Source organism: Trichosurus vulpecula, chromosome 9 (assembly GCF_011100635.1).
Source record: "Trichosurus vulpecula isolate mTriVul1 chromosome 9, mTriVul1.pri, whole genome shotgun sequence".
In the NCBI taxonomy this organism is placed as follows: domain Eukaryota; kingdom Metazoa; phylum Chordata; class Mammalia; order Diprotodontia; family Phalangeridae; genus Trichosurus; species Trichosurus vulpecula.
In genome coordinates, this window is record NC_050581.1 from 137,428,327 (window position 1) to 137,500,415 (window position 72,089).

The window sequence follows — 72,089 nt, forward strand, 5'->3', positions numbered from 1 at the left end:
AGACTTACAGACAGGCATAAAGGTATTCTGGGAAAGAATAAATAGGTGCATACAAAGGTCATGGTTCTTATTGAGGAAAATAGCTTTTCCTCATCTCACTTTCCATTATTCAATTTATTACTAAAGAAGGGCACTGTGGAATTGAGAATAGGCATCTCTTCAAACTAAAGCATTATCACTCAACCAAACTTCACCATCTTTGCTTCTATTGTATAGTTAAATCCCATCTATCATCTTGAAGTTGTTTTGTTTCAGACAATATAATTGACAACTTAATCAATAAACATTTATTAAGCAACTGCTATGTGTCAAGCACAATGTTAAGTAATGGGGATAAAAAGGGGCAAAAACCAGTTTCTCTCCTCAAGGAACTTACAGTATAAATATATACAAAGTAAAATATATTCGGGATAAGTAGGAAATATTTAACAAAAGGAAGGCGATAGAATTAAGTGGGGTTGGAGAAGGTTTCTTGTAAAAGATGAGAAGAGAAAGCACACTAGGCTTGGGAAATAGTCGGAGAAAACGACTGGAGCCTAGAGACAGTGTCTTGTTTGTGGAGCAGCAAAGGGGCCAGTGTCACTGGATCAAAAAGTAAACATATAAGAGTAAGGAGTAAAAATACTGGAGGGGGTGAGATTATGAAGCATTTCGTATTTGATCCTGGATGCAACAGGAAGTCATTGAAGTTCATTAAGTGGAGAGGGGTAGATGTAATTGAAACCTACACTTTAGGAAAATCATCTTAGTGGCTGAATGGAACAGTGATTTGAGTGGGGAATGACTTGAGGCAAGCAGACCCACTAGTAGGCTACTGCAATAATCAAGGTGTAAGGCAATGAGGGCCTATACTACAGTGGTAGCAGCATTAGAGGAGTGGAGGGATCATATTCAAGAGATGTTGCAAAAGTAAAATTACAGGCATAGGCAGCAGATTGCATATGGGGAGTGGGTTGAGAGACAGTGAGGAATCCAGGATAGCTCATAGGAGGAGAGAATGAAGGACTGAGATGACGTTGCTGTCTTGTAAAATAAAGGGGAAAGTAAGAGGAAATGGCTTAAGGGGAAAGCCACTGAGTTCTATTTTTGACATACTCAGTTTATGATCTCTACCAGACACCCAGTACAAGGTGAGTGAAAGGCAGTTGTAGATACAAGTTCAGAGGTCAACAAAAAGTTTGGGGCAGGACAGGTAGACTTGAAAATCATTAGCCAATAGATGGTAATTAAATATGTGAAAACTAATGAGATCTTGAAGTATTATAGTGAGAGAACAGAAGAGGTCCCATAACCTAACCTTAAGGAAAACCAATGGTTAAAGGGTATAGTCTTGGAGAAGATAGAGCAAAAGAGACAAAAAGTGGTCAAATACTTAGCAACAGAACCAGGAGAGAGTGGAGTCCTAAAAACCTGGAGAGTATCAAGGAGGAGAGAGTATCAACATCGTGAAAGGCTGCAAAGAGGTCAAGGAGAGTGGGGATTGAGAAAAAGTCCACTAAATATATCAACCAAGAGATCATTAGTATTTTTTTAAGAGAGCAGTCTTTTGGAATGAAAATATTGGAAGGCAGATTCTTAAAGCTTAAGAAGAGACTGAGATGAGAAAAAGTCAAAGCATTTATTGTCCAAAGTCTTTTTGAGGAACTTAGCTACAAAAGGCAGAGGAGATAAAAGACAATAGTTAATGAGAATGGAAGAAAAAGGTAACAGTCAGATCTCATAATCAAGTAGTGAAGACAAAGATAGATGTGATATATGCCCTAATGGGGCTAAGGAGAAGGGAGTAACATATATGTATATTAAAGTGATACGAGGGAAGATAAGTTAAATAAAAAGGAGAGATCCAAGAAAAGTCTTATGACAATATAAGGTGTGAGAAATTATTTCCTAGGGAAGTGGGGAAGAATCTAAATTGGCTCTATGGAGGTTTGGTATAAAAACCTCCTACCAACAGTCCTTGATTGGCCAAAGATTAAAAACAATGGTAGTAGCACAACAAAGTTTTAGTTTAATAGGTTACCCAAGGAAATGAGAGTATCTCAAATAATTGGAAAAATCTTATATCCATCTCTCAGTTAAAAAAAAATCAGAACCAGGAATAGACCCCAGGAAGATGTCAGACTTCTACGACAATGTTTACCAAATGTTAAGTTCCTTTGAACTGCTCATTTCTATAGAACATATAATCAGGGTATTCAATAGTCAGTAAATCAGCAAACATTTAGTGAGCACCTACTATGTGCCAAGCATCGTAATTAAGCTTATTAAAGAAAATAAATTTAGAGTGACATAATAAAAAAACTATCAATATTTATATGGTGCTTTAAGTTAAGAAAAAGAATTCAAAAACTCTATAAAACCACTTTTCCATACTCCAAATCCTAGATTTGGAAGAACTTCTTGATATTTAAAAAAATCTAAAACTGATCAAAACAAAATAAATCTTATGCAAATATCTCTACGTATGCGTAAGTCATTGCAAAAGCATTTATTAAATGTCTACTGTGGTGACACAAGGAAAATATAAAGATATCTCTCCTCTCAGGAAATGCACAGTCTAATGGAGGAGACAACATGTAATCATTCACATACACACAATATACATTCAGAATAAATTGGGTATAATTAACAGAAGAAAGGGACCGTTATTGAGGGGGACATCAGGAAATGTATCTTCAAGCAGATAGGATTTTATCTGGGAGGCCAGGAGGTAGAGATATTTCTAGGCATGGGAAAAAGCCAGGAAAGATGCTAAGAGTCAGGAGATGAAATGTCTTGTGTGAGGAACAAGGACCCCAGTGTCACTGGAACACAGAGTTCCTGGGATAGTGCCTGTAGAAATTAGGTTATTCTACTGAAGGACTCTGTTTTATCATTCCCATTTTTCTAAGTATTTCATAGTGATAGAAAAATACCAAAAAGATATGACAATCCACATCAAGGAAGGATTGAAAATGGAGTGGAGATATATAGGAAATACTTGTTACTACAGTGGTCACACGTAGAGGGGAGGGAAAGGTCTTTATTGCTTTTATATTTTAATACCTATCAGCTAATCAACTCTAAAGCTTTCTGCATATTTTAAAAACCTTTAGGCTGTTAGTTTTCTGAACCAAGTTAAGGCATAATAAGTGAAAAGGAGACCTGGGAACTAGCAAGCCCCATTACTATGTGGCTAATGCATTATGATTCTATGACCTAGAACAGTAAAGCAGAAAAAATTAGAACCAGATTGCTGGGGTTCTAAACCCAGCTCTTGCATGGGTATGAATTCTAACTACTCAAATAACCCCGAGGAAGTCTCTTCGCTTCTCTGAGGCTATTGTCTTATATGAAAGTAAGAGGTAAACATACACCTCCACTGATATATTTTGTCTTAACTTTGTATTTTGAGTTTGCATGCAAAGAGTAATTTTGCCATAATGGATTGCAGACAGAAGGGCAGTGACTTCAGATTTTGGACAGTAGTGGACTTTTGAAGGTGAAAGAAGAAAAATTAGCACCTTGCTAATTGAAACTGTTATACTGCCTCTCTATCAACATACAGAAGGTATGAAGATGCCCAGACTGTCTGCCTTATGAGTGACAAGAATCCCCTTAAATAGTCTCTCTGAGTTAAGAGAAAAAAAAATTACAGTTGTATACCTGGGAAATATAGACCTGCTTGTGGAGCTGACATGACCAAGAAGTTCATGCTTCTCACCTCAATGGAGTGAACAAGGATTTATTGAAGGTTTGCTGTGAAAGGGAAAACAAAAACAAACAAATAAAGTTGTGGGCAAATATCGTGTCAGATTCCTGCTTGTGGCTACTGCAAGACAACTGAACTTTCCTGCCACTGAGGGATTGATGACTATGACCTAAGAATGATCACAGAGGGAGTGTATTTGGTCTGAACTCACTGCTGTTTCCTTGTTCTGAATTATTTTTAATATTCTGATTAATGTTTGATACAATATGTTTTATTAGTGGCCAAGGAAACACAGGGGCTACATAGCATGGTGAAAATGGTAAGTCATGTTCTGACTAAGTTATGAACACAAGCTCCTGGACAAATAGAAGAATCTCAGATGTTACCTATGGAAAGGAAACGACAGCATCTGCAGAAGTCACAGTGGGGCCTCCTGAGCCCGAAAGAGATTACATACATTCTTATTTACACCCCCCAGTAACCCCTGATATTAAGCAGTACACATGATAGATTGGATGAGTGCTTGATTACTAGGACACACCTAGTCTTTATTACTGAATGGGATCAGGCACTGATCACAAATCATCACTATCATATTGAAAATGGTGGAATATAATTAGATTATCTTTAAAGTCCTTTATAATTCTAAACATGTGAGTCTAAGTTTCAACTCTAGGAGTCAAACTTTACAAAATTCCCATGAGGTGGCTAATAAAAACATTATTTCCTATTTTTCACATAGAGAAATCTGAGGTGAGAAATAAAATGATTTTTTCAAGGTCACATGGCTAGCAAGTGTCATAATTGGACACAATTCATATGACTCTCAGCCTCCTGCTCATTAATAGTTCAGCTGAGTAATCACAAATTGGAAAGTACCTTAAAAATAATTTTTAACTTCTAAAACTGAGCAGATTTCAATGCAGTGCTAGGCACTGAGAATATTCAGTAATAGTAAAGATTTAGTAATCTCATTGATTGAAGTGTTCCCTTACACTATCTAGATCATTACTCATTTGTGCCTTTCCATCCTGTTGGGCTCTTGTCCATATTCTCCCAAAAGTTCGCCAATGTACTAGAGACTTTTCTCTCTTCTTACATCATGAAAATAGCATTAGAGCTTCTGGTGCTATGTGACAAGTATTCAGGGACAAAGGTTAAATAGTCTTTTCCCTGACAGAGTTTTTAATCCAATCAATGCAGCAGAAGAGCAGGTGACAGAAAACCAAGTGTCATTGAATGTGTAGCCTGATAGGAGCTATGGTTACTGTAGTGTGTGTTTATTTCTCTGTTTGTTTGTTTTCAGGGAAGGTGCAAGACTTATGAGTCTAAAAGGCAGAGTTTCAAGAAAAAAATAACTCTCATTATCCAATTTATTTGTCAAATCTTGTCACTTCTGTCTCTACACTATCTCCCCTCCTCTCCATGCATACCGCTACCATGTCTGATACCAACACCTTTGTACTGGCTGTTCACCATCAATTGATCAAGAATCAGAAATTATAAAATGGAAAGTGTTGATTATGAAAAGGTTTTTATAGAAAGTAATTGTACTTCAAACTATTGGGGAAACAGTTATCTGGGAAATGTTCTTGGCAGCAAAGTTTACTAATACATATCTACTCTCTGAAAGACAGCTTTGCACAGTGGATAAACAGCTTATTTTAGAGCCAGCAAGACTTGACTTTGAGTTTCACCTCTTCCTATATTCTGTTGTCCTCTTAAGCAAGGTGGCAATAATATAGATTTCAGAATAAGTGGTAAAATGCTGTTGCTTAATCAATCATAGAATTCCATAAATTCAGCTGGCAAATTTAAGAATTCCAAAAGATGAAATGGAACAGACAGTCCATTCGGAGTTTCATTCATAGTAATAAAGTAACATTTTCCAGCTACCAAAAGTATTGTTTTAAATGTTCGAATCCAAACTATAAAGCAGTAATAAGCAATGCAATAATGAGCTTCTCAGCTGTTCTTTCACATTACATATAATGAAGCAGGAGGTGAGTTGGTTGGAAGATTAGACTAGATTTAATAGAGGTCATAACGCTCATTATTTGGTGACTACAGTGTCTGAAGAAGTCAAGTAGCTGACTGAGAATTGCTATAACCAACCCAGCCCTGACTTGCAATTCCAGAAACAATAGAAATCCTTTTCTCTTCCACATCACTTACCTCAATGATCATTTAAGCATAAAATTATAGAAAAGAGGAGAAAATCAAAGATACTGTCAACTGCTAAACACATGCTAATGAAATCACTACCTTCTGCATGTACTTTTTGCATAAAATTGTCTCTCGTTCTTAAAATAGCTTTCCCGCCACAGTTCTTCTGACATTATTCTTTCATTAAATCATCACCTAGTTAATTGTTTCCTATTGATGGTAGCAATCTATTGATGCTCTATTTTCTTTTTTTATCAAGTAAAAGGTCACATCAACTGAAACCTGCTATTAAGTAAATAGCAAAGAAATTGAAAGCAGTAATAAGAATCTTCAACTATATGCACAAGGTTGATGATGGAATGAAGTTACAAATATAATTTTAAAAGAAACTTAAGGGAAATGTAAAATATTTTATTAGTTTGAGAAAATATGACTCAAGCGAAATTCAGTTGCATCTTAGATAAAAGTTACTCAATGTTGTGCCCCCTCCAAGAACAACAGTTTCATTTTGAGTCCAGTGGGGAAATTACCGTGTTTTTTTCTTATAAAAATTAATTCATTGCTTAAAATAAAATCAGAGTTATAACTAAGAATTATTATGCCAGGAAAATTTATGTTGGGAAGGGCCTATTGCAGCTGTACAGAGGACAGTTGAATAGGATGCATAGAGTAAGTTCTCAAGAGAGTGGGTGGCATATCAAAGTGACTCTGGGGGTTAACTTAAGGATGACTGTCCTTCATTGCATCATGGCTGGTAGACAACCAAGAGAGCAAGTATGTGAAAAACAAATTGCTGCAGAATGAAAGCCTTTCCTCTATCTCACGACTATAGATGCCTTGGTGCAAAGCCCAGCTATTCCATTCTGGTTAAATACTGTCTCAAATAATTGGGTTATGTCCACATACCACCCAAGCATCTGGAAACAACAAAACTCTTTATTGATAAAGGCAGAATTTTTTTTGACAAAGTGCAAAATTCATTTACATTTTAGAAAATCCCCCCCAAAGAAGCATAGGTACACAAGAGTCATTTTAGTAGAGAACTATGTGTGGATGTAGATGTAGAAGTATAATGTATATGTATATGCATATGTATATATAACCAAAATTTAACAAAGCAAAAATGCTGAAAATGAAGATTAATTCAACATAATTAATAAATGGAGGAAATTCATAAACATATATACATATATATGTGCATATATATATATACATATATATGTATGTATGTGTGTATGTATGTATGTGTGTGTGTGTTTGTTTGGGATGATCACCAGTTATTTTGCCACATGAAAGGAGCTTGATGGCATTCAAAACCTCTTCTTCAGTTGGAAGTTTGGCTAGAGAAGTATATGGTCAATGGCTTCAGGGTTGATTGATGACAGTCTGTTGAGAACATTATGGAATTCTTCAGCCCATCTACCCATGATCATGTCCTTATCATTGATCAGTGTGGTTTCATCAGCACTAGTATTTGAGATGCAGCTCCCATCCTACTAAGCTTTGTATGTATTTTGCTTTTGATGGAGTTAAACACTGGCTTCCTAGAGATGGGCAAACTATCTTGCTGTTAAACCCCATGGAGTTCTCATATGTCATTAAGTAGCTTCTGAGTTTCCCCTAATTTCATCAAGCCAATCCTAATGTTTGTGAATGTTCTGGCCCAGATGAGTAAATCTAGTGCTATACACCAAATCGCTAAAAGCTGCACACTCTTTTTCTGCTCCACTGGTGCCAACCATGTGTTAGTTCAGCTTTCCCTCCAAGTCAGTAACTAACTGTTCACCAAGGAGAAGCACTCTGATAAGCTGACGTTGAATCTTCTGATAGCCATCTTTCCTTGGGAGAGCCAACAATTTAGCTTGGGGAGGATAAATCTATGATTGGTCCAGCACTTTGTGTTATACATCACCTTGGTCATACTCACATGCTGTCTTTTCTCCTTAAAAATGGTATAGTCTATTAATTGCCATTCTTTGCTCTGAGGGTGTATTCATGAAGTTTTGTTGCATTTAGTTAAATGGAACACAGTGTTGATGATGAGAAGATCATGATATACACAAGTCTTCAGCAGTAAGTCACCATTGCTGTTCCTGTTTCCAAGTCCATTCCTCCCAAGGACTTACTGCCATGTCTGACAGTCTGTGCCTACTCTGTCATTAAAGTCACTCAGAATTGTAAACTTGCACTCTTTAAGCACATTGACGATGAAGATCTCCAAGTCTTCAAATTTTTTCTTTGAATTTAGAAAGGGTCACCAAAGTGGGAGCATATGCATTGATGATGGTGGCATAATACTTTCCTGCAAGTGGCAATCATAATGCCATCAGCATTTTATTCATGTCATTTGGGAAGCATACAAGCTTGTTGACTAAATAGTAGAAACCTACAACAGTTTCATTGTGATCCCCATCATAGCAAGCACTCCAGAAAAATGTACAACCAGAATTCTTCTTTACAACTTGACAACTGTGTAAATAAGTTCAATGTGAAGTTATATGCAGAAGATATATTGGATTCCATGCCACCTTGGGGATGGAGGGGGGAGGGGGAAAGAAAATCTGGAACTCAAAATCATGCAGAACTGAGTATTGAAAACTAAAAATAAAAATAAGTCTTAATAAAAATGTATAACTAATTCCAGATTAGGCAAGCAAGCCTTCATTTGCCAGCATTACTTTACTCAGGATTGCTATTTTGTTGTGATACCTGCTGTGTTCTCTTGCAACAAGAGCTGTTCTTCTTAAGGATTCTACTGAATTTCATGATGTCCATAAATGTGTACACATTCCATGTACCAGTAGTAGTGGGATCATCTTCACAAACTTTTTTCTACATTTTAATGGTTTCAAACACAGGGATCCTCACCTGCCACAGTAAGCAGGCCAAGTTTAGGGGAAGCAGACTATTTTTAGGGAACCATTTCTAACCCCTTCTTCATACCAGGAGGTAAGCCGTGTGGTCCTATTTGTGCGTAAACATGGGTATGAGTGTGGGTGTATATGTATACAGAGAGAGAGAGAGAGAGAGAGAGAGAGAGAGAGAGAGAGAGAGAAACTGTCAGGCACCATGCTGAGTGTTGAGGACAGAAATAAGAAAAAAGAAAGACTGCATTTGTACTCAAAGAGCTTACAATCTAATGAAGGAAGACAACATACAAAAGAAAGGAGGGGTGGCAGAAGGTACTGAGGAACAGGGACATAATGTTCATGGAGTCAAAATTAAGCGGAACTAATGAGAAATGAAGATAGCTATAAAATTCTGAGCTCTCTATAAAGGGAGGTTTGGGGATGTTTATATTCTGTACCCTCCAATCCTCTAATCAGAGGGTACAGATGATAGAGGGTGTTGAGGAAGTGTTGAGTATCAAAGCTACATTAACTTCCATGGTGATAAGATTTCAGGTGATGAGCTTCTCCTGGAGGAGGAATTATGTTGTCTTTCTCAATTTTGATGAAACTGGGGCCTGTGAGTGCATTTATATTTATATGTGTATGTGTATATACATTCATATCTAAACATATTTGTATGTAAACATGTACAATAACATAAACATATACATATATATATCAGTTTATATATCTCTATGTATCATCTGTATCTGATATGTAATATACATATATCTCTGTCTCTAGCTTTATCTCTATCTGATCCATATCTAATCCACACATCTCTATCAATCTATAGATCTCTCTCTCTTTCTCTCTCTCTCTCTCTCTCTCTCTCTCTCTCTCTCTCTCTCTCTATCTAAATATATATATATATATATATATATATATATATATATACATATGAGTATAATCAAAATTATAAATAGCAAAAAATGTATTAAATGTGCTCTCTGGCTTCATACCTGCAGATAAGGCTGACTGTATCTTGCTCTCAGGATTCTAGCATGCCCTGAAGGTTTGAGGGTATATTTTCTCCAGTGCCATTGGTTCAATCTCTAGGCTGTATTCCCACTAGTGTTAGCTGGCAGTGACTAATTCCCTCATTGCACTTAACCATTTAATATCAATTACCTCATAGAAAAGGATATTTACTTTAAATGTGTAATAATTACAAAGAAAAAAATAACATTTTATCTCCAAACACCTCAAGGACAAACTCTCCCCTTAAAGATTTAGGTATTTGTGGATAGTAGCCTTAAACCTAGTTCAGTTTCAGTATAACATTGGTCCCAAGTTCATATCCAGGTGAATAATGACTTTCAGATATATCTGTTTCTTGGCTACAACTGGGATGGGCCTTGAAATTCACACCCAAAGGTCATCCCAAGATCTCTGGGAGCCCATAAGCTCATACTTTCACTTAGAATGTAAAAGAAAAGAGACCATATGACCTTGACATGGAGAAGGCTCCAAGGCCTCTCTCTTTACTGTATTATCTCTCACAGGACACAATAAGCAAAGTTGTCAAACACAGGTGAAAGAGTGAGGTGAAGAAACTAGACTGAGCCGTCTTAGGTCTTTTTGAAGACACCTCTAGATCTTGCTATACAGTTAATAAAAAAGGCTTCTCTTAACCATATCATTAGTAGACCAGAATTATAGAATGCCTTCTCATTTTCCAGAGTCATTCCAACGCACTTCCATTCTACTTAGAGTTAGGTTGAAGCCAGCTTGAACAACCTTAGAACATGAAATTATTAATTTTTCAGTGTTTCAGTGTTCAAGGTTTCATTAATTCTTCAATTGATTTTCAAGACATAAGAAAATAATAGAGAAAATGTTAAGAATGTAGATTAAACTTAAAATTGTTCTATAGGTTTTTTTGAGGAGTGGGGAGTGGGAGAGCCTATTTTTAAAGATTCACCACCATCTCTACTTTTACCTCACTATGATTTTCTTGAATGCAAGAAATTAAAGAGCCACCCATAATGATGTACACTATGTATTTGCCAGATCTGTATTAGAAAAGTACGCATTTTAAAAAATCATGATTATATATCTAAAGACATAAGGAGCCTCAGAAGCCAGTTACTTTAACTATTTCTTTTATCTGATGAGTAATCTGAGGCCTGGGATGTGCCCAGGTTTAAAAGGTAATAAGCCTCTGATATGGGATTTGAACCCCATGCCTTTTGATTACAGAGACTTTCCTTCCTTTTTTGTATAATCCTGCTTTGATCAATGACCAAATTGAATCTGTACCAGAGAAGTAAAGATAATTCAACATTAAAAAAGAAATTAAAATAAAATTATCACATATAAAGCAAAACAACACAAAACATAATTATATTTATAGAGACAGAAAAAAACCTACAAAGAAGAACAAAAAATTCAGACTGCAATTTCTCAAAAGCATAAGCACAGAAGATCCATTTTAAATACAAATACACACACACATACACATACATAGAGTGGAAAACCTTCTTGGGTTTCCCAATGGCAAACAATGGTAATGCTTGATTTGTATAATATATATTATCATATAATATTATATACATATGTAATATTATATATTATTATGTAATTATATACGTTACATATATAATTAAGCATTATCATTGTTTGCCATTGGGAAATCCTAGAAATTTTTCCATTAAACTCAGGAAGACAGGAAGAAAGTTTCTTCTGCCCACTATTATTTAAAACATTTAAAGAAGTTGAATGACAGCTACAGGATGAGACAGAAATTAAAGGCCTAAACACTGACAAAGAAGAGGCATCATCATCCCCATATACTGGTGACATGGTGATTTATGTATACAAACCTAGAGAATCAGGAAAGGAATTAAGTGAATTTATAGCTTTTAGTAAAGTGGTACTTTGTACAAAATCAATCCACAAAAAATCAACAGCATTTCTGTGTAGCAATAACAAGATTCATGAGGAAATGCTAGAAGGAGTTGTCAAATTCAAAGTAACTATTAAATGTGTAAAATGTGGCTTAGGGATGATGAGGTTTAGAGAAGTTTTACTTTCTCATGGTCATACAGTTGGTCAGTATCAAAAACAAGATTTCAAACTGAGGTCTTTCCATGAAACATGTTTAAAGAGGGAATTCGATTTATCTTAGCAGTCATAAAATTATTTCTTCACCAAATGAGGATGATAATAACACCTACCTCACAGAATTGTTCTGAAGATCAAATGAGATAATATCTGTAAAACACTTTGCAGCCTTAAAAACTTTACATAAATATTAGCTCATCAATGTTTTTCGGTATTCATACTGTCATCTATTTAGAACAGAGGTGAAAAATAAAAACCGAGCTAGGGGAAAAGTTGAAGATGAGAAGAGGTGACTAAAATTATAACAATTTACTTCTGATCTATGAAAATATTCAAGACTATTGAAACACAGAAAAATGGAACATTCTTTTTTATATAAGAGGGCAATATGAAGAAAATTTCCTTTAGATACAAAGCAATCATCACAAAATATCACAAACTACTTTAAAACAAACATCTAATTTCCTTAAAAATATTTTCTCAGGTATAAGTTTGCATCGTTGGACTATGATTTAAAGATTCTAGATTCTTTTATAATTGTAAACCAGGAACCTTCCTTTTCGGAAACTTCTTGGCCTGTGTACCTAGAGATTTCATGTAGAATCTCACACACCAAATAGATTCACTGACTGAGGGGGTCAAATAATTTGAATAGTGAAGCTGTAGCCATTTACATGTTTATGGAAGGACCACTTCCATGTTCATGAACTCTAAAATTTCTATCTGATCACAGTCTTTTGTCATACTGTTTCTTGTTCTGCAACCCTCAAATCGGTTCTTCATTCTAATCATGACCATCAATCCCCCCACAACTTCATTCTTTTCCCAGCCCAACACCCCTGCACTGGCTATATTCAACTCCTTTCCCCCATTTTGAGCAAACCAGTTTAACTCTCCACTATCCTCTCAAATCTCTGTTCCCTTAGCTTGGATCTACCAAATCTCAACAATGGTTTATTCCTACGATTTGTTGACTTGCTCCTACTAAAAGAATATAGAGAAATTCATGAAACCATGCTAACTGGGTACACTGCAAATTTCTTTTAGCTAATATCAACTGGGCCCTCACTACTACAAGGAAATCCTTTTTCATTTCTCTCATTAATTCGTTATTCCACTTGTCACAAGAACTCATCCAAATCTTTTTTTTAATTCCTTTTTAAAGCTACTACCATAGCTTCATCCCCTAATCTCTTAGCTGAGAAACTTGATTCATCTTTTACTGAAAAACAAACATGCAATCAAAACTAAGGCCATTTTCTAGGATTCCCTCTGCTTCCTCTCACATCACTAAGATGCCTTCTGCCACTTTATCCGCCTTCCCTCCTTCCTCATAGACAGAGATGGCTCTTCTCATCACTAAGGCAAACAACTCTACATATACAAGTGATCCTATTCCATGCCATCATCTTCAGCAGATGGCCTTTTCTATCATTTCCACTCTCACTTATCTTTATTCTCACTGTTTCTACTAGATGCTTCCTTATTGCCTACAAAAACACTCATGTTTCCCCATTCTAAAAACAAACAAAAAAACCCTCATTTCATCTCTTCATTGTTACTAGTTATCATCCTGTATTTTTTCTCCCTTTTCTAACTAAGCACCTTAAGATGACCCTCTGTACTTGATGTTGTCACTTCCTCTCCCCTATTTAACTCTTTGAAGTCTGGTTTCTGGCTTCATCATTTAACTGTAACTGCTTTCTCCAAACTTATCAATGTCAATTCTATCTTTTCAAGATCTTCTGTACATGTTCCCTTCTCTTCTCCGACACTGCCACCACCCTAGTACAGGCCCTCATCACCTCACTTTTGGACTATTGCAGTAGCCTGCAGGTTGGTTTAGCTGGTAATCTACATAGCAGTCCATCTAAATTCAGATTTTCCTAAAATGCAAGTTTTAAGATGTCATCCCCTGCTTCTCTTCCCCCATTCAAGAATCTCCAGTAGCTCCCTCTTGCCTAGTAGTCATTATCAAATCCAAAGAGAAATAGATCCCTGTGGGCCACATATTGACTTGAAAAATCAAGAAATTAACTACGTTTGTGTTTATTTTTATTTATATTCATTTTTGTTAAATACTTCCTAATTATAGTTAATCTGGTTCTGCCTAAACTGAGCATTTTGTGGCAGCTTTCTGGGACAAGTTTGATGCTTCTAACCTACAAGACCCACTGTAGAATCTTCAGTTTGGCTTTTAAAGTCCTTTGAAACCTGGTTTCTTCCTACCTTTCTAATTCTCTTATACCTTACACACACACACACACACACACACACACACACACACGCACGCACGCACACGCACACGCACACACACAGGCACACACACCAGCACTTTGCCATCCAGTGACAGATACTGTCATCATTTTCTTCAAATGAGACCCTCCATCTCACCACTATACTTTTTTCACCAGCTCTCCCTCATGCCAGAAACCCTCCCATTCTTCAACATTTTTTCAGAGATTAATAGCACCAGGTCAGCAAACAAAGGGTTGATTCTTTTAATATGTACAGATGTCATTCAGTCAAAAAAAGTGACTTCAGTTCATTGTTGGAGCTCTCCAAACAATCTTCTCCTTTTTTGTGGGCTCCAGTTCCCAGTTAACCATGTTTAATCTATCTTTCCCAGTGTGTATATAATTTTCCTTTGTAGAGAAAATAGAAGCAAGATAAGAGTTTAGGAATTCTGCTTTGTGAATCTTTTCCAATACAATTGTCCCATAGACTCTGGGCTGTAGTCCTATCTCTTCCTTGATCTGTCTCTGGCTCCCAACATAGTTTTAATAAGGTCTTTTTGTTACCCTTAGTATTTATCACAAAAAGCTCATTCTCAGTGTCAGTACATCTGACATTCTTACAAGACCTTGCTACTCTTATGTATTTGTACTCAAATAATAAGCCTTTGCTTCTTCCTTCTTTCTAAGTTGTTTACAGAAATCTAACTTGGTCAGTAAATTCCCTGTTCCTCCATACTGACATCATTAGACATTCCTTTTTTTGTTCTTCATCAGCTAACAGGCATGCACCAGGTTAGTAACATGTTTGGATGATATACTTCCTTCATGGGACTTAAAGAGAGTGCCTTTGCATATAAGGTAATCAGAGTAGATGAAGGGGGCTTTGTGGTAAAGGAATGTTGAGAAAATAACAGGCTTCTAGCTGGGCCTAGAATGTGCCTCTCTAACTTCCAGGGTGGTATTATGAGAACCAGGGTTCATAAAGGAAAAACTTAAGCCTAAATAAAATTTGTCCAGGATGAGATGGAAAGAGTCCAAGATTAAACAGGTACATAGGAAAAGTGATAGGCATCAAGCCATGGAAATACCAAATCTCTGCTTGTGAATTATCCTTAGATGCATTCTTCTAGAATAGACTAGCAGAAGTAATCTGAGTACGCAATAGAGTAACCAAATATGACTGTAGATCAGAGGTTCTTAACCTCATGTTTTCTGTGCGGCCAGATTCCATTTCGTCCCCTAATAGTCTAGGTTCTATATTTGAACAAAATGAGGCACTCACTGATCTGCCACCAGTTAGCAAAAAGGAAATATCCATCCAGGATAGTCATTGAGGCTACCTGAGAGATACGGTCAGATGACACAGTAGACAGAGTGCTGGGCCTAGAGTCAGGAAGAACTGAGCTCAGTCTGGCCTCAAATACTGAGTAGTTGGCCAAGTCACTTAACTGCTATTTGCCAAAGTTTCCTTAACTGTAAAAAGGGGATAATAATAGTACTTTCTCCCTGGAGCTGTTGTGAGGATCACATGATATAATAAGTGGAAAGCACTTAGCAGAGTCTCTGGTGCATAGTAAATACTATACAAATATTATTTATTTATTTATGTATCTGCAGCTTCAGGTACACAAATTCCTCTTTTTTCTGTTCACATATTTGAATACAAAAAATGAATACATGTATATATATATATATATATATATATATATATATATATATATATATATGTGCGTATGTGGATATGTTTATGTATACATATGTGTGCTTGTGTGCCCTTTTAATTTATGTGTGTCTAAGTTCAGAATAAAAATAACAATTAAAAAAGAAATGATCTGAGTCAGTTATTCCATGAAACTGGAAACTTAACTTCCAGGGATTTTTGTTCATTTGTTTGTTTGCTTTGTTTTGTTTCATTTTTGAGGCAAGTATAACAAACCTGAACCAATTTTTCTAGCAGTCTATGCAAAGAGGTGGGATGTGCAGTCAGGGCTCACTTTAGGCTGGTTTCCTATTGAAGTTACTGTCTATTTGGGGGAAGATTACTCAAAGTGGAAACATGGCCATTCTGTTTCCATAGATGTTATTTACTTGGTTAATTTTGAATAATTTGACTAATGTTTTATACCATGTTTTCCATAAGTGATTTAGTGATACAAACCCAGTGATGTAATAATGAATGGAAATAGGAGCAGCAGGGTGGAAATGAGAGTCAAGATCTGATTGGTTGATCTACAACCAAATCTTAAACCAATGAAAATGGGCAGTAACACACACAATGGGGAGGGGGAATAAAGGAACTGTAGGATTCAGCCTTTTAGAGCCCAGATTCCCCCTAAGGCTGAACAGTTCTTTCAGCAGGTGACAATGAGTGCTTAGTCGACAGCACTTTGTTCTGACTACTGAATAGTTCTGTCAGGCAAAGGACACAGTGTCCCCTAGAGGTTATCTTCTGAATTACATTCTTAAACCAACTTGTTTTGTAGAATCTTAGACCATTGGTTCTTGCTAACCCTTTCTCTGAAATCTTTGCAATCTATTCTCCCCAAATTGACAGTATACATCAGACTATGTCCAGATTTCCTCTCCTCATCATTCAATAATCCCTTCCTTCCAAGGATCCTTTCAGTTACTCTTTAACAACCTATTACTCCTTATTTCCTCAGTGAAGCCTTTACTGATAAGTTCAGTTCCCACAGAAATTTCTGGTTTGTGAATTCATATTGCAGGCAAATTCAGTACTCTGTCTTCAATTCTAAATTAAATAGTTTCAGATGTTTTATTTCTATCTCCTCAGCAAGATTAAAAGTTTCTTTAGGAAAAGGACTTTCGCTTGTACCTTTTTTGATTGTTCCTAAGAGTAACAAATTAAAACAACATTCTCAGAATAGCCACTCAACAAACAAATGTTAATCAAATACATAAAATAGCATGATTTAGAAAGATAAATAAGGTTGATTGGATGTCATCATATAGTTCAAACAGCTACTAAATAGGTGGAAGATCTTTTTTTTTCTCTCCTTTTCAAAATGTAGGTGTATGAACTTCTGTGTTTATTTGAAGCTTTGTTTTGTTTTGCATCTTAAAACGCCTGAATAACTTGTTTGGAAGTAATATTCCATGTAGGTTTTTCCATCTTGATATTGACATCAGATGTACCCCTTGACATTATTAAATATGTTCTGTGTCTTTGCTTAAAAAGAGATTTTAAATGGTAATGGTGGATATAAATGCTCATCTGTTTTGGTATTTGCTAATTAAGGCCATGTTAATAGTAATTGGTGTTTCTAATAGAGATGGGAGGAGGAAAGATGGATGAATTGGTCAGGAGGTTGGACTAGATGAACTTCGATCTCTAAAAATAAGACACAGGAAAGGAAAAGAGGCAATACTCTTATAAACAAACTAAAACAAGGATCAAAGAAAATAGTTAACAAACATTTTAAATACCATCTTACATACCAGGCACTAAGCTTAGTGCTAAAGATAGAAAGGTAAGTAGGAAATCATCTTTATAGGAGTATGGGCTGGCTTAAGTCTCATTTCTCCTCTCTAAACATTCTCCATTCTAGTCAACTTGAATTACCAGTTATTTGTCACAAATGACATTCTGTCTACATCCTCTTTGCATTTGCAAAAGCCTGGTGTTTTTTCTTCCTCCTGTGAGGCACTTAGGTCATACAGTAGATAGACTGCTAGGCATAGAGTTAGGAAGATCTGAGTTCGAATCCACCCTCAGACACTTACTAGCTATGTGACTGTGCAAATCAATTAACTTTTCTCACCATCGGTTTGCTCAACCGTAAAATGTGGATTATAACAGTAGCTACCTCATAGGATCAAATGAGATATATATTAAGTACTTGGCACAATTTTTGACACACAGTAGGCACTATATAAACACTTCTTACCTTCCCCTTTTCCACATCTACCTCCAATAATCAATGTTTCCCTTTAAAGCTTAGCTTCACTTTGAATGATAAATCATTATAGAAGATCCTCCATATTACAGTGTAAGCCCAGTTCTCCCTTCCCTCCCCTGCAGACCTTTGGACTCTCCAGCCTGGAGACTGATAGGCCCTAAACAAAGACCAGGATACATTCCCAAGGCCCTGAACAAAGACCAGGATACATTCCTGGGACATTCCTCTCCCACTTGGAGACTGATAGGCTCTGAACAAAGAATAGGAAACATTACATTACCTTCTAAGAACTTAGCCAGTTCTAGGCATGAGGGGGGCAGGGGTGGCTCCCCTCTCTGGTGGGAAAACTTTCTTTGTACAGGGTCCTATAAAAATCACCTCGTGGGTGAATCCCATTGGAACCTTACCCATGGAGAGGAAGCTTTGCCTGGAATTACGTTCAGAAAACCACCAAGGAGGCTGTAAAGAGAGGGGTTCCCCAGTTTGGAGAAGCCTTGGGTGCAGGTGTGTCTTTTGTCATTGTTGCTGCATTTGTAGAGAAGAGAGGGATTCCCCAGCTTGAAAAAACCTTGGGCTGTGGTGTTCCTCTGGACAAGCGATGCCTCTGTGTGTCTGTGTCTCTGTCTTTGTCACTGCATTAACTGTATAGTAGGAATTGTTAAATAATGTGGTTGTGGGTTTAATAGAGTATTTCCCCAGTCTTTCAATAAAAACTTTATTCTATTGGGACTGTGTCTTATTGCCAGCACTAATCTGAATCTGAACCTAACCTAGCTTAGTCGAATACACTTTCACCTCTTCGTTAAAACCTGACTTGAAACTACACCCCATCCTCCACATTTCCCAGGGCTTTTTCCTCAAGCTATTCTGTATGATACCTGCTTTTGAACATGTTTTATCATTCCAGAGGCATTATCATTAAAGGCAGAGATAATTGCGTTTTTCTTATTATCTCCGAGTAGTACAGTGTTGCCTATTTCAGATCAGGTGCTTAACAAATCTTTGTTGACTAGAATATTATCACAGAGCCATAAGAGGACTTAGGCATCATCTAGCCACCTACATCTATGCTATTTTGCCTTATGACCTTGTCCTTTGCCTTAAGCCCTTTTATATATCTATATCTATGCCTATGTCCATGACCATGTCCATGTCCAACATTCACATCCATGTAAAATGTCCATGTTCATGTCTAAGTATATGTCTATGTCTATATCCATATCTTTAGCTAAATCCATATCCATATCTATGCTTATAGTTATGTCTATATCTATGTATCTATAGCTCTATCATATCTATATGGATATTTATATAGATAGAAACATATCCATGCATTTTATATATTTATATGGTTTTATGTAGATTTAGAGACCATATATAAATATAGCAATTATATATACATATATGTATGTGTATTATATACATGTGTATACACATATATGCATGCATGTGTATATGTGTATACACAAAAATATAGTTGTTGTTGAGTATCTACCATAATATCCAACTCTTCATGATCCCATTTGGGGTTTTCTTGGCAAAGATAGTAGAGGAGTCTGACATTTCCTCCTTCAGCTCATTTTACACATGAGGAACTGAGGCAAACAGGGATAAGTAACTTGTCCAGGGCTGCACAACTACCAAGTGTCTGAAGTCAGATTTGAACTCATGAAGATAAGGCTTCCTGACTCCAGGATGGTGTTTTATTCTCTATTCCACTAAACTGTTACATGCACACACATACACATACACACATGTGAAAGTATATTCTAGATATATAATATATAGATACTTATTCTAAATGTCTATCTATCCATATATATATATATATATCTTTCTATCTATCCTTCTATACATATATATATATATATACATACATGAATATGTATGAGGATGACAAGGAAAATGATATTATCCCTGACTCTAATGGCCCTATATAAACTAATGGAAGGATATAGTCACAAGTAAGTGTGATACATAGTTATTTCAGAAAAGAGGTATAGGAAATGGGCTATGAGTGTGTCATGGGGTGGAATTCAAGTGCTGTTTCGACAAGGAGGTGATAGTGAATGTTACTGAAGATACTGAATATTAGAGGTAGAGAGAAGAGAAAACATTTTGGCCTACTAATGAATATATATTCGTGTGTTAATGCACACACATGAACTATGGCCATACATGAGAATTGAGTTTTGGTCTAAATGTCCATACTGTTAACATAGATACTTTTGATTATGCATTAACTATTCTCTTTATTGTTAGTGATCGTATGCTACTATATGACATTATAAAGTGATTGTGCAATAGAATTGAAATAATTAACTGCAATTAAAGTTATACTAACCAATGATGTTTATCAGATTATTAATGAGCCATGTTAAAAAAAATTACATAGTCCATGTAATTTTCTGGGACTGTAATTAGTTCTTGGGAAAATATGTGCAAAGAGCATCCTGAGATTTGTTGGAAAGAGTGGGGGGGGTGGAGAAGAAAGAATGGGACATACGTCATTAGCCTTCTCCAATTAATCCCATACTTACAATATACATGGAAAAGAAGACCCTAATGTTGAGGCTTAAGAATACTTTCATCACCTCAGATTTAGTCAACTATTTTTCCTTTGCTAGAAATATTGTCCTGAGTATAATTTGTCCCAGCCAGGGGAATATGATAAGGATTAGACCTTAAAATTAGTTTCTTATCATAAGCTTGACAGTAGAAGAACTGAGAGATCCAGAAAAGAGAAGGAATTCAAAGAAGAGCTGCAACCTTAGCTTGAACATTTGGCATCTGTGAGGGGAAGAGAGCTTCATAGCCATTGGCTTAAATCGGTACCTGAAAGAGTTTTGTAGCTACAGATTAGGAAAACTGATTTAGGAAGAAGAGGTGAAGCCCTCCCCAAAATTATTATATTTCAGCTCAAGATTGTAAGGATGTTCAGTGAGAAGCTGAATACTAGCAGGAACAACTATAACCCTTTCCTGAAGAAATTAGGCAATCTCTCCCTCTCCCCAGTATTGGTGATCATTGAAAGAGTTAGGTAACAAATCTATAACCTTTCTCGGTGGGAGAGAGGCTTATTAGCTATAGCATCCATAGTGAATAAGGAGTTAAATATTACATGACCCTCAAGACATCGCAAAACCAGATGTAGTGGAGACATGATTATATTGTCAGAAGATTTTAGGAGCTCTGCAGCATCAAAGGCATGAAGTAGCCCCCCTTATGTGTTTTCTTAGCATATGGGTTCTTCTTGTACCTTATGTGGGATATTTACATAGACCGTCTCATCCTACCAAGGGTAAGTGCATTTTTCAGAAAGTGAGCTCTAGGTTTATGAGAAAAAAATAAGTTTCTGCCCTTTTTTACCATCCTATTGTATTAAATGTCTTTGTGCTGAAATGTGAATTTTATGACTGGCTAGTAAATGTGTACCCTTCCATGAGTAATTTATTTACATGCAAGATTGGGGAATGGGGTGTGGTAAGAATATGTCAGTGAGGACTCTGTAGGCAATGAGCCTACATAGTAGAAAATAGTATTTATGTCCATTTTCTATAACTCAAGGGTTCAGGAAACAGAAGGACTCTAGCAGAATCCTTTTATTGCAGCTGACTCTGACTGGTATCCATCACTTATCCATGCTGTGCACAACTCATGGGACTGCGACTAAAATGTTATTTACCTTCAACTTTACTCCTAAACACATGTTCTTTCTTGTATAAACTATCACTTCTAACTCCTTCTATTGTTGTTACTTCGAATCTTGTTCTTTCCTTTGTTCAATCTCTGGGAAGGAATCCAAAAGGCTTTTCCACTTTTAAAATCCATTGTCTTTTAGTTGTGCTCAGAAAAAGAAATCTGAAACTCACAGCCATAGGAATCACTGCATTTCTGGCAGCTAGATTCTAAGCTCCCTTCCCATTCAGGGTTTGACTTCTATGGAATTCAAGGTGTTCTAAAGTATTTCTCTAAGTGCCAGATGGATTGTATCCAAAGTACTTACTCCATTATCATTCCCTTTTTTGTTCTTTACCTACAGCCTACATCAGAATCTAGAAATATAAAAATAAGAATTTCAGAAGTATCATGTTGTGGTGAAAACAGAACTAAACTTGGAGTCAGAAGATCTGGGTATAACCTTGGGCAACTCACTTTCCTGGAGAAATAATGTCCTTTTAAGTAAGATGACAGGAATAAAAGTACCAAGGTAAAGATGATGAAATATCCTCCCTTCTCAAATTAGAGAGGGAAGAGACTGGTAGGGAAAAGTCATAAATATGTTATAATTTATAGCTACCGTATCAGATGTTTTTGAATGATTGTTTTACTTTCTCATGAGGCATATCTGTGGAGGAAGGAATAGGAGGGGAATTAGAGAGGCTCTTCCTACAACTACTGAAAAGGAAGGATTGGGCAAAAGGCTGATAAAGTGGGAGCTCTGGTTCTGAGGGTATGAGAATTGAGTAGAAGGGTCATTGCCGAGCTGGAAGGGGAAAAGGAAAAGGGAGAAAGAGAGATTGGCACAAGTTGATGAGGGAAGGGATCCCCATGGCTCCTGCCTTGCTGTATCCTCCACTGTCCAGTGAGTCTTCATGTTAGGGTGGTAAGGGGTAGTAGGGTGGTAGGGAAAAGCGTCAGGGCTGCCCTGTGCATAGGAGGAATATGTGATCAAAACTACAGTACGATTTCAGAGATATTGATTATTGGTAAGGGCCAGGTCATCAAAAAGCACTTATTAAGCACCTGCTAGGTGTTAGGCATCATACAAAAAATGAAGCAATCCATTTTCTCAAGGAGTTTCCATTTTATTGGGGAGACAAGAAAGGAAAAAATGTGTGCATGTATCGTATGGATATTTATGTGTGTATATGTATGCATGTGTATATGTGTATATATGATAAAATATATGCTTATCTATCTATATCTATCTATCTATACAGTGTGTGTGTGTGTGTTTGTGTGTAATAGAGAAATCTAAAGTAATTAGTAAAGAAAGGCACCAGCAAGTAGAGGAAGGGAATGGGAAAAGATTTCATGTACAAGAAAATCTTTGAGTTGACTCTTGAAGAAAGGGCGTGATTCTTTGAGGGAAAGGTAAGGAGAAAGGATTGCAGTTACAGGAAATTGCCCAATACAAAGACAGGAAAATGAGAAATAGAGAGGCCAGGTTGGCTGGATAGCAGAATGTGAAAAGAGAAGTAATATATAAAAAAGGTTCCTGTACAATTTAACTCTAATTCTAGAGTAAAGATAGGGGCCAAAGTTCATATATTTGTCCCACTCCAATTCATATGGGGAGAACATGACCCAATGACATCTTGATGGCATCAAGGGAGTCTACATGGCCTATATACTTAGAATTAAGTTTTTTGCCTATACATTTCATTTGTTGATGTTGCCTCCACCTATCTAGTCCAAGACTTTGCTTAGTTATATCTCTAACCAGGGAAACTCATCTAGCTTATAAGATACTTACATATCTCCTCCATCCATGTCGTTAGATTTATCACAAAGTTTAGCCAAAACATAATACCTACACTTCTGGAATTTACAGTCTAGTTGGGAGATAAATCCATCCAAGAAGCATTTATTAAGTACTTACTATGTACAAGTCATTGTGCTCAGCTCTAGAGAAGACAAAAATTCAATTTAAACTATAACTATGCTTTCACTTCAGCTCTGTAACACCATCCCCTCTTATCTGCCTGAATTACTAATTCAATAAATGTTTATTTAAAAAAAGAGCAGGTAGTAACATTGGTTTATTGTCCATTCTGGGCCTCTACCTCCATTTTGATTTTTTTTTTGGGAGCACACAACCCCTTGGGATTACAGCTACATGGGATTTTTTTTAAATATGTATGCTAGAGATTCAGACCAGAGCAAGTACTTAGTGGTTGATCAGATCAGATACTATATTCCCTCATAGGATTTCCCAAATATTACCTAATGAACTAGGGATACATTCCTAGGAAAACAATAAAATGGATAATTAAAGGGATAGTTCCCAAATATCTTCAAAATTAAATATGAGTTATGATGAGAGATTTTGTCAAATGACTTAATGAAATCCAGGTATTAGGTTATCTATGGCATTCCTTTAACCTATCAATCAAATAGTTCTGTCAAAAATAGAGGTGAGATTACTCATAAATGAACTCTTCATTATAAATCTATTTTACATCATAAAGATCATTGTTTCACTTTAAAAATATTTGGAAACCATTCGTTTAATGATGTCTTGCAATATTTTACTAGAAATGAATCTCAAAGAAATCAGTCAATAGTTTAAAGAATGTACTTTACTTTTTTAAGGGAAACAAAAATAATTCAAACATGGGAGTTAAAGGGAATGGTTTTTAGGACAAGTGATAAATCTGGGGTATAAATAGAGATCTGATGAGCCAACTTACAAATACCATCTGTGTGATTACCTGGTCTGTTTCATTGTAATCATCAATGTAGTAAAAAAAAATTGTTGAGAAAATATACAATCTTCAAAAAATATTTATTGCAAAGTATGACTTAAAATTCTCATGACTGTAAAGCATGAAGAAATGGCAGCCTCCCACCCACCAAAGTGTTTTCAGCCTATGACAATACTTAATATACTTGTACAGAGTATTTGCTCTATCACTACAAAGATATAAGGTACTTGGTTCTCAGCATCCATGAAAAAAATTCATGCCATTATTGCATTGAAGTAACATAATTCATCTTGTCAGGGGGAAAAAGGCAGTGTTATCAGTCTAAAGTAACATTGTCTGTACCGAATAGAGCTTGTGAGCTGTAATCAACCCACAAAACATTTATTCAGCATATGCAAAAAAACCAAAATGATTAATAGGTATTGCTTAGAAATAGATGTCTCCTGATTCTCCCAAAGAAGTCCCTTTTGTTATTGAAACTGAGATCATACATTTTCTTTCCCCTGTAATCAAGCATGAAAACGATTCTGGAAAAGCACAAGAAAGCAATATTGATTCCCCTCCCCTCATTTTTTCTCCCCACCCTGACCACCCTAGCATAATTATTACCTGGCATTTGAAATGTTCTGATATAAGTACTTTTTCCATTTTGTTATATTGATGACAGAGACTATCTGCACACACTCTCTCTCTCTCCCCCCCCCCCCCTGTGTGTGTGTGTATGTGTGTAGGTCTTTATGCTTTTCCCACATTCTCAGAGAAAGAGATGAGCATTCTCTACTCTGAAAACAATCCTTCCGTCTGAGCCCTGAATCCCACGCCCTCTGTCCTTCAAATGGAATTTGTTCCCACATTCATCTTTTCTATTCAGAAATTATCCCAACATTTGGTAGTCACTGATTCAGTAAAAGACACTGCATTAAATTCAAGTATGCAGAAATTAAATGAGACATATTCAGTCCCAGAACTTACAATCTATTTTGAAAATGTGTTTTTTTTATTCCACTCTCCTTTTCAACTATTGTCCCAATGATGCCTCAATTATGTGGTTATTAAAAGTAACCCATAGTCTCTCCTCCATTTCCTCATCTCCCATTGCTTGTGCAAAGATTTGCTTTTGTTCACTGCAGCTGCTGCCTGTGTTTATCACTAACCTGCTTCAAGTCAAATCAAATATTTTTTGTAGTCCTAGATCAAACTAGTTTCTTGGTAGCATGTGACTGCTGATCATTCTCATTTGAGACTCTCACCTCCTTTGTGTTCTGCAACATTTATCCCACTTACCAATTCTTCCCCTCTTCTCTCTGATTGCTCCCATCTTTGGCTTGTCCCTCTCCCCTTCTGTGGTAGTCTTTTGAACCTCAAAAGATTTGGCTGCTGTTACTTTCTTCTCTGTTCTACACACACACACACACACACACACACACACACACACACACACACACACATACACACACACACTAAAAGAATTCTTTCATCTACATACCTTCATTTATGCATTCTGTGACAAGAACATCATCTATGACAACAGCAACAGCAATAACCACAAAACATTTTAAGTTCTAGTCTATGCTTTTGTTATATGCATCTTGGAGTGAATATCCCATCATCTTCTCTTATTCAAAATCTCTAAAGTAAAACCCCTAGTAATCCTCCTCTTATGGTAAGAATTGTGTCTGCAATAAAAAAGGTTCAGAATTAGTTGAGGCAGTGAATTAATGCTAAATATCACCCCAAAAAGGGCCTTTGAAAAATTTTATCAATTTTGAAGGTAAGAGAAAGATCAAAGAAGAGATAATATCACTGTTTAGTGTTGATGAGATGATAACTAGCAATGGATAGAAGGATGAAGAATTGAAATTTTATTTTGCTTCTTTTTTCCCCTCTGTCAAGAAGACATTTTGAATAGTAAAGAATAAAGTGGGAAATAGAAAGTAAGGAACTGACATGCAAGAGATAGAAGGAGAGATTGAAAGACAACCTAGTTGTTCTTGGCAAATTCAGGTGGAGGATACAGATGAATTACAACTCAAAGTACTGAAATAACTGGCAGATGTAATTGTGGAGCCCTTGTCAATAAACTCTAAAGGATTTTGGAGAATAAGGGAAATATCAGAGAACTGGAGAACAGCAAGCATTTGTCCCAATTTTTGCAAAAAAGATACAGCAAAGTTTATAAATCAATTGGTGCAATTTTACTTCCTAGTGAAATTCTAGAACATATTGTTAGATTTTGGTTTTAGGCATCTATAGACGGAAGCAGTGACCCATTTTTTTAAGATTTCTTTGTTTCGTGGGTTAACATAATTAAAAAGTTTTCACTTAGTATTCAGCCTAATGGTGATGAAAGCCTCTCTATGTATCAAAGCCAGTTTATAGAAAGCAGACACATTTTTTTGCTGGGGCCATTTTTGTAACTTTTCTTGTACAGTAGAACCTGCCAAAACTGAGCTATATATACTTCAGGAATGCAGACCCATTTGTAAACTGTAATGAGGCATCATACAAGGAATATGTGTATATATGCATATAGATGTGTATATATACATATTGTATGTGTATACGTCTTCATCTGTCTATCTTCTTTTGTTTTTCTCACCTATGACAGAAAGGAATCATCATTCCTTACCTGGTAGCAATCTGAACTCTAAACTCAACCTATTACAGTGACTTATTCAGAATAAACAAGTAAAGATTAATTTTTCCTTGGACTGTACCCAACCAAGAAGATTTTTTGTACCACTATACATATATGTATATATGCACATATATGTATATATTTGCATGTTTTCATATCCATGTACACACACATATGTGTGTATGTAAATATATATATATATGTATACACACACACATACTTCTACCTCCCTTATTCATTTCCTTTTGTTTTTCTCACCTATGACAGAAGACAAGAATGAGTCCTCAACTTCTGACAGTTTGAACTCTAAATTCATCATATATTAGTACCATAAACATAATAAAAAAGGAAAAGTTAATTTTTCAATAGACTATATCTAGCCAAAAAACTTTTCTTACATAAACATATGCATGTAAACCCATGTAGGCATATACACAGATATGTTAAAATAAATATTATATATATATATATATATATACATACATATATATATATATATACATACACACACACACACACACACATATATATATATGAAACTGACTATTGTGGCCCCACTATCTGAAGGGAATTACATTTGTACTATATTTATTTAATAATATTTATTACAAATTATATTTTTAATAATATATTTCAGGTTAACAGGGGCTTTCAGTCTCACTCAAATCACATCTGTGTTGCTTCTTTCTCTCCTTAAGTATTACACTGGCCTCATGGATTGTAACATAAGTGTTCAGCATGAGTTATAAATCTTCAGTTCATATAGAAGTGGAGATTTCACCTCCTATAATATCACACACACACACACACACATGTGTATACATGTTTGTACATAGAAATACATCTGTATATTTGCGTTCGCATGTATACACATATATACACACATATACACATTTATGTGTGGAGATTCATGTGGTTGTGGTAGAGCATTATACCTAAAAAGACAAATAAGCTACCCACATATTTTGAATTAAATGAGACTGAAAGTCTGCACTCCTCCTCACCCCACCCCCCAAAAAAAACAACTTCTCTATCTGGGATCTACTAGTGCCAAAAATTCTGCCAAGTAGTAACTTGCAAAGCTAGGATTCTGACCTAGATTGTCTAACCTTTTCAACCACAAAATAACAATCATAATGAAAAATATATCTTTGTAAGTCATGAAGAATATTCCTGGTACAGTAGCTAGGTACCTACAACAGTGAAGCAATAGTTTATGTGACTATTCTGAGTTCAAATTTCTTTTTAAAGTTCTCCTCTGTTGTTTCATTGTGACATGAGGGTGATCCTGATGTTCTTCAAATCAATGTTAGATAAGTACAAGCTGTGGTGGATCCTTTAAAAGTGGAAAAGATTCCATTATGAGTCTGGTGGTTAATTGCTTGCTTATTGTCTAAGGACTAATCTAAGTTGTCAGAAGCTCAGACTAAAGGTTGGCCACTAGTAGAGTTAAAAAAAAAAAAAACAAACTTCAATTCACAGAGAGTTTACTAAGGCATGAAAAGTTTGCAATTTATAAGAATGGATGCAGTATCCATACCACCAAAACCAAGGGTTTTTGAAGCATCCATTGATACTTGTATTTTTTAATCTGATCTATGTCTTCTTAGATTTATTTATATTTTTTGTTTTCCATGTTGAATCAGGTTGCAAGAAGTATCATGCCTCCAGCATCATTTAATGAATACCAAGTTGAATATCCATTCTAGAAGCTGAGACATAATGTGGGGGGAAAGCAAGTCTCTACTTCTATTTTTCAGATAGACACATACATACATACATGCATACATACATACATACATAGACAGACAGACAGATAGATAGAAAGATAGATATATGGATAGATAGATAGATAGAAATATAGATAAATGGTAGATAGAAAGATAGATAGATAGACAGACAGACAGATAGATAGACAGACATGTATATTTGTGTTCTTGGTCTCTGTGGAGAATCTACAGACTACAGTCTCATTTTTTACCCTTAGCAGCCACTTTTCCTCAAGTACTTTCATCCACTCACAAAAGAAATTCTGAAGGAAATAATCCATGTTCATGACATTGTTTCTTCACAGATCTTCACTTCGTGCAAAAATACAATTCTTAAAAAAATTCTATCCAATTCTCTTTATTCTTGTTAGTGATGATGTGATATAGATATAGATGTAGATATAAATACATGTATGTACATATATACACACATATATTAATATACAATCATTTATACATACACATGAATATGAATTTATATATATACATGTATATGTGTATACATCTATATGTGTGTGTTTATATATATATATATATATATATATATATGTATATATGCACACACAGATACACACATATATTCCTTTGAAATAGTTCAACCCAATACATGGTGAGAGAATTTGAATTTTCCATTGATTATTCATTAGATGGACCTCTCAGATAATTTTTAGTGTTTTGATGTTCTATGCTCTCCAAAAAAAAAAAAAATAGTATCTCTACTTAGGAAGCAATAGGAAAATCTTATTTATTTACATTGCAGCACAGTGCAATAAAAAGAGTATCATGCTTGGATTCCAAAGCACTTGGGTTTAAAATCAGACTAAAAGTCAGTAGACTTTGGTTTGAACTCTGGCTCTGCTATCATAATGTCTCTGAACCTCAGGTAATCATCAGAAAATTGGGTGATTTAGGTGATTTAGTAGATGGCTTATAAGATATCTTCTAGCTTGGATAGCCTTTGAACTTTATATGGCTAATTGTGGGTCTTTGGTGCTCTGATCTCTGTAGCACTAAGCTTACTCATTTACTCTTTTAGTAATATTGGTAAGCTTCTTGGCTTCGAAAAATTAGTCACATTAATGAAGCAATCAATCAATACGCGTTAATCTGTAGGAGATTATACCCATTACAGATGGTCTGTACTTACTACCCAAAGGGACAAAGGGATATGTCCATGGTTACATGGAATTTAAAAAAGAGTCAGAATTTGAACCAAGTCTTCCTGGCTCAAATTCCAGAACTCTACCCAAATCTACCTGGTCAGCTACATTTCTGAAACAGAGTTTTCTCAATATTAAAGGAGTTTTTGAAAACAGGTTTGTTTCCCTTATGTTTGATATCTGTTACACTAATGGCATACTGAGGCCCAAAGTCTCAGTCAAAAAGTATGTTTTTTTTTTAATTGACTCCTATATTAAAGGTCTCCAAATACCCAGACATGAATTAGGAGATCCCTGGATAAATTACTTAACTTCTCTCTGCCTCAATTTCTTAATTTGTAAAATTGAAAATATAATAAGGACAAAATTTAGAGGGGGATTGCTTGAATAATTGGATCTTTGCTTGGAATTCCACTTACTAAACATCTGCCCTCATCTACTTCAGTCTTAAATGCTTAGTATCTTTCTTTCAGAAACATGTCTTAGCCTGAAAGCTCACATAAGTTTGTCCGTGCCTCTCAGCACTATGAATTCAGCTTTCTGTTAGACAAGTTAGTTTCAACAAACATAAATAAGCAAAAACAATATAGTCAACCTCCCAAAATAATAGTCTTTTATATTTTCTTTAAAACGAAACAATGTTTTAATAAAGTTATATCAATGACAATTGATTCTGTACATCTTATCTCCTTTCTTTCTGCATACTTATATAAATTTGTTATTGTCTTTATTCTAAATTTTGAAATGGTTACAGTCAATGTGTACGGTATACCTATTCTGCATCATTTTGTCTTTTCCACATTTCGTTATACTTTTTATATTTGTCATTTTTGTGACAGAATGGTATTCCATTTCATTAGTGTACTACAATTTATTCACCAATACTGAATCCTAAATATAGTTTCATTTTTTTTTTTTACTGTTAGGAGTAAAGTAGCTATGAATACTCTTGTATAGATGCATCCCATTTCTCTTTTACTGTCTTGTTTTGTTTTGTTTTTAATCAGTACTCATGGTGCCACAAAATTTGGCTCTGACATCACAGCACTCAATGTACTGTAGAAGGGGAGAAGAAATGATAGTAAGCAAAACAAAGATAGGAATGAAGCTGGATTGGAGTGAGGTCTATATTGGAAACAACATATTTAAAAAAATTTTTGGAGGAGGGAAGGCAGGGCAGTTGGGGTTGAGTGGCTTGCCCAAAGTCACATAGCTAGTAAGTGTGTCCAGTGTCTGAAGCTGGGTATGAACTCAGGTCCTCCTGACTCCAGGGCCAGTGCTGTACTCACTGAGCCACCTAGTTGCCCCAAACCAACACATTTTAAGGGGCTGAATGATAGGTTATCAAAATATCAGAAGCAGAGAAGGATATCAAATGTTTGGGAGAAAGTATATAAATGCTTACTACCAAAAAAAAAAGACAAATGAGAAAGTATCAGTAATGCCGGACAATAGGTGTATACAGAGTTATAGGCTGGGTGTACCAACACTCCAGGATGAGCCTTAGCACTGGCTCTTCTTCCCATTCTGTAGTAGCAATTTAAATTTGAAGATCTTTCCCACCCATTAATAGGCCATGTGACCTGCCTACATCACAGGAAGCCTAAGTTAAATGTGGTGGGAGGAGCTTCCTGACAGGAAATGGAAGTTATGTAACAGGAAATTCTGAGAGAGAGAGAGAGAGAGTGAGAGAGAGAGAGAGAGAGAGAGAGAGAGAGAGAGAGAGAGAGAGAGAGAGAGAGAGAGAGAGAGAGAGAGAGAGAGAGAGAGAGAGAGCGAGCACAGTTATGACTGTACACTTCTTTTTAAGGAAAACGACAATGGTAATGTTCACTTTCATATCTGCCCAGCACTCCTGGACCCACTCAGTCCACATGTCTATGCTTCTGGCCTATTAGACTGTTTCCCACTGATCCCTTGGTGAAGGAATAAAAAAGATAAGGGAGTTTTTGCAAATGGAATTCTACTGGAGAATACATTTTTACAATAGCACAATGGATTAAAAGACAAAGTATAAAACTCCCTACCATACTAGCTAGTGCTACAGTACACTGATTTGTTTAAATAGAACACATCAATTTGCATTGGTACAGGAAATTTCCTCATCCAAAAGTTTCTTCTAGCAAGGAAATCATATATTTAGTCCCTATGCCTTTCTAACCTAGTGGATCACAGGGTTTCTGTACCTCTTATTTACTTAGACTTTAGGAAAGTATTTGAAAATATCCCATATGATTAGGAAATAATGACTAAATGTGGACTATATGATAATAAAATTAAATGAATGAATTTTCACTTGGTTGTATGGTCAGAGTCAATGAGTAATCACTATTGGTTTCATATCAAATTTAATGGGAGGTCATCAGTTTAGTAGCTCCCAGGTTTCATCCCATTCTGTTGGGGAAAAAATAGTCACATATATAAAGGTAAAGATGGACTGCTAATCAAGTTTGGCAATGCCAGATGAAGAGATAGCTTACTTTGGGGATAACAGTTTTGTGATTTTGACAGTCTAGAGCACTAGGCTGACTAATTTTCTAGTGCTAGCTATAAAAGTGTTATCACCTCAAAAAATAAGTCTTACAAATAAGACAGATAAAATTTGTCTAGAAAGCATGATTTCTGTTTCTATTATCTGTATTTCTATAATACTTGTTTATTTGTTTTATTATTTGCTATTTACTTAGATTGGTGTCATTTAGTGGACTTAAAGATAAATAGGAGTCAGTAGTTTAATGTGCAAACCCTACATGAGAGATTTATGTTCCATGAATAAGTAACAAATAATCCCCATATGTATGTTCAGACTACAGAACATTATCTGGACCATCATGTCCAGTTCTTGGTGACATAGTTTAGAATAGTCATTGATGAGCTTGAAAGCAGTCAGAAGAGGGCAACCAAGGTGATGGAGGGCCTTGAATAAATGGCATAAAAGGGTCAGTGGAAGCAATTAGAGATAGATAGCCTGGAAAATAGAATACTTCACTGAGGTTAAGGGTGGTATTTAAGTTCTTTCAAGTACTTACTGGGCTGTCTTGAGGGGGAAAAAAGACCAAGCTTGTTCTGTTTGTTCCCTGAGAACAGAACGAAAAGCACCAGGTGGAAATTGAAAAAAAAAAAAGGTACATTTGGCTTTTTCTGGGGAAAAAAAAAAACTTCCTAAAAATTCTTTGTAGAATCAGCCGTGTCAAGACGTAGAGAATTTTTCCCTCACTGACAGTCATTAATCAGAGGATTGATGACTTCTTATTGAATATGTTGTAGTGGAGATTCTTTATTGGCTATGGGTTAGAATAGATGACTGGTAGGGTCTCTTCACACTCTAAAATTGCGATTCTGTGATATTATATTCAGTTTATCAGTACATATACTTGGAAAAAGAAGTCAGATAGAGAACAAATTAGACAGTATTAAAGTTGGAAGAGAGCAGGCTGGAATTAATTTCAGAAACTGTGCACTGACTAGAAGTCTGTCCCTGAGCTTCACTGATAAAAGTGAGGCCACTTTCCAGGAACGCCTTCCCACCTCCTCATCTCACATGACAGAGACATTCTACCTCTCCTCTGCTGTGTTCTCTTCTTCATGGTTCTCAAATGAAGGCATGGCCCTGCTTCTTGCAAAGTCCAAACCCTCTACATGTAACTTTTAGTTCATCCTCTATCATCTCCCCTAGAAGATTGTTTCCAAAATCATGGTCACTTACTGTTTCCTTCCCTGCAACCTGTTATTTGTCCGTCATTTTTAAGAGGACCAATGACATCACAAGGTGATATTTTTCTTGCACTTGAACTGGATTTACGTGAGGCAGAGTTGCACAAAGTCATCAGCCTCACTCTCTCTTCTAGAGTCATCAAAGTCCAGTATCAAGACAAAAGTCAGGACTGGAGATGTCCTGAGATGTAGTGGATGACTTTGACAACTTTGATGTCTGACCATCCACCTTCATGGTTAGTAGAACAAATTGTTCTTATCTGCCATTCCACATGGGGGAAGACCCCCATGCTTGGGGAAGATACCCCCCTAACTCACCCATGGTTTTATGGCCTGTTGATTAGCCTCAACCTGGTTTAATCTGTCTGCCAAGGTAGTTTTACCAGGGTGTGATTGCTGTGCCTGATCCTTGGAGCCACAGATGAGAGTTGAGTGTCAGGTGGACACCAAAGGTGATTGAACAGCCTTGAACCTACATATACACTGATTTCTCTGTATATACCCCTCATTTTATCTTACTATCCACACTGGCTATCATCCTATATCTCTTCTTCCCCTCATGGTTAAACTTGAGAAAGCATTCTACATATGCCATGTTCTCCGTTTCTTCTCTCACTCTCTTCTAAATTCTCTGAAATCTGGTTTCTAATCTCATTGTTCAACTAAAATGTCTATCTCCAAAATTACAGTTTCAATTGTCTTTGTTAATTCTCATCCATGAACTCTATAGCATTTGACATTATTGATCAGTATCATCCAATGGAATATTTGGTAGGCACCTTAAACTCAATATATTTAAATCAGAACTCATCTTTTGTCTCCAAATCCTCTCTTCTTCTAAGTTTTCCTTATGGTCATGAGCACCACTTCTCTCAGTCACCCAAACCTGAAACCTTGGTGTTCCCCTCCACTGCTCACTCTCATTCACCCCGCAAATCCAATCTGTTGTCCAGTCTTGTCATTTTTATGTTCATATCATCTCTTGTATATATCCCTTTTCTTCCATTTGCTTCCACTCCAATGCAGGCTTTCCTTGCTTCTTACCTGTATTATTGCAATGGCCTTCTAACTGGTCTCATTGCCTTATGTCTTTCCCATTTCAAGCCATCATCCATTCAGCTGCCAAGCTAAAAAGCCTGACCATATTGCCTCTCTGTTTATAGAACTCCTATGGTTCACTAGAATGAAGAGAAACTCCCTTGTTTAGCATTTGAAATCTTCATAACTTGGCCCCTGCTTATATGCCCAATCTTTTCATACTCTACTCCTTTCCACACACTAGTCTATACAGCTACACTGGCCTACTTATTGGTCCTCAAACACAACCTCCATCTCCTTCCTCTCCACACTTGTAGTAGTTGTTCCCCATACCTAGAATGCTCTACTCCCTCAAATCAACCAATTAGTTTACCTGTATGGTTTAAACCTTAGCTCACATTGCACCTTCTAGTAAAGGTCCTTCTAGATTACCTCTCTTCTCTCCTCTTCTCTTCTCCTCTCTCCCTCCCTCCTACATCCCTCTGTCCCTCTGTCTCTTTCCATCTCTCTCTGTCTTTCTCTGTCTCTGTTTCTCTCTGTCTCTTTCTCTCCCACACACACATTATTTATTCAGATATTTAGATATCAATATTCTATAAATATACTCACATATATATATGCATGCATGCAATCTATTTATCATTTGTCGATCTATGTGACACAATGTGCTTGATAATAACAATAATTACTGGTTCAGTGATTCACTATGAAACATAACTAAATCTTTTATTATCAATATTGTTCTGATGATAGCATCTATATGACTACAAATTATTGAATAGTACAATTCTTGATGATGCAGATGACCTAAAGAACATTGAAATGACCCCTTTGGTGTAAGTAGACTTCAGGATGTTAACAGTTATGAACTACTAATAAAAAGCAATGTGGACATTATTCTCAGAGATGCTAAAATGGAAGAGGAGATGGGGCATTCACATAGTAAGAACAAGGGACCTGAGATGAGAAGGCCATGTATTTTATAGTTACTCATTTGTTATTAAGCATTCTAGAGGAAGGCTCCAAACTTGTCCTCCTGCCGATGGTTGTAGATAAGATTTGAATAGGATAAAAAGGTGGGATGAATTCTGATGTATATTTTTGAAGGAAATGCCTACATTGATTACATCACAGATCCACTGATTTTTAATATTCATTTTTCCCTTTATTAACAGAACAGGATCAAGGATAAAGAACTAGGAAATCCCCTTGAGAAAATCAAATCCAACCTCCTCATTTTTTAGCTGAAGAACTAAGGTACAAAGAAGTTAATGATTAAGGCATGAAAATCCTCAGTATACAGTCCTAGAAGTGAAATCACCTGGTCAAAGGGTGTCATCAGGCTGATTATTCTTCTCAAGGTCATATCTGCAAACTGCACTTGAAAACATACTGTCACATAAATAGATGATTAGTAAGTGTAGGTTGAATGAATTTTAATTTGAAAACTTAAAAGCTGTGAAAATCCATCATACTGATTATGAATTAGAGGTTATTCAGCTTTAGCTTGAAGAGCAGTATGGGACACTAGCTAGCTGCTCTGTAGTGCGCAGAATCTCTTAACCTGCATTCTTGACATCCATGGAATATTTAAATGCATCAAGATATTATGTTCTTCCTTGTATCTCTTTGTTGTTAAAAAGAGAAAAAAAAAACCAGTGCTACATGATTGCTTTTTGCAGTTTATGATGCTATTATTTTAGCAGTCCATACATTCTTTATTATTGAATTTTATTATTTTGTCTAAATAGCTTTATTCTTTCTACCGTTTCTCTCTCTTACGATATTAGCTTTTCCCTGATTCATGCTCAGAGGAATATTTTAGTAATGTTTTCTGGCTTTAAAATTTTGCTTGTGGTGTTTTTTTTGTTTTTTTTAATTATCTGTTAATATTTTTTCTTGTTTTGTTTAAATTTATTTATTTAACATATTTGGTTTTCAGCATTGATTTTCACAACAGTTTGAATTACAAATTTTCTCCCCATTTCTACCCTCCCCCCCACTCCAAGATGGCATATATTCTGGTTGCCCTGTTCCCCAGTCAGCCCTCCCCTCTATCAACCCCCTCCCCTCTCATCCCCTTTTCCCTTCCTTTCTTGTAGGGCAAGATAAATTTCTACGCCCCATTGCCAGTGTATCTTATTTTTTAGTTGCATGCCAAAAACTTTTTTTTTGAACATCTGATTTTAAAACGTTGAGTTTCAAATTCTCTCCCCTCTTGCCTTCCCACCCACCTTCCCTAAGAAGTTGAGCAATTCAACCTAGGCCACACATGTATCATTATGTATAACCCTTCCACAATACTCATGTTGTGAAAGGCTAACTACATTTTGCTCCTTCCCAACCCATCCCGCTTTATTGAATTTTCTCCCTTGACCCTGTCCCCTTTCCAAAGTGTTTGTTTTGATTACCTCCACCTCCATCTGCCCTCCCCTCCATCATCCCCCCATTTTATTTTTTTTATCTTCCTCCCTCTTCTTTCCTGTGGGGTAAGATACCCAACTGAGTATGTATGGTATTCCCCCTCAGGCCAAATCTGATGAGAGCAAGGTTCATGCATTTCCCCCTCACCTGCCCTCTCCCCTCCTCCCACAGAACTGCTTCCTCTTGCCACCTTTATGCAAGATAATCCACCCCATTCTATCTCTCCCTATCTCCCTCCCTCAGTATGTTGCTCTCTCATCCCTTAATTTCATTTTATTTCTTTTAGATATCTTCCCTTCATCTTCAACTCACCCTGTGTCTGCTCTCTCTCTTTTACATATATATATATATGTATATATATATATATATATATATATATATATATATACATATATATACATATATATATATATATAAACATATATATATACACATACATACACATACACATACATACATATACTCATAGATACATACATACACACACATTCACACACACACACATATATATATATATATATATATATATATATATATATATATACATAAACATATATATATATATATATATATATGCATATTCCCTTCAACTACCCTAATACTGAGGTCTCATGAATCATACACATCATCTTTCCATGTAGGAATGTAAACAAAACAGTTCAACTTTAGTAAGTTCCTTGTAAGACTCAGTAAGTAAGACTCACCCTGTGTCTGCTCTCTCTTTTACATATATATATATATATATATATATATATGTGTGTGTGTGTGTGTGTGTGTGTGTGTGTGTGTGTGTATACACACATATATATATATACATATATATAAAGACATATATATACACATACATACATATACTCATAGATACATACATACATACATATTCACTTATATATATATATATATATATATATATATATATATATATATATATACATAAACATATATATATATGCATATTCCCTTCAACTACCCTAATACTGAGGTCTCATGAATCATACACATCATCTTTCCATGTAGGAATGTAAACAAAACAGTTCAACTTTAGTAAGTCCCTTGCAATTTCCGTTTCTTGATTACCTTTTCATGCTTCTCTTGATTCTTGTGTTTGAAAGTCAAATTTTCTATTTTGTTCTGGTCTTTTCACTGAGAAAGCTTGAAAGTCCTCTATTTTATTGAAACTCCATATTTTGCCTTGGAACATGATACTCAGTTTTGCTGGGTAGGTGATTCTAGGTTTTAATCCTAGCACCATTGACCTGCGGAATATCGCATTCCAAGCCCTTCGATCTCTTAATGTAGAATCTGCCAGATCTTGTTTTAATCTGATTGGGTTTCCACAATACTCAAATTGTTTCTTTCTGGCTGCTTGCAGTATTTTCTCTTTGATCTGGGAGCTCTGGAATTTGGTGACAATATTCCTAGGAGATTTCTTTTTGGGATCTATTTGAGGAGGCGATCGATGGATTCTTTCAATTTCTATTTTGCCCTGTGGCTCTAGAATATCAGGGCAGTTCTCCTTGATAATTTCTTGAAAGATGGTATCTAGGCTCTTTTTTTGATCATGGCTTTCAGGTAGTCCAATAATTTTTAAATTATCTCTCCTGGATCTATTTTCCAGGTCAGTGGTTTTTCCAAGGAGATATTTCACATTGTCTTCCATTTTTTCATTCCTCTGCTTCTGTTTTATAATATCCTGATTTCTCATAAAGTCACTAGCTTCCACTTGCTCCAATCTAATTTTTAAAGTAGTATTTTCTTCAGTGGTCTTTTGGACCTCCTTTTCCATTTGGCTAATTCTGCCTTTCAAGGCATTCTTCCCCTCATTGGCTTTTTGGAGCTCTTTTGCCATTTTAGTTAGCCTGTTTTTTAAGGTGTTGTTTTCTTCAGTGTATTTTTCAGTATTTTTTTGGGTCTCCTTTACCAAGTCATTGACTTGTTTTTCATGGATTTCTCGCATCCTTCTCATTTCTCTTCCCAATTTTTCCTCTACTTCTCTAACTTGCTTTTCCAAATCCTTTTTGAGTTCTTCTATGGCCCCGGGCCAGTTCATGTTTTTCTTGGAGGCTTTTGTTGTAGGCTCTATGACTTTGTTGTCTTCTTCAGGCTGTATGTTTTGGTCTTCTTTGTCACCAAAGAAAGAATCCAAAGTCTGAGACTGAATCTGGGTGCATTTTCACTGCCTGGCCATATTCCCAACCAACTAACTTGACCCTTGAGTTTTTCAGTGGGGTATGACTGCTTGTAGACTAACGAGTTCTATGTTCCACGTTTGGGGGGGAGGTTCCAGCTCTGTCAGACCTGCAGTACTCCTTCCCCAAGAACCCCCAGCCTGGGCTGGGCTTAGATCTTCAGCAGGCTGTTGCACTCCTGCTCTGATGCCACTTAACTCCTCCCAGCAGGTGGTCCTGGGGCCAGAAGCAGCAGCAACTGTAGCTGCCCCACCTCCACTGCCCCTGGGGCTGGAAGCCGAACCAGGAACTCCTTCCACTCCTGCAGCTTTTCCTGCTAACCTTCTCCGCAGTCTTTGGTGTTTGTGGGTCGAGGGGTCTGGTAACTGCCGCAGCTCACATATTCAGGGCGCTAGGGGCCCCATCCGCCCAACTCCAAGTTTGGTTGTTCCAAACCACTCAGGCTGGGCTCTGCTCCACTCCATTCCCAGCTCCCAGCTCCCAGCTCTGTGTGGAATAGACCTCACCCAGAGACCATCTAGGCTGTCCTGCGCTGGAGCCCTGCTTCCCTGTGCTGTTCTGTGGGTTCTGCCATTCTAGAATTGGTTCAGAGCCATTTTTTATAGGTTTTTGGAGGGACTCGGTACGGAGCTCACTCTAGTCCCTGCTTACCAGCCGCCATCTTGGCTCCACCCCCCCATCTGTTAATATTTTAAGTCCTTAGTAATTGAGTTATAATCTGATTTTAGCATTATATTACTTCTTGAAAATCTAACCTGAGTAAATTTATACATATACATCTATCTATCTATCTATCTATATGTATGTATATATAACATATATATACCTATACATAAATATGTATACACACAGTGTGATATATATGTGCATGTGTATAAATATGCTTGTGCCTGTATTTATTTGTGTACATATTTATAAAAAGAAAGAAAGAAAAAGAGAGAGAAAGGGAGGAAGAGAGGGAGAGAGAAAGAAAAAAGAGAGAGGGGGGAGAGAAAGGAAGAAGAAGGATAAATGGAGGGAGGAAAGAGGGAAGAAGGAAGCAAGAAAAACAACAGACTACCTGGATTATAATGAGTCATGAAATAGGATCAAAGAATTCACCAAACCATTGATAGCCCTCCAACCAGAAACCACCCAAAACTGACACATACTTTACCCCTCTCTGAGCCTTCTCAAATAACAGATGAACAAAAAGCCCAAGATAAGATTTGTCTGAATGATATATCATAAAGGATACCAACCTCTAGAATGGGGAGATGAGAAATTCCATTCACTGGGACACATCAAAACAACATACCAGTGATATTGGAAAACTTGAGTTTGTCATGAATATTCAGTTAGTTTTGTGGAAAAAATCATATTATGTCATAGTTACAACATTCCATACAACTTAAGGTGAATATGATAAGCAATGACTTGAACTACATTCTGCAAAATAATTTTAACGACACAAATCCCATGTTCACAACCCTATTTAGGTAAGATAACTAATTAAAGACAAAAGTACACAAGAAAGTCATAATTCATTCAATTGACTGCTAGGAAACACATTGTTGACTTTAAAGACCACTACCCTGAAGATTAGTTAGGAGGAAAAAAAAATAAATGCTTTAGAGATTTCTGGACAATGTGGTTTATTTGAGACTATAAATGTGGAATTTCAAATTCATGGATTCAATCCAGTTCTCCCACTTGTTGGGAGCTCTGTGTGTGTGTGTGTGTGTGTGTGTGTGTGAGAGAGAGAGAGAGAGAGAGAGAGAGAGAGAGAGAGAGAGACTGAGAGACAGAGGCAGAGAGACAGAGACAGAGACAGAGAGAGAGAAAGAGAGAGATTTTCTCAGATGCTAGTAATATAATCTTTATATATTTTCCCATTCCTCGTATAGGATAGGTACTTTAAAAACATTTGTTGATTTTTGGATTTATAGGTGAAAAACTCAAGGAGAACCATATAACCTCAGTAATTCCTCACTAGCTACATGTTGAGGTCTTGTGCTTTTGTTGTTTTCCTTTCTTCAGATCTGTCCATCAGAAATTGGTACAGGGAGGTATTTCTTGTCTAGTGCTCATTAAAGAGTGGAATCCCCTTTATAGATCCTAACTACTCCATATGTATTTGTTAATAACTAGGAGGAACGAGGGACCTCGGCTGAGCTAGGCAGCTTACCATGGCTGGTATGAGAATCAGATTTAGATGTAAATTAATGAAGTTGGGTTCTGATGGAATGTTTCTGGGCATGTTATGTCTCCACTCCTAAGAAAAAAGCATTCAGGTAAGAAGGCAATAATGAAACTGAACTGTAATGATGGCTTCACTAATGCATGATGGAATTTTAACACTACCACAGCTTGACCGTGTAGTTATAACAAAGAGCCAGGATTGCCCCACTGGGTGGAGATGTCATGAGATGATGTCATCTGCTACATTATAAGTGTTATAACCCAGTTCACTTTAATAAAATAACTGACTGTTAAATACAGAATTTCACTATGACTGCCATAGGGCAGGACATTTTATTTCACCACAGATTTACAAGGCTGATCAATGGAAAATGATTGATGGTCAGTTAAAACTAAGCACCATTCATTTGCACTTGATCAGGACCCTGAATTGAAATAACAAGTTGTGTTAAGTCCAAGTAATTTTGGATGGTTTTCCAAAAGCAATTCTTCACAGATGCCCTTGAGACATTTTTTGAGGTAGTATCCATTTTTCACTCATTTAATATAGAGAACAACACATGAATTGCTAAGAAATAATTCCAGAGCTGAGAGCTGGTGCCATCATATAAAAGTCAAGTGCATGAGGTTAATGATGTTAAATGACCTGCAAGACAGAAATATTTTCTTTTTCCCCCAGGAATGTAGTTATTTATTTTAATGACATATACAATTGAGATTTGTATGACTTTGCAACAAGCATGAAGGTCTTGTGGAATTTTCAGGACTGGGATTAGTTTATTCTGTAGAGTGCTACTGAGTCAGTGGCAGAACAGGCCTAGATATAATTACAGAATCACTGAATCTAGGAGTTAATAGATATATCAGCTGCCATTGAACCAATACATGGAAGCATTTTCCACCATAACATACATGGTAAGTGGAGTCCTGCTTCTGCTTGAAGACATCTAAAATGAAGTAACCCACCACCTCTTGAGGCAATCCAAATCTACCTTTAAAAAACACAAATTGTTAGGAAGATTAACTTTACACCAAGCCTCATTTTGCTTTGTGCAACTTTTTTACCCATCATTCATGTTGTTGCTCTCTGGAACAAAAGAGAAGAAGTCTAATCTTTCTTTGACATGACAACAATGCTTCAAATACTTGAAAACAGCTGCCAGTCCTACCTGGGTCTTCTTTACTCTTCTCTAAACTTATGCACTTCCTTCAAATGATTGTATTTGAATGGTGACTCAAAGCCCTTCACCATCCTGGTTGCCTGCCTTTGGACAATATCTATTTTATTGATGTCTTTTTTTTAAACCATGACATCCAGACTCAGGGGTATGGCGGTAAATGTTTAACAATTGACTGGAGGTTGGGGGTGGGGGGAGGAAGGGAATGTGCACAGGATACACATTTTTAATCTGCATTATTGACATTTTCCATTCTTCTAAGTCGACAATCACAAAACAATAAATCATGCCCTGATTTTTAACATTTGCAGTTTCTGAGACATTAATCCTTACAATGAAAGTTTAATGATTGAGTCCTTCAAGCCAACAGGAAATGCCTCCAGCACACTCTTTACCCAAGCTGAATGCAATACTCCAAGCAACTAATGACAAGGAAAGAGCACAGTGAAACTCTGACTTCTTCACTCCTGTGAGCTATATCTTTCTTAATGTAGCCTAAGGTTGCATTAGTTTTTTGTTTTTGTTTTTTTCTGACTACCATAGCAGATTTATATTAAATTTACAGTCTACTAAGACTTTTAGTTCTTTTGCAGAACTGCTGTTCCATTTTATATTGTAATTTTAAACTTAATTTTTCTTTTGTATACAAATGTAAAAATTTACTATTATCCCTATTAAATTTCTTCTTAACAGATTCAGCCCAGTGTTCTCACTTGCCAAGATTCTTTTGGATCTTATCTTTGTCACCTCACATGTTAGCAATCCCTTGTGTTTTTGGGGCAGTCCCAATGCGAGATTATCCAAGCGGCATATTAGCCTTGTGACTTCCTCAAGTTCTTAGAATCCTAAAAAGTTATCTCCTGTCCAACTTATAGCTGCTTTCTTCAGAACTTACTTCATCCTCCCTGAACTCAGCTATAAATAGAAAATCTAATCACTGAAGGATATGGAATCTGCGATGTCACCTAAAGCCTCAGAATAATCAGAAGAGTAAGATCTAGAAGTTGTGAAAAAGATGTAAACAGGAATTTCATTTCCCTTTCTCTTCTGTAATTGGTATCTTGTGAATCTAAAAAATAAATTAAAATGATAAAATATCTTATAAATAAAATCATATAGTAAGGCTGTTAGACATTTTAAGCTTATTTGAGAGTAAAGTTTTCTATTTACATCATTTTTTTCATTTTGAGTGGGTGGAAATTATAAATCAGAGAGAAAAGATCCAGGGTCTTGTTGCCTGTGGACCTTAGGAGCCCTTTATTTGCAGCTGGTTAAAGCCAAGGAACATAGATTTCCTCATTGTGTCAGTATTTTGGACAAAGATCCAGGAATATTGGTGCTTTAATTGTGCTACTATGTTTATAAACCATGCCATGCCTAATCAATTTTTCCTGAAGGCTGTATCTGGGATGATTTAGGAACAGTTCTGCCACTTTTCAGGAATGTGAATGAATAAGAATAAGTGAGTGAACAATGGTAAAACTGATAATCTGCCAAGAATAACGCATCAAAAATGTTTCCAGAGGTCAGTTCCTTCTAGTTGAGAATATATTTTGAGTTTTCAACAAATATTTGTGAAATGGATTTGCCGAATGAATTTACTGAAACAGGAACCACTCACTAGATGAAAGTGTTTTTTTTAAACAAATTTGCCCTTGGTTGGCAAATGTGATTGCATCCAATTAATCACCTGGAATATGTACCCCTGAGATAAGTCTGACGAAGGGGGATTGCTGGGCAAAACAAAGATAAGAAATGGAAAATGTAGTATACATAATGCCAAGCATTCAAATATCTGGAAATAATACATATCCAGTGACTCTTCTTTGATATACTGATAAGGCAGTGATAGAGAAGACCAGAGATTTGTACTCTCAGGTAAGTGGCAAACCAACCTAGTTTGGAACCAGTCTTCATCAGTACTCAATTCCTTTGCTAATCACACCAAAGGATGCCAATCATTCTTTTTATCCACTGATTGAAACACACAAATTGGACCCTGACTCAGGTTCTCTCCCTTCTTGGAGAAAATAAACAGAAATGAACCTGGGAGACATAAATGAATTGATATGTTTAGATGAATGACGCAAAGTCAGATGAACAGATGAGGAGGCAATTCACAAAATTGAGGGGTTAGATGTCTCTGGCTATTATGATTCTAGAGATACTTGACTCAATCAGCCTATTGTATTCCTCTTAACAAGAAGCCCTTAAACTTTTTGTGTATTAGAGATCTCTTTGGCAGGTCTATGAATCCCTTGTGAGTAACATTTTAAATAAATAAAAATACATGGGATTATAAAGGAAATCAACTTTATTGAAATATAGTTAAAATGTGTTTTAATTAATTTACCCAGGGTTAAGATGCCTTGGTCTAAGAAAACATGCCAAATGAGTTAAACATGTAATTAGACAAGATTTCTGGACCTGAGCCTTTGCACATTATAATGTTCTGTCTCAAATCAGGAGAGAAAGACTGATGATAGACTTTCCAGTTTTCTGACTTTTGCTACTTTCCTTGACCTTGATTGTATCTCCGTGTGTGTGCATGCACCAATGTATTACATTTAACCTTAATATACTTCTTGCACAAAAGGCGGGAGTTACTCTGAATAAGTTTTATTTTGATAGACCCCTCTATTGTTTATTATTTCCTCAGGGATGTGGGGTTTTTCACATTGGTCTGGGGGAAAATCACAAATCACAAATAATGGCAGGTATGTGTAGGTTACTTTCTGAGCTCTCAAATCCCTGCCCTGCAAAGTTGATAGGACAGAGTTATCCAGTAAAAGCACATTAGAGATGCATGATTCAATAATCTCAAAAAGGTTTTATCATCTATGATTCTGTCTAATACCAGAAGATTGGCAACTACCAATGATGTGTTACTAACCCTAGTCAGAGTATCCAAGATACCTAAAGTGGAGGGGTGGGATGGAAATGCCAGTAAATATATATCATTTCCCATGGTGCATTCCCAAAGTATGATATCCTGGGGAACATACAGAAGCAAAACTCCATGAAACCTCTACAATGTAACCATTGCCTTCCCCAATCCTTAGAGTATCAAAAGGAACTCAGCTGTCTTTCCAAGGATAACTGAAAATGTATACAGAGCAGTATCCAGGTAAAAATAATTCTTTAAAAATTAGAATTGGGCAAGTGGATACTAACGACTCTATGACACATAAGAATCAGTCCAACAAAACAAAATCAAAAGAACAAAAAAGTAGAAGAAAATATAAAATGTCTCATTGGAAAAACAACTCACCTGGAAAATGGATCCAGGAGTCATAATTTAGGAATTATTGGATTACCTGAAAGCCATGATCAAAAAAGAGCCTGGACAACATCTTTCAAGAAATTATCAAGGAAAACTGCCCCAATATTCTAGAACCAGAGGGTAAAATCATTGTTGGAAGAATACTTCCTAAATAAGATCCTCAAATGAAAACTCCAAGGAATGTTGTAGTCAAATTCCAGAACTATCTGGTCAAGGAGAAAATACTGCAAGCAGCACAAAAGAAAGAATTCAAATATCAAAGAGCCACAATCAGTATTATATAGGATTTAGCAGCTTCTACATTAGAGGATTGGATGGCTTAGAGTATGATATTCCAAAAGTCAAAAGAGATTAAATTACAACCAAGAATCAACTATCCAGCGAAACTTGAGCATAATCATTCAGGAGAAAACATGGACATTCCATGAGATAGGGAACTGTCAAACTTCCCTTATGGAAAGACCAGAGCTCTATCACTCTTTGCAGATGATATGCTGGTATACTTAGAGAATTCTAGAGAATCAATTAAAAACTATTTGAATCAATTAATAACTTCAGCAAAGTTGCAGGATATAAAATAAACTCACACAAAATCATCAGCATTTCTATATATTACCAATAAAGCCCAGCAGCAAGAGATAGAAAGAGAAATTAATTTAAAATAACTGTAGACAATATAAAATATTTGGGACTCTACCTTTCAAGACAAATGCAAGAACTATATGGACACAATTACAAAACTCTTTTCACACAACTAAAGTAAAATGTAAACAACTGGAAGAAATATCAACCGCTCATGACTAGGCTGAGCTAATACAATAAAAATGACAGTTTAACCTGAATTAAGCAACTTATTCAGTGCCATAGTAATCAAATGACCAAAAATTTATTTTATAGAGCTAGAAAAATAATAACAATTTTTATCTAGAAGAGCAAAAGGTCAAGAATTTGAAGGGAATTATTGGAAAAAATTGCAAAGGAAGGTGGCCTAGCCATACAAAATCTAAAACTATATTATAAAGTGGTAATCATCAAAACTATTTGGTACTGGATAAGAAATGGAATGGTGGATCAGTGGAATAGGTTAGGTACACAAGACACAGTAGCAAATCACTATAGTAATCTCCTGTTTGATAACACTTCTGGGATAAGGACTCACTATTTGACAAAAAAAAAAAAAAAACTACTGGGGAAAATGGAAAATAGTATGTTAGCAAATGGGCATAGAAAAGTCTCTTACTCCCTATGACAATGCAAAGTCAAAATGGTTATATGATTTAAACATAAAGGGTGATGCCATAAGCAAATTAAGAGAGCAGGGAATAATTAATCTGTCACATCTATAGAGAAAGGAAGAATTTATGACCAAACAAGAGATAAAGAACATTGTGAAATACAAAATGGATAATTTTGATTATATTGAATTTAAAAATCCAGTCAAGATAAGAAGGGAAGCAGAAAGCTGGGGAACAGCTTTTATAGATGGTGTTTCTGATAAAAGCCCCATATCTCAAATATATAGAATATGGATTAAAATTTATAAGAATACAAGTCATTCCCCAATTGATAAATGGCCAAAGGATATGAGCAAGCAGTTTTCAAATGAAGAAATTGAAGCTACCTGTAGTAAAACTTATCTAAATCACTATTGATTAGAGAAATGCAAATTAAAACAACTCTGAGGTACCACCTCACATGTATCAGAATGGCTAATATGACAGAGAAGGAAAATGTTAGATGTTGGAAAAGATGTGGGAAAATTGGGACAATAATATATTGTTGGTGGAGTTGTGAACTGATCCAACCATTCTTGAAAGTAAATTACCCACAGGGCAATTGAATGTATGCTCTTTTATCCAGCAATGCCACTACCAGGTCTATATCTCAAAGAGATCATAAAAAAGTGGAAAGGACCCACGTTTACAAAAATATTTATTCCAGCTCTTTATGTGGTGGGAAAGAATTGGAAATTGAAGGGATATCCATCAATTGGGGAATGGTTGAACAAGTTGTGGTATGACAATGTGATGGAATACTGTTGTTCTATAAGAAATAATGAGTAGGTGGATTTCAGAAAAACCTAGAAAGACATATATGAACTGGTGCTAAGTGAAGTGAGCAAAACAGGAGAACACTGTACATGGTAACAGCAACATTGTATGATGATCAGCTATGATAGATTTAACTCTTAGCAACACAATGATGCAAGACAATTCCAAAAGACTCATGATGGAAAATGCTACCCCCATCCAGAGAAAGAACTATGTAGTTTGAATACACATTGAAGCATACTATTTTCACTTCATTGTTCTTGTTTTTGTAGCTTTTCCCTTTTGTTCTGTTTCTTCTTTCACAAGATGACTAATGTAGAAATATGTTTACATGATTGCACATGTATAACCTGTATCAGACCACTTGCCATCTTAGGAGTGGGGGAAGAGGGGATGGAAGGGAGGGAGGGAAAAAAGTTCTATAAAATGAATGTTGAAAACTATCTTTATATTCAAGTGGAAAAAAATAAAATACTATTTCAAAAACAAAAAAAAGAACATCCTGAGACTGACATGGTTCCCAGGCCACCTTAGAGCCCAAAGAACTTGCACTATACTTTTGGGGCACAATTGCAGAACAAATCTTGAGTTTTAAAGGCAAACAGTGAAAATATCATTAAAGGCACAGGGAGCTCTTCGCAATGATAGGTGGGACAGAATGATTGAAGCAACTAGTAGCATACTAACCACTCCACAAACTTGTGCAAATGATTCCCCCTAATTTTGTGTTTTTCCTGCATCTTTCATAACTATGAATGTGTGTGGCTGCTAATTCAAAAGTGAGAATGAGGTTACTAATAAAATCATGGGAATACTTGAAGTCATGAAAGTTAAACACAAAAATGTTGAGGATTGACTGTACTAATTATTTTCATACTCAGAAACCTACTCTAAACTTACAACTTATTTAGAAGATCCCACCACTCCTATTTTTAACTTTAAATGTTTTCAACAGACAAACTCAATTCAACATACTTTTACTGAGAAACATCTATGGACAATGCTCTGTATTTTGACAAAAAAAGGGAAAAAATAGTCAATGTTATTTATTTGTGCACTCATTCACAATAAGTATAGGTACTTGTAACATGAAGCTCTTTCCAGAAAAAAAAGAAGAAAAAGAAACATAATGTTTAGATTGGAATAGTTAGAGCAAATGTGAGGAACTGAAGGTCAGTGTAGTGGTCTTATTTAAATGAATTTGACTGTTCTGGCCCAGATGCATTACAAATTTTGATAATGACTATTAAGTTGATAAAGTAGTAATTTTGTTCACAGACAGTGGCCTTCCTCATTTCACTTGAAGATTATCCAGAGGCATGGGGTACAATCATGACTGAAGGACTCTTTGTGGGACAAGATGTCCCATTCTAAGATGGTTGCAACCTAAAGTGAGAATATTTTTTGCCCTGTCACTCTCTATCTTTACCCCTTATCCTCCACACAGTTTGGGTCAGGTGAAGCTCTGATGCATCAAGATAATATCTGTGTATGGCTGAAGATAAGAATATGAACACATTCTTGAAAGGGAACAAACTCCAGTCCTAATTAACTCTGTTTTGTTATAAAGAAAATTAAAATGTGATAAGATCAGGAGAAAAGAAACCTCATGTTTTTAAAATACATATGATGTATATATGTATATGAATATACATCTTGTATGAATATACATAAATGTTTGTATGTATGAATATATGGCATGTGTATATATGTATATGAGTATATGCATCATATTTATATTCAGAAAACTCTCAGTTATTATTCAAATAATTTGACAAGCTAAAACAACAAAAAAAATCCAAACCAAAGGTTTTAAAGCATTTTTTTTCTTTAGATCTTCTGAACCTCCCAATTACCAAATTTCCTTACTATGTGAGTAAAAGTTTAGGTTTCTCTTGACACTGACAAACTTGACAATCATCTTCTATTATTGATGATTGAACTGACAACATAAGCATAGAAAAGATGTGGTTTAACCTACCGTTGTTCACCTTTTCTACCAACCTAATTTGACTTTTCATGTCATGGAAAATCAATAACATCCCAGTCATGGTGAGAAAGATCTAGCTATGTTTCCTTTCCTGTGTTTCAGTTTTAGCTCTCCAATTTAAGTTAGCCGTAGTGCCTAGCAGAGATAAGAAACTTCTGAATCCTAGTCAGTAGCTAATAACTGCTAATAAAATCTTAGAGATACAAAAAATAAGTAATGTAGTTAGATTTATTCTCAAATGAACATTGGATTCACAGTCAACGGACCTCCTGATTTCAAATCCTGCTCCTGATACTTATTCTCTCATGGCCTTGGGAAAGTTCCTTGGCTTCTCTGGATCTCAGTTTACTCAACTATAAAATAAAAGGATCCAGACTGTATACGGTCTCTTGCATATCTCAAGAAATCATCCTTTGATCCTAATCCTCATGAGTTTCAAAGAACACAATGTTTCAAAGAGCATTCATGGAGCTTTGGTGAACTAAGTCATTTCTATGTTTGTATCCTCAGAACTTCACCTAACATCCAGCCCAAAATAATTGTTGATAGATTAAGAACAAAATTGGGTGACATAGAGCCACAGTGCTCGTATTGAGGAGCAGCTCCTGGTCCACCAACTCATCTGTCAGCTCAATGAGATAACAAAATCTCTTTCTAACTAAATAATAAAAACAGTAATAAGATGTCAGGTGTTTTGTCAAAATTTCTGATTATATATTGCTTAGGATATATGCTAGCTTTTTTAGAATGAGCATTTCAATATTTGTTCATAATAATTTTATTTAAAAAGCACAAAGTATATTTCAATAATACCAATATTAATATATACTTAATATTAATATGTACTTACCATTAATGCATCACTATTCAAATCAGAAAATGTATGTTTTAAATTTTCACATTCAATATAATAACACCATCTTTGAAGTAAAAATCATGATCTATGTTAATATCTTTTGGTATTTTGGTGGGTATATCATTTCGTCAATGTCAGTGACTCCTTTATACTGTGCCCATACCTTCTTATTCTGATAATGTCTGTGTTGTTTTTTTTTTAATATAATGATATATCTGCTGATGAGGATGGTATCTCTAGGTATAAGATCTCTATTTAGAAGCAGAATGACTTCAAAGGAAGAGATGAATATCCCAGGGTGGGAGGATTTATTTTATTCCCTCTAGCAAGGGAACAAGGCAAAGGAGCTGGACTCTGTGAAAACCGGGAACCAAGGCTACAGAGAGGAGATCCTAGGGATTTGGAAAGATGTTTACAACAGGTTAGAATTGAGTCAGGGGCATCACAATCTAGGTGAAGCTGGATGGTGTTATAGCCTATCTGCTAGTATATGAAAGATTGATATTAAGTAAAAGAAATGGGGGTACTCCTACACCAAGGCAAGATGGGGAATCTCAGACAGCAGGAGAATGATTTGTTGCTCAAAAGTCTACTGACTCAAACGAGAATTTTTCTGTTAATGTGGCTGGGAGCAACAGGAGGACAAATTGGCCAAAAATGAATTTCAACCCAGCCCAGGTCAAGACTGATAGGGGAAGGGAGTCAAGAGAAAATGAGACAATGTCAGGGCCTGAGGCACAAAATGCTACTAGGGTTCAGGATGTCCCTCACACAGAGAATGAGAGATTGTTAAATACTCAGACAGAAAATCGTCCCATACATCGAAGGAGGATGGAAACCCAAGATGGTAATTCAGCTATGAGGGAAGTTTTGGAAGATTTTTCACAGAAAGAAATCACAGATATTTTGAGTAGATTCACCCAAAGAATGGGAAAATCATTAATACCTTGGATGGTAAGAATCAGTGATCAAGGGGCCAGTGGAATATCAGTAGAAAGGGTGGATTGTATGAGATTCATAGGTATCAGCCAGACTCCTGTAGTTCAGCAAGCTTTTAGGGATTATCATCATCAAGAAGATGATGATAGCAGGACTAATCTGTTAGCTTTAGCCATTGAAGGATGTAATTAAAAATATCCTGTTGATTCTATGTGGCCCACTGGGAATAAACCTTGGTATTCACTTAGAGATTGTATCATAAAGCTAAAAGAGGAGGTCATGAAAACTGCTATCATGGCAAGAACCACAGATACATATTCCAGTGCTCCCTTTGGAGTCTCTCATACAAATTTAATAGTCAAGACAGTTCCTCCTGCTTATAAACACTTGATTTTGACTCTGCTACTGGGGGAAATATGGAACCATCTTTTGGTGGTGATACTTAAGATTTCACAGTTAAATGACTTAAGAGATGGGGGAAGAGATAGATCTCCTCAAGAGAGCAGAGTGAATAGCCAGCAGATTTGGCATCAAAATAAAGTGATGTGAAAAGAAATGTTCACTGCTTTATTAAGAGCAGGGGTAGATTTTGAAATGATAAATGGCATTCCAACCAATGAACTGTACAGGATGGACCGAGATAAGGGACTTGATAACAGATGAAATAGAGAAGTAAGAACTGTCCCTATAGACACTACAGATTCTGAACCTTTGTGACCTAGTTTCTCACACCTTCAGGGAGACTCAGTTAGATCAATGCCACAAAGCCACTCAGAGGGAATGTGATTTTGTGTGATTAGAGGAAGAAAGTTTGTATGGGGTAGGGGGGAAGCCTTGAGGGCAATCCTAGTCTCTATCTAGGATGGGATCCTCCTGGCTTAGTTTCTTTATTGTGTGGCTATAAGATTGAATCTTCCCATAATTGGAGTCTCAATCAAAATGGAGATGATTCGATTTGAAGGATAATAGCCCATACTTGCCTACTCTTTTGTTCTTTGTTTTGATTAACCTTGCTGCTAGTTCTGTCTCCTTTAGGCTTAAGTATCTTAAGTACCCTACACTTTCAGATGACTGACTGCCTAAGGACCTGATGAGTTCCAGGGTGCCAGCTTGCTAAAGAACTGACCTCTGGAACAGTACTCTTGACCTCTTTCTAGAGGATCCACCCCAAATAACACAAAGGCTTTCTAAAAGTGCATCTCTGAATACTGTTGTGGAAGGCAGAAAAAAGAAGGGGAACCAGAAAGACTCTTCTAATGGATGAAGTTCTAATATAATGACAATAGTATTGTATTGTTACTATAGTATTTACCAATGACCAGATTTTATCAGGGGAAATTCATTGTCTATAGTGGTATCTTCAAGTTGTGTAAGACCAGTAAATAAATAGATATTGTTCTATAATACTCTGGAATCTATACTAAGGATCAATGTAATTAAAACATTGATTATGGAGTCTATGTTTGCATACACCCTAAAAAAATTGAGGAAAATATTGTTTCTGACTAAGCCATCTATAACCAAAAGAAAATTACTTAGAAGTAGAAAATATGTTCCTCTCAAAATAATGTATTATACTTTATTAATGAAATAATGTATTTAATAAATTTCCAAGTTAGAAAAAATATTTTGTTTGATTTTTATAGCAGTAAACTCTATGAATAAGTTCCATTTATGATACAGTCTTGGAGAAAAATATGTTTATAATTATTTTTACAAATGTGTAATATTTTATATCTTCATCATGACTCAACTTGTGAGAAATGACTCCTAAATTTGGGTATTCATTCCGAAATATTGTGTTTAACATTTTTATGGCTATTATTATTTGAATAATAGTTCCTAGGATTAAATAATCCCTCTTCTTCAGTTTAGTTATTCTCAGACAAGAAATATTAAGACATGATTCAAGAAGTTGATAAGGTTTCTGCCTATCCCTTAACCCATGCAAATAATATAGATTAGTTAATTATACTCTATACTGACAAACATATTCAAATGCACCTGTAATAACATTTATTCTTTTCAAATATATTTGTCTTTTATTTAAAAAATAAGTAGCAGCTTTAAGAAGTATTTCTGTACCTTCCACTATGCTAATCATTAAGCAAATTAAATAAGAACAACAACAAATCTTTATCTGTTAATCTATATAACTTGGTAAAATGGAATTCTAAAATAATCATGTCCAAAGTAAAATATATACCACTTCCTGAATTTTAAGTTCATCACTTCACTATCATATAAATAGCATGTTTCATCTTCAATATTTTGGACTCATGGCTTGTTATTATGATGATTAGAGTTCTAAAATGTTTCAGTAATTATTTTCTCTAATTGTTCCTATGATTCTGTAAATTGTACTCATTCTACTCACCATACCTTCTTATACACATACCTGCGTATGTGTATGTGTGTGTGTGTGTGTTTCAAAAAACTCTTCCTAGAGGATCCATCCCAAATTGCATCAATTACTCTCTGAAAGTGCCTCTCTAAATATTGTTGGGGAGGAGGGAAGAAAGGCAGAGAAGAACCAGATAGACTTTTCTAACAGAAGAAGTACTAATATACCCCTAAGAATACTGTGTCATTGCTATAGTACTTACAAGTGAACAGATTTGGTTGGGGAAAAGTCATACTGTTAAAGGTTGTATCTTCAATTTGTGTTAGAATATTATGTAATTAGATGTCATTGTATGATACTCTGGGTTCAGTGATGAAGATGAATGCAATCAAATCTTGTTTATAGAATCTATGTTTGAAAACACCTTGGTTTGCATCAGTTCATAAAAAACCTCCTCAGTTTGAACTAAAATTATTGATTTCATCTTTGCTTAAGGCACAATAATATTCCATTACATTCACATACCACAATCTCTTAGCCATCCCTAATGTGACAACCTTTAGTTTGTAATTTCTGATGAAACAAAAGAGCTGTCATAATTTGCCAGTCTGATAGTTGATTTTTCAGTGAATTCAAATTTGATTTAATATTTATTTCTCTAAATATTAGTGGCAATATATTTTCTTATGATTTTGGTAGCTAGGATTTCTTCCTTTGAAAACTGCCTCCATATCTTTTCATCATTTATCTATTGTCAAATGGCTCCCATTCTTACAAATGTGAATATAACATCTATATTATCAATCATTACTCAATTAAATCTTGAGGAGCATTATAGTCCATGGGACAACATTAAGGATTTCAGTTAAACATGCCATCTGTTTGCTTCCTATTTTAGCTCATTAATTTTGCTAGTCAAGTGATATTCTCTATTGTTTTTGCAATGGTGAATGATAAAAATAATTATCTTTGCCCTCCAAATTTTGTGTCTCTGAATTTCCCCCAACTTAGTTATAGCTTTTTAACCACTTCTTACAGAGTAAATAGCACAGGAATTTAGCTACAAAACCTGGATAGAATCTCAATAAGTAGAAAGTAAAAGATAGTCCTCAATAGTAGTTTGATATTTTCCTTTCAGGATCCAGGATTGTTTTACTTGGCTCCTGATTCTCCAGATCTATTCCTCTTTCCCTAGAAAGCTCCCTGTATTAACTAGAATCTCTTTGGCTATCTATATTGTAAAGATACAAGACCTGCAACTCATCTAGTCTCTTCCTTGGGGGTAGCTCAGGAATCTCACGATCTTACCTTAACTCTTCCTTCCTCACCTGAAACAGTACTTCCTTTATGCTAACATTTTAATGTTTATTCTACCAATTAATAAAAAATACAATAGAATAAAATCTTATTCCAAAAATTGTATCTCTCTACCCTATTTTTTTTTAATTTTTAATTTATGTTTTCAAAAGGAAAATTTTCTAATTTTCCGTAGTAGTTTTCATTTCCAAATTCTCATTTTTTTTCTTGCCATCACTGACACCACCTGAGTTGTTGTCATCTTTTTGGATTTTTTAATTTTTTAATTTTTATTTTTATAACACTCAGTTCCACAGGTTTTTGAGTTCCAAATTTTCTTCCCTCCCTCCTCTTCCTCCTCCCCACAATGGAGTGAATTATGAGAAGAAAGAAACAAAACCAAAATATGTGTGTGTGTGTATATATATATATATATATATATATATATATATATATATATATATATATATGTACACATAGACACACACACACACACACACATACACACACAAACATATATATAAAAGAAAGAGCCGATAGTTTCCTTCAATCCACATTCATACTGCATAGTTCTTTAGGGAACACCACAATCTCTGAAGAAACAAAATTTTAGGTGACACAAATGGTAATTAAGAGACATATAATGAATACAATAAGTAGATTGTCATCTATTATGAGTGATGACTTATGTATGAAAAATAATTCAAAATACTTCACCTAGGAGATGTATAATGGGAGGACATGGAGGGTTAGTCACATATAAAATATAAAAGACAACAAACAGACAATGTGAGTAAAAATACAGTGGTTTTTATAGAATATTTTAAGAGCTGCAGAAAGACAGTATTGGGTAAAATCTCAGGGAGGATTTTAATTTTGATGGGGAGGACAAGTGTCAAAGAACATAAAAGGATAGATGAGTTGTGATTTGTACCAGGAGGGAGGGCTTGGTTGAGGAATCCTGGATCCAATGAAATATAGAAGATCTGAAAAATTGAAATACAAATTTGACTTATGCCTTAAAACTCCATAACCTAAGAAATCATTGTGTTCTATGTAATTTCCTAATTATGAAATGAGAGAATACTTGTTATTCATCCTTATAATCACTTAGCTTTACCATCTCAGATACATCATCAATTTATCACATTGCCTCCCCACTCTACATCTAGTTACTAAAATGTTGTAAATTCCACCTCCATAATATTACTCACATTCATACCTTTCCCTCTCCAAATAATACCTCTTTGTTCAAGACCTTATGACCTTTTATTTGGATTAATCATGGTAATAAACTCTAAATTTGTTTAACTGATTCAAGTAATTAGATTCTCCAAATAGTCCTCTTTGTTGATTTAAAAATATATAATTCTCTGGTAAAGATAAAATGGCAAAGGAAAACCAGGAAGTTGCCTGAACTTTCCCCATTTTCCCTCAGGAACAATGTTAAATCAACCAATCATGGATTCTGGAACAATGGAACACATGAAAAAAATGAAGTGAAACAATTTTCCAGCTTAAAATAACTTAGAAGGATTTCAGGAAAAGTCTCACCTAGGAAAAAGGGGAACATTCTAGTCCAGACAGCATCTGGGCAATCCAGCACAGATCAGTAAATGAGGAACCATGGTCCTGGTTCAGCAGGCCAGTAGTACAGAAGTCCTGGTGCGAGGCCTCCAGCCCCAGAGCAGCACAATCAGCATGACTAGGCTGGGTCACCCTAGAGCAATGGGCAAACTGTCAACAACTGAGGCCCAGTGCAGAAAGACAGTGACCAGGCCTCTGGCCCCTAGCACAAGTGTCCCCTGTAGTGCAGGAGTAGGACTTAACTTTAAAAGTTGTGAAATAGACTACAAAATGAGCAAAACAAACACAACATAGCAAAAAGCCTTAACCATAGAAAGCTACTGTAGTGACAGGGAAGATCAAAATACAAACTTAGAAAAGGATAGCAACAGCAAAATGTTTAGATGTGAAGTCTCAAAGGGAAATATGAATTGGTCTCAAGCACAAACATTCCTCTTGGAAGAGCTCAAAAAGGATTTTAAAAATCAAATAAGAGAGATAGAAGAAAAAAAATTGGAAAAGAAATGAGACTTATGCAAGAGAGAGTGAATAGCTTGGAAAAGTTAAAATAAAAGTAAGAAAAAGAAAAGAAAATTCCTGTAAAAAAATAGAATTGGCCAAATTGGAAAAAAAAAATACAACCAAAGAAAACAGCTCCTTTAAAAGTAGAATTAGCCAAATGGAAAAGGAGGCACAAAAGCTAACTGAAGAAAATAATTCCTTAAAATTTAGAATTGGGCAAGTGGAAATTAATGACTCTATGGGACATCAAAAATCAGCCTAACAAAATCCAAAGGACAAAAAAAAATGGAACATGTAAAATACCTCTTTGGAAAAACAACACCTGAAAAATAGATCCAGGAAAGGTAATGTAAGAATTATTGGACTATCTGAAAGCCTTGATCAAAAAAGAGCCTGGACAACATCTTTCAAGAAATTATCAAGGAAACTGCCCCAGTATCCTAGAACCAGAGGAAAAAATAATCATTGAAATAATATACTGATCTCTTCCTTAAAGAAGCCCCAAAATGAAAACTCCAAGGAATAATGTAGCCAAATTCCAGAACTATCAGGTCAAGGAGAAAATACTGTAAACAGCCAGAAAGAAAAAAAAATAAAAATTAAAGAGCCACAGTCAGTATGACCCAGGACCTAGCAGCTTCTACCTCAAAGGATCAGAGGGCTTAGACTACGATATTTGATTGGATTACTATCAATAATCTACATAGCAAAACTGAGCATAATCTCCTAGGGGAAAAGACAAATTTTCAATGAAATAGGGGACTTTCAAATTTTCCTGATTAAAAGACCAGAGTTGAACAAAAAATTTGATCATCATATGCAAGACTCAAGAGAAACATAAAAACTTAAACAGAAAATTTTAAAAATAATTTTAAAAAGATGTCATTCAACAAATTTAAAATGTTTACCTCCTACTTGTAACTCTTAAGAATCATATCTCTGTAAGTGTAGTTAAAAGGAGTACACATAGACAGAGGGTGTGGGTATAAGTTGATTTTGATGTAATGATATAAAACAATTAAGGGGTTACAAAAAGTTTATACTGGGAAAAGAAAGGGGGAAGCAGAATGGGGCAAATTACATTACATGAAGAGGTACAAAAGACCTACAGCAGTAGAATGAAAGAAGGGAGGGTTTGAGCATTGTTTGAACCTTACTCTCACCAGATTTGGCTCAAAGTGGGAATAATATACACAATCGGTTGGGTATAGAAATTTATTTTACCCTACAAGGAAGTAGGAGGGGAAAAGGGGGGAAATGGGTGGGTGTTAATAGAAGGGAAAGCCAATTAGTGAGGCAGTGGTCAAAACCAAAACATTGGTGAGGAGGTGCAGGGTAAAAGCAGAAACAGATAAAACATTATAAACAGGGGGAAATAGGATGGAGGGCAATACACAGTAATTATAACTCAGTGGGAATGGGATAAACTTTCCCTTAAAATGGAAGCAGACAGCAGAGTGGATTAAAAACCAGAATTGTATGGCGTGTTGTTTACAAGAAACACATCTTAAGCAGAGACACACACGAAGTATGAGTAAAAGGCAAGAGTAGAATATGGTATGTTTCAGCCAAATTTTTTTTTAAAAGGTGGAGGGGTAGCACCCCTTATCTCAAACAAAGCAAAAGCAAAAATAGACCTAATTAAAAGAGATAATGAAGGAAGCTGCATCTTGCTAAAAGATACCATAGACACAGAAGGGTCAGTACTAAACACATATTCAACAAGTGATAAAGCATCCAAATTCTTAGAAGAGAAGTAAAATAGATTTTAAAGAAAAAAAATATACAGTAAAACTATACTAGTGGGGGACATCAATCTCCTCCTCTCAAAACTAGATAAATCTAACCAAAAAAATAAATAAGAAAAAATTTGAGATGAATAGAATTTTAGAAAAAGTAGAAATTCCAGACCTCTGGAGAAATCTGAATAGGAGTAGAAAGGAATATAACTTTTTCTCATGGTACAAGGAACCTACGCAAAAATTCACCATGTATTAAGGTATAAAAACGTCACAATCAAATGCAGAATGGCAGAAACACAAAATGCATCTTTTTCACATCATGATGCAATAAAGTTACATGGAATAAAGGGCCACGGAAATGTAGATTAAAAATTAATTGGAAAGTATATAAGCTAATCCTAAAAAATGAGCAGAACAATAAATCACTGTAACAACCAATAATTTCATAAAAGAGAATGACAATAATGAAACTACATACCAAAATTTATGAGATGCACTCAAATCAGTACTATGGGCAAGTTTTGTATTTTAAATGCTTACATGAACAAAATAGAGAAACTATTGAACTAATAAGTAAAGCTAAGAATTGATTTTATGAATAAAAATTGATAAATTTTTGGTTAATTTGACTTAAAAAAGAAAAAAAAGCATACTACCACTACCAAAAATGAAAAGGATGAAATTTCCACCAAGAAGAATAAATTAAAGCAATGATTAAGAACTATTTTAACCAAATGTATGCCAATAAATCTAACAACCTAAATAAAATAGATGAATATTTACAAAATATTTATTGCTTAATTGATTAACAGAAGAGGAAAAAAATACTTAAAGAACCCCATTTTAGAAAAAGAAATTGAACAAGCTATCAATGAACTCCCTAAGAAAAAATAATCTTCAAGGCCAGATGGATTTACAAGAGAATTCTAACAAACATTTAAAGAAAAATTCATTCTAATACTATACAAACTATTTGGAAAAATAGGCAAAAAAGGAGTCCTCCTAATTATTTTTATGATACAAACATTGTATTGATACCTAAACCAAGAAGAGTCAAAATAGAGAATCAAACTAGATCAATTTCCCTAGTAAATATTGATGCAAAAATTTTAATTAAAATATTAGAAAAGAGATTGTAGAATTTATCATGAGAATAAGACACTATAACTTGGTGAGATTCATACAAGGAATATAGTGTTGATTCAATATTAGGGAAGCTATTAGCATAATTGACCATATTAACAACAAAAACAATATGAATCATATGGTTATCTCAATAGATGCAAAAAAGCTTTTGACAAAATGCAGCACCTATTCCTATTAAAAACGCTAAGGGAAATAGGAATCAATGGAGTTTTCCTTAAAATGATAAGTAGCATCTATATGAAACCATCAGCAAGCATTATCTGTAATGGGAACAAGCTAGAAGCATTCCCAATAATAACGGGGTGAAGCAATGATACCCAATATCACCTCTATTATTAAATATTTCATTAGAAATGTTAGCTTTAGCAATAAGAGAAGAAAAATAAATTAAAGGAATTAAAATAGGCAATGAGGAAACAAAACTATCACTTTTGCAGATGATATGATCATATACATAGAGAATCCTAGATGACCAATTTAAAAAAAAACTACTTGAAAATATTGACTACTTTTGCAAAGTTGTAGGATATAAAATAAACTCAAGTAAAAAAAAATCATCATTTCTGTACATCACCAACAAAGCCCAACAGCAAGAGATAGAAAAATTTCATTTAAAATAATTGTAGACAACATAAAATATTTGGGAGTCCACTTGCCAAGACAAACCCAGGAACTATATGAACAAAATGAAAACAATTTTCACACAAATAAAATTAGATCTAAACATCTGGAAAAATATCAATCGCTCATGGGGAGGTCAAGCTAATGTAATAAAAATTACAATTCTACCTAAACTATTTTTCTCATTTAATTCCATACCAATCAAACTGCCAAAAATTATTTTATAGAGCTAGAAGAAATAGTAACAAAATTCATCTAGAAGAACAAAATGTTGACAGAGCTGGCACCTCCCCCCCAAACGTAGAACATAGAACTCTGTAATCTACAAGCAGTCATACCCCACTGAAAAGCTCAAGGGTCAAGTTAGTTGGTTGGGAATATGGCCAGGACGCGAAAACGCGCCCAGATTCAGTCTCAGACTTTGGATTCTTTCTTTGGTGACAAAGAAGACCAAAACATACAGCCTAAAGAAGACAGCAAAGTCATAGAGCCTACAACCAAAGCCTCCAAGAAAAACATGAACTGGCCCCAGACCATAGAAGAACTCAAAAAGGATTTGGAAAAGCAAGTTAGAGAAGTAGAGGAAAAATTGGGAAGAGAAATAAGAAGGATGCGAGAAAACCATGAAAAACAAGTCAATGACTTGCTAAAGGAGACCCAAAAAAATACTGAAAAATACACTGAAGAAAACAACACCTTACAAAGTAGACTAACTCAAATGGCAAAAGAGCTCCAAAAAGCCAATGAGGAGAAGAATTCCTTGAAAGGCAGAGTTAGCCAAATGGAAAAGGAGGTCCAAAAGACCACTGAAGAAAATACTACTTTAAAAATTAGATTGGAGCAAGTGGAAGCTAGTGACTTTACGAGAAATCAGGATATTATAAAACAGAAGCAGAGGAATGAAAAAATGGAAGACAATGTGAAATATCTCCTTGGAAAAACCACTGACCTGGAAAATAGATCCAGGAGAGATAATTTAAAAATTATTGGACTACCTGAAAGCCATGATCAAAAAAAGAGCCTAGATACCATCTTTCAGGAAATTATCAAGGAGAACTGCCCTGATATTCTAGAGCCACAGGGCAAAATAGAAATTGAAAGAATCCATCGATCGCCTCCGCAAATAGATCCCAAAAAGAAATCTCCTAGGAATATTGTTGCCAAATTCCAGAGCTCCCAGATCAAGGAGAAAATACTGCAAGCAGCCAGAAAGAAACAATTTGAATATTGTGGAAACCCAATCAGAATAACCCAAGATCTGGCAGCTTCTACATTAAGAGATCGAAGGGCGTGGAATGCGATATTCCGGAGGTCAATGGAGCTAGGATTAAAACCTAGAATCACCTACCCAGCAAAACTGAGTATCATGTTCCAAGGCAAAATATGGACTTTCAATAAAATGGAGGACTTTCAAGCTTTCTCAGTGAAAAGACCAGAACTGAATAGAAAATTTGACTTTCAAACACAAGAATCAAGAGAAGCATGAAAAGGTAATCAAGAAACGGAAATTGCAAGGGACTTACTAAAGTTGAACTGTTTTGTTTACATTCCTACATGGAAAGATGATGAGTATGATTCATGAGACCTCAGTATTAGGGTAGTTGAAGGGAATATGCATATATATATATGCATATATATGTTTATGTATATATATAAGTGAATGTGTATGTATGCATGTATCTATGTGTATATGTATGTATGTGTATGTATGTGTATATATATATATATATATATATATATATATATATATATGTAAAAGAAAGAGAGCAGACACAGGGTGAGTTGAGGATGAAGGGAAGATAGCTAAAAGAAATAAAATGAAATTAAGGGATGAGAGAGTAACTTACTGAGAGAGGGAGATAGGGAGAGATAGAATGGGGTGGATTATCTCCCATAAAGGTGGCAAGAGGAAGCAGTTCTAGGAGAGGAGGGGAGTGGGCAGGTGAGGAGGGAATGAGTGAACCTTGCTCTCATCAGATTTGGCCTGAGGGGGAATACCATACATACTCAGTTGGGTATCTTACCCCACAGGAAAGAAGAGGGAGGAAGATAAAAAAAAAAATAAAAGGCAGGGGGATGATGGAGTGGAGGGCAGATGGGGGTGGAGGTAATCAAAACAAACACTTTGGAAAGGGGACAGAGTCAAGGAAGAAAATTCAATAAAGCGGGATGGGTTGGGAAGGAGCAAAATGTAGTTAGCCTTTCACAACATGAATATTGTGGAAGGGTTATACATAATAATACATGTGTGGCCTAGGTTGAATTGCTCAACGTCTTAGGGAGGGTGGGTGGGAAGGGAAGAGGGAAGGGAATTTGGAACTCAAAGTTTTAAAATCAGATGTTCAAAAACAAAAAAACTTTTTGTATGCAACTAAAAAATAAGATACACAGGCAATGGGGCGTAGAAATTTATCTTGCCCTACAAGAAAGGAAGGGAAAAGGGGATGAGAGGGGAGGGGGGTGATAGAGGGGAGGGCTGACTGGGGAACAGGGCAACCAGAATATATGCCATCTTGGAGTGGGGGGGGGCAGAAATGGGGAGAAAATTTGTAATTCAAACTGTTGTGAAAATCAATGCTGAAAACCAAATATGTTAAATAAATAAATTGCATTAAAAAAAAAAGAACAAAATGTAAAGACTATCAATGGAACTAATAAAAACGCAAAGGAAGGCCTTTTTGTGGTGGCAAAGAATTGGATATTGGGGCAATACTCATCAATTGAGGAATGACTGAACAAGTTGTGGCATACGAATATAATTAAATACTATTGTGCTTTAAGAAATGATGATTATACAGATTTCAGAAAAAAACTGGAAAATCTTAAATGAAATGATGTTGAGTGAATTGAGCACCTCCAGGGGAACAGTGTACACAACAGTAACATCGTTATGCTATTATCAGCTATGAATGACTAAGCTCTTCTCAGCAATACAATGATCTAAGTCAATTCCAAAAGACTGATGATGGAAAATGCTATGAGCATCCAGAGAAAGAACTAGGAAGTCTAAATGCAGACTGAAGCATATGATCAGAAAAATTTGGAGCTGAAAATCATATAAAAATGGACATTGATAATTATCTTTACAAGTTACAATGTAACTTAAAGAAATACATATTATATATATTATATTATATATAAATATATAGTATATTATACACAATATAATATATATTTATTTATATTATATTATATAAAATTATATATATAATTTTCCTGAAACACAGGCCTGCCCATGTGCCTTCTCTCCTCAGAAAGCTTGAGTGACTTCCTATTGCCTTCAGAATATTATGCTATCTTTTTAATCTATTGATTAAAGCTCTCCAAAATAGTTCTCCAACATGCCTTTCTAGACATTTCATATTTTCCTCCTCAACACAATCTGCATTCCAGACAAAACAACTATTCCTGGAAACTAAACAGTTTATCTTCCATCTTTGTGTCCTTCCCCACGCAAACTCTTAGAAACTCTAGCATCTCTCAAGGATCGGCTCAGGTATCACCCCCTCATCAGTTTTTAGTGTTCTTTCCCAGACCAATGTGTCTTTTGTTTACTTATCTGTGCATGTGTTGAATTCAACAATAGAATGAAAGTTCCATAAGGAAAGAGATGATATCAATTTTGATATTGTGTGCTTAGTTAGTACCTGGCACAGGGCTTTATACAGAGCAGACATTTAATGAATATCAGTCAAATTGAATAGAATTACAAATTAAACAATCTCATGAAAACTTTTTAGCCTAGACAATTTTTTTTCTTTGACTATCCTAGTAACCAACTTCTAGAGAGTCAATTAAATAAACATACAGTTCATTTAATTACATTACTAAGCTACCCTAAATTAATTGCATTTGAGTCTTTGTTAACCATCATATAGATGGACTATAGACACAGCCATTATCAATAAAATGTGCAACGATTGGCCAGGTTTGACATATTTTGCCTCAAAATTAAAAATAATGAGGCTGATTTTTTGACACTTGAGTCACGAGGTCACAGCATTCACTCACAGGAAAGAATAATGGCACATCTGTGGTCTTTTTCAAAGGTGAAGTTCTGAAGAGAAGTACTAAAGCAGACAAAGACATAGCCTTCTTCCCTTAAGAATTCTCTTCAGATCAACTCTGTGCCCTATGGAACTATAAAGAAAATATTGGAATAATCCGTTATTAATGACTTGGATTAAAAGAAAATGCACATGTGTAATCAAGGAGAAAAATAACATGAAGCATTAAAATGCTATTAGGTATTTTAAAGTACATTTACCTCAATTTACATTAATGGACATGGAAATTAGTTTTTAATTCATTACCAGAAAAACAGGAAAAATGAACCCGGTGCCAATTAGAGAATTTTTCTCTATTGGTATAATGAATAAAAATTAGGTTGCTTCTTTTGTAGAAGGAAAATAGAAATGCCTTACATTTTTCGAAGACACTCTGTTAAAATATATTGTTAGGTCTATGTGATTTCCACAAAATAAAATAAAATCATGCCCAAACTTTTCATCCATATTAATGGTTTTAATCTTACGTTACTGACAGATAATATTGATGCATTGGTGGCCTTATGAATACGTATTTGTTTTTCAAAATAGACTATATCAATTTGTTATTTATACTTACAATACCTAATAAAAGGCATCTGTAAGTATCATCAGGATATAACTCATGTGATTAATTTTACTTCAAGAACTAGCCAGCTTTCTGATTATTGCAGAAGAATCATAATTTGCTGAATGTCTATTAAGACATTAATTTCTATTTTTCAAAAGAGGCGTTGTGGAAGAGGTTATGGAGAGATGGCCTCAGAGCCAAAAAGACCTTTGTCCAAGACCTGACTCTTAACACATACTGACTATCAGTCTGGGAAAGTCACATAACCTCTCAGTAGTTTAGCAATTTTCTAACACCAAAATTTCTTGACCCGCCTTGAGTATAGAAGTTCCCTGTGCTAATGAAATCAAAGGTCCACTACAAACATCTCTTTCTTAAAAGATAAAAACAACTTATAGCAACACTTCAGTTATCCAACATGGTCTGGAATGGAAGAGTGTATCTGAATACTTGAAGATTCAACTCTTTAAGCATTGACTCCTTATTGATGTGAATCATATTTATGACAATTTTCTTGAAATAAGCTTTACAATCTTCTGTCAGAAATAAGACCTCGGAGCAAATCGTGAGGTAATGTTATGTGCATGGAATCTATAGTTTCTAATAAAATCCTACAATCATTTCTATATTCTAGATACCAAAACCTAGTATTGTGGCTCTTCACTTATCTGAGGTTTCTGGGTAATAGAGAATGCCAAATAAGTAGAGTTCCTTGATAACATCCTTCAAACAATCAAACAAATAAATGCAAATATTTCTAACATGCCTTATGCTTTGCCCTGCCTTCAGATATTATTTTCCCTTGTAGCACCTACTTCACAGTCTTTATACGGATCAGATGATATCTTGCAAATTAAGTTCTTATTAAACCTTTAACTTATTAAAAAAAGATTTGAGGAACTTACTAAGTCATAAGTAAGATAGCTGACATATAATATAAATTCTCCATCCATTATCTTATTTGCTCTGCACAACAATCCTTTAAGGTAAATACTATTATAATTCCCATTTCACAGATAAGGAAACTAAAAGTAAGTAGCCCTAGATCATAGAGTGAGCAGTTTCTGAAATAAGAACTGAGCTCTGGGCTTCCCTCTGTGAGGTCAAACATATCTTACGCTATGACATGTATTTCTCAATAATAAACAAGATTGAGTGATCATTCAGCCTCATATTGAAGATTTAGTTTCCATTATGACTGATGGTTAAGTTACTTAATGCCTTCAGAGACTTTTTAAAGTATATATAAGTGCATGTAAGATGTAGTGGATAGATTACTGGGCCTGGAGTCAGGAAGACTCATCTTCCTGAGCTCAAATATGGCATCAGACACTTACTACCTGTGTGACCCTGGGCAAGTCACTTATCCCTGTTTGCCTCAGTTTCTTCATCTGTAAAATGAGCTGGAGAAGGAAATGGCAAATTACTCCAGTATCTTTTCTAAAAAAAAACCCAAATGGGATCATGAAGTGTCATACACCATTAAAAATGACTGAATAACAACAACAAATGTCTGTGTGTGTGTTGGTATACATGCACATACAGGTAGATGAACCCAAATTAAAAATCATGAATAACCATAGACTGTATAGTAAGGCCTCCCTCAAATACACTAAAATACATTCCCGAACTGAGAAGTGAGAATTAGAGTGGTATGATGAAAAGAGAAATGGATCTACAAGTAAACCTGGGTTCTACCTCTACTATTTACTACCCACATAGTAAATGCTTATTGACTGACCAAATGACCTAAGTGAACTTGGATAATTTCCTTCCCCAAACTGAGAATTTTATAGTTCTTGATAATAAAATGAGTGATTTTGAATTTATGACCAATACTATTCTTTCCTGATCTAAATTCTATTATATAATTATGTATAAACAACAAACAATTAAAATTAGATTAAAAATTCTGAAACTGATAAAGAATTGACTGACATATTTTATTAGTAAGATAATATATATATATCAAAAGATTGTATATTAAATGTTTCTTACAGGTCATAGAATACCGAGAGCTGCAAAGAATGACATTTTCTGAAGGACAAAAAATGCACTTTGCAGAAGTTTCCTTCAACCTTGGAGGCATTCATTTATTTTTTAGGAAAGCATGCATGGGCAAGTTAGGCACCTACACATCTTTCACCCCACTGGGATGAAAGAGGCAGATGAATAAATTCAAAGCCAAGAGAGGAAATTTCCAGGAAATTATACTCAGTAGTACCCCCTGTTGGTAGTACCTATTCAACCATATCACCCATACCTGTCCCATTCAAAGCTGTTGTGAGGAAAGTGTTTTTGAAGTCTGAAGAGAGAGCAAATGCTATGACTGAGCAATGAAATATCCATTTCCATTTCCAAAGAAATGAAGTTGAAAACCAACTTCAGGGGAATAAAAAGGGTATGGTAGCCTAAGTAGGCCACAGTACAAACAGGAAATCACAAAGCAAAAATGACAAAGGATGCTGCTTAGGAAATATGTAATTGAAAAAGCAAATGAGTACATGGAGAGTTTAAGGGGTGACTAGTGGGAATATATGAACTCTACTGGTTGCCTTGTGATTTAAAGTGAATTTTACAAATGTTACAAATTTTACAAATTTTACAAATCCTGGGAAGCCCTCTTCATGGAAAACATATGGATTAACAAGGTGGAGGAGTGGTCAGGATGGATAGGAATAGATGAGTTGTGATCTGAACTAATGGATTCACCATCCATGTCGATGAGAACACATTGTTTTTTTGCATTATTATAGTATTATAATGAATATTGTCATTAGCTGCATCATGGGAGTTACATTGAATTGTTTTTCATATTCCTGCCAAGTTCAAATCTTTTTCATCTAAAACCTACAATGACAAGGTAATTAAAATATTTGATATTTAGGCAAAATTTAATCCAGTAAGCTGTTAAATGAAGTAGGAAGATAGAACAAAATCTATGGAAGCCCAAGACCTTGCAGTTCCAAAGAAATAATTACTACAAGGGGTGACATGGTCAAACATGAATTTTAGGAAAATAACTTTAGATTGTAGTGCAGAGAGATGTGGGGCAAGATGCAACAGTCCAGGTAAGAAATGATGTGGCCCTTTACTAGGGTGGTAGCTATGTGGGTGGAAAGATCGATAGATAGGTAGGTAGATAGATAGATAGATAGATAGACATATAGATAGATGAATCTATATCTATTTATATCTATAGCTACATCTATGTATCTATATAGATATAGATATGATGTTGTTAAGGTAGAAGTAGAAAGATTTGACAACAGATTGGCTATGTAGGTGTAGCAACAATCTGGCTGCAGCTGCTATAGGGTGTAAGACCCACCAACAACCAGCACACAGAAAGCTGCCAATACATGTTCTTTTGTACTGCTTTACTAAGAAAAGCAACATTAAATGGTTAACAATCTCACTTTAATCCAGCATACAAATATCATTTGCTTAGTTCAGGAGAAAAATCCTGCACCCTGAACTTCAGAACAAATACAAACACATTACAAACATCAACAGATAGATCTTGTCTGATTCAAATCTCAATGCATAGTTACCAGGGTTTAACAAAGTCCAAACATCCAGGTTTACAAGCTGAGGAAAGAGAGGAGAATTTAGAGGAAATCATGATAAGTTCTGTTATCAGAAAGTAATGTAACAAAAACCTAGAGAAGATAGAGTATCTAAGAGGAGATGGTGATTAACAGTGTAAAATGCTAGAAGGAGTTTAAGATGAGGAAAGAGAAAATACCATTAGATTTGGAATGTGAGATATGATAGGTAATTTCAGAGAAAGCTGTTTAGCTGAAAGATGAAGTTGGAAACCAGATTGCAAGAGTGTTTAGAAGAGAGTGAGATGAGGGGAAATTGTGTCATCTAGTATTATTGGCTTTGTTAAGGAATGTAATCAAGGAGAGAAAAAGAGACATAGGATGATAGGTAATGGAGATGGTTGGATCAAGTGAGATTTTTTTAAGAATGGGGGAGACATGAATGTGTTTGAATGTATCATATCAAAAATGGAGACACAGATAGGGAGAAACTGAAGATAACAGAGAGTAGGGGCAATACTGGTGGCAAATTGCTAGAAAAGACAAGAGGGTTTATGATCAAAGGTGCCTGTAGAGGAAGTAGCTTGGCAAGGAGAACTGCTATCTCTTCATCTGAGACTAGAGTAAAGAAAGAAATAGTGGGGAGAAATGTTGGAGGGGCTTGAAATGAAAAGAATGTGAGAAGAGAGAACTCTTAGAGAACATTGTCATTATTTTTAGTGAAAAATTCATTGGGAAGAAAAAGGAGCCTTAGAAGGAAAGGGGAGATTTGAGGAAAGATGAAAAGGTTTGGAATAGACATTGTGATAAGTGGAAGAACAAATTAGTTGTGGGAGTTGTGAAAGAATTGTCTTACTGCCTTGAGGAACAATATAAGATTATATAACATAAATTGATAATAGGCAAATTCAATATAGTTTTGTAATTTTTTTCCAGCTTTGTTCATCAGTGAGTGAGTAAGAGAAAGTAGCAGATGGTGTAAATAACCTAAGGCTGAAGTGTGGAAGAGCAAAATCAGTACTAGGAAAGGGGACAAGATATATTAGAGAAGGGAACAGTACAGAATCGAACTGGTTCTCCAAGCAGTGCTTCTTAAACTGAGGGCCATGATCCCATATGGGGTCATGAAAAATTTGGCAACAATAGAAGGCTTCTATATGCACAACCACCAAAAATTAATTAAAAACCAAATTGCAATGAATTCAAGGTGTTTCTGGCAGTACTTGCTGTGTTGCATTGTACAATTTCATAGCAGCCTTTCTTCTGAACACAAAGTATGCACAGTTTACACTCAGGCCATGCAGTGCCAATGCTGCTGAAACACAAAAAGGTTTTGAGAGTGGAAAAACTTTAAAAAGCCCTGCTCTAAAGGATCAAGAGGGGGGAATGGAGAGGATTGGAGCTTTTGGAGGAGTGAAGGAATGGAAAAGACCTGAAGGGTGGAGGGTTTGGAAATGATGGTGAAGACATAGAACAGGCTTCAGGATTATAAGGTATAGGGGAAAATAAAGGGAAGGTATAGGGGGGCAATGTAAAAACAGTGTTGAGATGACCAACTATGAAGGACTCAGCTGTACTAAGCAACACAATGATCCAAGACAAGTATGAAGCACTCACAAAGGAAAATGCTATGCACATCCTGATAAAGAACTGATGGACTCTGAATACAGACCAAAGTATATATTTTACACTTACTTTATTCTTTTTGTGTTTGTTTTTTCTTTTGATCAATTTCTTCTTTCCAACTATGAGTAATATGGAAATGTTTTACATGATATCATAGATAAAACCTATATTAAATTGCATACCAGTTTTGCTATCTTTGCTCTTGGAAGTCAAAACCCATCTATATTATTTTTAATTGACACTTGATCCGGTGTGACTTGCTAGAGTGTAAGTGATAAATATAACTGTAAGGGATCAATTTTAACAGCACTGTGACATTGTTAAAATGGTTGACTGTGTTAGGGGAAACAAGTTGCTCTTAAAAATAAACACAATTATTTCTATGTTTCATGTTTTCTGATTTAATCAAGGAGATCTGCCCTGATATTCTAGAGTCACAGGGTAAAATAGAAATTGAAAGAATCCATCGATCACCTCCTCAAATAGATCCCAAAAAGAAATCTCCAAGGAATATTGTTGCCAAATTCCAGAGCTCCCAGATCAAGGAGAAAATATTGTAAGCAGCCAGAAAGAAACAATTTGAGTATTGTGGAAACCCAATCAGAATAACCCAAGATCTGGCAGCTTCTACATTAAGAGATCAAAGGGCTTGGAATATGATATTCTGGAGGTTGATGGAGCTAGGATTAAAACCTAGAATCACTTACCCAGCAAAACTGAGTATCATGCTCCAAGGCAAAATATGGATTTTCAATAAAATAGAGCACTTTCAAGCTTTCTCAGTGAAAAGACCAGAACTGAATAGAAAATTTGACTTTCAAACAAAAGAATCAAGAGAAGCATGAAAAGGTAATCAAGAAAAAGAACAAGAAAAAAAATTGCAAGGGACTTACTAAAGGTGAAGTGTTTTGTTGACATTCCTACATGGAAAGATGATGTGTATGATACATGAGATGTCAGTATTAGGGTAGCTGAAGGGAATATGCATATATATATATATATATATATATATATATATATGTTTATGTATATATAGGTGAATGTGTATGTATGTATATATCTGTGTGTGTATATATATGTATATGTGTGTATATATATGTGTATATATATATATATATGTATATATATATATATATATATATATATATATATATATATATATATATATATATGAGAGAGAGAGAGCAGACACAGGGTGAGTTGGAGATAAAGGGAAGATATCTAAAAGAAATAAAATCAAATTAAGGGA